This window comes from Phaeodactylum tricornutum, chromosome 5 (genome assembly GCF_000150955.2).
Source record: "Phaeodactylum tricornutum CCAP 1055/1 chromosome 5, whole genome shotgun sequence".
Taxonomy (NCBI): domain Eukaryota; phylum Bacillariophyta; class Bacillariophyceae; order Surirellales; family Neidiaceae; genus Phaeodactylum; species Phaeodactylum tricornutum.
The window spans coordinates 738,382-804,645 of NC_011673.1; the positions used below are offsets into that span (position 1 = coordinate 738,382).

The 66,264-nt window shown below is 50.5% G+C and overlaps 20 protein-coding genes across 20 annotated transcripts in view; 9 read left to right on the forward strand and 11 right to left on the reverse strand.

The window, feature by feature from the left end:
* PHATRDRAFT_44951 (predicted protein) overlaps positions 1–585 on the forward strand; it is a gene marked incomplete at its 3' end in the record, with an annotated part of 612 nt that extends 27 nt beyond the window's left edge. Inside the window, exons 1-2 of the mRNA XM_002178801.1 lie at positions 1–180; positions 268–585. The exon at positions 1–180 is cut by the window's left edge and continues 27 nt beyond it. Of these exons, the coding sequence (XP_002178837.1) occupies positions 302–583 (282 nt within the window). The remainder of the gene's footprint in view (positions 181–267) is intronic.
* A 1,271-nt stretch (positions 586–1,856) lies between these two features.
* Positions 1,857–3,559, reverse strand: PHATRDRAFT_44952 (predicted protein; the record flags this gene model as incomplete). Its single annotated transcript, XM_002179021.1, has 1 exon — positions 1,857–3,559. One exon carries the CDS (start codon positions 3,557–3,559, stop codon positions 2,003–2,005), a length of 1,557 nt encoding a protein of 518 aa, XP_002179057.1. The 3' UTR covers positions 1,857–2,002.
* A 2,849-nt stretch (positions 3,560–6,408) lies between these two features.
* PHATRDRAFT_51761 (predicted protein) lies at positions 6,409–6,816 on the reverse strand (the record flags this gene model as incomplete). Its single annotated transcript, XM_002179022.1, has 1 exon — positions 6,409–6,816. A coding segment is annotated over one exon (408 nt), but the record flags the coding sequence as incomplete, so codon positions are not given.
* A 558-nt stretch (positions 6,817–7,374) lies between these two features.
* PHATRDRAFT_11472 (predicted protein) lies at positions 7,375–9,077 on the forward strand (the record flags this gene model as incomplete). The annotated part of the gene is made up of 5 exons (XM_002178802.1): positions 7,375–7,513; positions 7,583–7,957; positions 8,008–8,151; positions 8,683–8,853; positions 8,875–9,077. Coding segments are annotated over 5 exons (1,032 nt in total), but the record flags the coding sequence as incomplete, so codon positions are not given.
* Positions 9,078–10,538: 1,461 nt separating this feature from the next.
* PHATRDRAFT_1800 (predicted protein) lies at positions 10,539–12,812 on the forward strand (the record flags this gene model as incomplete). The annotated part of the gene is made up of 3 exons (XM_002178803.1): positions 10,539–10,734; positions 11,467–11,754; positions 12,445–12,812. Coding segments are annotated over 3 exons (852 nt in total), but the record flags the coding sequence as incomplete, so codon positions are not given.
* Positions 12,813–14,707: 1,895 nt separating this feature from the next.
* Positions 14,708–15,055, reverse strand: PHATRDRAFT_11401 (predicted protein; the record flags this gene model as incomplete). Its single annotated transcript, XM_002179023.1, has 1 exon — positions 14,708–15,055. A coding segment is annotated over one exon (348 nt), but the record flags the coding sequence as incomplete, so codon positions are not given.
* Positions 15,056–19,582: 4,527 nt separating this feature from the next.
* Positions 19,583–20,101, forward strand: PHATRDRAFT_11192 (predicted protein; the record flags this gene model as incomplete). Its single annotated transcript, XM_002178804.1, has 1 exon — positions 19,583–20,101. A coding segment is annotated over one exon (519 nt), but the record flags the coding sequence as incomplete, so codon positions are not given.
* A 2,787-nt stretch (positions 20,102–22,888) lies between these two features.
* PHATRDRAFT_34505 (predicted protein) lies at positions 22,889–23,473 on the reverse strand (the record flags this gene model as incomplete). Its single annotated transcript, XM_002179024.1, has 1 exon — positions 22,889–23,473. One exon carries the CDS (start codon positions 23,471–23,473, stop codon positions 22,889–22,891), a length of 585 nt encoding a protein of 194 aa, XP_002179060.1.
* Positions 23,474–24,055: 582 nt separating this feature from the next.
* On the forward strand, positions 24,056–25,947 carry sufS (cysteine desulfurase for iron-sulfur cluster formation suf). Its single transcript, XM_002178805.1, has 2 exons — positions 24,056–25,459; positions 25,569–25,947. Exons 1-2 carry the CDS (start codon positions 24,078–24,080, stop codon positions 25,675–25,677), a joined length of 1,491 nt encoding a protein of 496 aa, XP_002178841.1. The 5' UTR covers positions 24,056–24,077; the 3' UTR covers positions 25,678–25,947.
* A 781-nt stretch (positions 25,948–26,728) lies between these two features.
* HDS (1-hydroxy-2-methyl-2-(E)-butenyl-4-diphosphate synthase) lies at positions 26,729–29,375 on the reverse strand (the record flags this gene model as incomplete). The annotated part of the gene is made up of 3 exons (XM_002179025.1): positions 29,178–29,375; positions 27,535–28,965; positions 26,729–27,457 (listed from the first exon to the last, which is right to left on the reverse strand). Exons 1-3 carry the CDS (start codon positions 29,289–29,291, stop codon positions 26,729–26,731), a joined length of 2,274 nt encoding a protein of 757 aa, XP_002179061.1. The 5' UTR covers positions 29,292–29,375.
* Positions 29,376–31,435: 2,060 nt separating this feature from the next.
* On the forward strand, positions 31,436–32,068 carry PHATRDRAFT_11352 (predicted protein; the record flags this gene model as incomplete). The annotated part of the gene is made up of 1 exon (XM_002178806.1): positions 31,436–32,068. A coding segment is annotated over one exon (633 nt), but the record flags the coding sequence as incomplete, so codon positions are not given.
* Positions 32,069–36,052: 3,984 nt separating this feature from the next.
* Dph1 (diatom PHytochrome 1) lies at positions 36,053–39,581 on the reverse strand. The gene is made up of 3 exons (XM_002179026.1): positions 38,995–39,581; positions 37,683–38,908; positions 36,053–37,612 (listed from the first exon to the last, which is right to left on the reverse strand). Exons 1-3 carry the CDS (start codon positions 39,526–39,528, stop codon positions 36,340–36,342), a joined length of 3,033 nt encoding a protein of 1,010 aa, XP_002179062.1. The 5' UTR covers positions 39,529–39,581; the 3' UTR covers positions 36,053–36,339.
* Positions 39,582–40,189: 608 nt separating this feature from the next.
* On the forward strand, positions 40,190–41,662 carry PHATRDRAFT_1874 (predicted protein; the record flags this gene model as incomplete). Its single annotated transcript, XM_002178807.1, has 1 exon — positions 40,190–41,662. A coding segment is annotated over one exon (1,473 nt), but the record flags the coding sequence as incomplete, so codon positions are not given.
* A 1,554-nt stretch (positions 41,663–43,216) lies between these two features.
* PHATRDRAFT_6032 (predicted protein) lies at positions 43,217–43,654 on the reverse strand (the record flags this gene model as incomplete). The annotated part of the gene is made up of 1 exon (XM_002179027.1): positions 43,217–43,654. A coding segment is annotated over one exon (438 nt), but the record flags the coding sequence as incomplete, so codon positions are not given.
* Positions 43,655–46,052: 2,398 nt separating this feature from the next.
* Positions 46,053–48,617, forward strand: Mlh1 (mutl-like protein 1). The gene is made up of 4 exons (XM_002178808.1): positions 46,053–46,879; positions 46,971–47,538; positions 47,752–48,040; positions 48,077–48,617. Exons 1-4 carry the CDS (start codon positions 46,099–46,101, stop codon positions 48,524–48,526), a joined length of 2,088 nt encoding a protein of 695 aa, XP_002178844.1. The 5' UTR covers positions 46,053–46,098; the 3' UTR covers positions 48,527–48,617.
* Positions 48,618–48,634: 17 nt separating this feature from the next.
* On the reverse strand, positions 48,635–49,894 carry PHATRDRAFT_11204 (predicted protein; the record flags this gene model as incomplete). The annotated part of the gene is made up of 1 exon (XM_002179028.1): positions 48,635–49,894. A coding segment is annotated over one exon (1,260 nt), but the record flags the coding sequence as incomplete, so codon positions are not given.
* Positions 49,895–58,517: 8,623 nt separating this feature from the next.
* PHATRDRAFT_44959 (predicted protein) lies at positions 58,518–60,248 on the forward strand. Its single transcript, XM_002178809.1, has one exon. It carries the CDS (start codon positions 58,639–58,641, stop codon positions 60,139–60,141), a length of 1,503 nt encoding a protein of 500 aa, XP_002178845.1. The 5' UTR covers positions 58,518–58,638; the 3' UTR covers positions 60,142–60,248.
* A 254-nt stretch (positions 60,249–60,502) lies between these two features.
* Positions 60,503–61,401, reverse strand: HAD1 (3-hydroxyacyl-coenzyme A dehydrogenase; the record flags this gene model as incomplete). Its single annotated transcript, XM_002179029.1, has 3 exons — positions 60,503–60,700; positions 60,763–61,213; positions 61,280–61,401. The coding sequence occupies 3 exons, from the start codon at positions 61,399–61,401 to the stop codon at positions 60,503–60,505; spliced, it is 771 nt and encodes a 256-aa protein (XP_002179065.1).
* A 782-nt stretch (positions 61,402–62,183) lies between these two features.
* PHATRDRAFT_34514 (predicted protein) lies at positions 62,184–63,136 on the reverse strand (the record flags this gene model as incomplete). The annotated part of the gene is made up of 2 exons (XM_002179030.1): positions 62,184–62,515; positions 62,599–63,136. 2 exons carry the CDS (start codon positions 63,134–63,136, stop codon positions 62,184–62,186), a joined length of 870 nt encoding a protein of 289 aa, XP_002179066.1.
* A 1,018-nt stretch (positions 63,137–64,154) lies between these two features.
* On the reverse strand, positions 64,155–66,239 carry PHATRDRAFT_44961 (predicted protein; the record flags this gene model as incomplete). Its single annotated transcript, XM_002179031.1, has 2 exons — positions 64,155–65,111; positions 65,148–66,239. The coding sequence occupies 2 exons, from the start codon at positions 66,237–66,239 to the stop codon at positions 64,155–64,157; spliced, it is 2,049 nt and encodes a 682-aa protein (XP_002179067.1).
* Positions 66,240–66,264: the final 25 nt, after the last annotated feature.

Genomic DNA, 66,264 nt, shown 5'->3' on the forward strand with positions numbered 1-66,264 from the left:
TTCTGGTTCCGTGTAGCCAGTAACAGGCACCTGTCTCGAGAAATCAATGGAAACACGAACGGACCTTACTATCGTTGCCCTCGATCCCGTCGTGGAGTTTTTGCTTTCAACCTTATTCCCGAGTGTTCGTTGCTTCGTCCGAGCTTGCGACTGATGGGTGAAGTGGGTGGATGCTTACAGGTAAGCAACTGAAAGTCCCGTTGTGGCAGGAAAGGGTGATCCGACAATTGACGAAAAGCTCTGCGGGATTCAATAAACAAACACAAGCTTCTTGCAGTCCATTCAACAGTAGACAGCTGTCATGGTCTTTGCCGAAATCGGCAGTAGCCTACTGCTATTCTGCCTCGTGTTTGGCATGAGTGCGACAGTGGATGTCCACAGTATGCGCAAACAGCTAAACAACCGTGCTGCCCTGCTGATTGGGATATCCCTTCAGTTTATCATTCTCCCTTTCGTCGGATTCCTCGTTGTCAAAGCTTTTTCTCTCCCTGCCGTGACAGGCATAACTCTGTTGGTGGTAACCAGTAGCCCCGGTGGATCCTACAGCAATTGGTGGTGCAGTATGTTCAACGCTGAACTCGCTTTGTCCGTCGCAATGACCGGTATTTCCACATTACTATCCATCATCATGTTACCAGTCAACCTCATGTTATACACGCGTTGGACGTACTCATCGGATGTGGTCAAGTCGCTGGATTGGAGTGCTTTATTTATGAGTCTGGTAGTTGTAATTGGTGGCATTGTCGGGGGCTTGATCCTGTCGGCTAGGGCGGCCAAAACTGGCAACACCTATATCTTTCACCAACGCGCCAATCGACTCGGAAACATCGCTGGTCTCTTTTTGATTACGCTCTCCGTTACTGTTAGTTCAACCGATCACGAAACCTCGCTGTGGAATCAAGATCTCCCTTTTTACATCGGCGTTGCGCTGCCAGCATTCGTCGGGTTGGGCTTGGCGTCCTGGTTGGCGACCAAATTTGACCTCGAAAAACCGGAGAGGGTGGCCGTAGCAGTCGAGGCCTGTTATCAAAATACGGGAATCGCCACTTCCGTCGCCATTACAATGTTTTCCGGAACCCCCGATCTAGGAAATGCCATTGGCGTGCCACTCTACTACGGGCTGGTGGAGGCCTTGATGTTGGCCGTCTTTTGTATGATCTGCTGGAAGGCCGGCTGGACTAAAGCTCCGATTGACGAGAATCTCTGCGTCGTGCTTTTAAATTCGTACGAAGTCGACGAGACCGATCGTAGGGAACAGGAAAGTGCCATTGAAGTGGTCTTGGGCTCCGGTGACCACGCAAAGGCTCCGAACGATCTGGTTTTTGAACAAATTGCCTATGGCGTGTACAAAATTGACGACGTATCACTTCGACATGGTGAACAAGAATCAACAAGAATAAACAATCAATCGTATTTTTTGAATGGTGACGCTAACAGGTGCAATGACGCTACAATGGGTCCTAAAGATGCAAAACATCAAACAAATGGACCAGTAATCTTGACACGGATCGGCTACTTCGGCAGTGTTCAGATCCCACCGTCATCCCCAACCGCCACGGTATCTACAGAGTGTATAGATGAAGACGCTATGGTTGAATCCAATCCACAACAAACGACAAATCGACTGGGAAAAGCTGCATCATCTATTCGAGCTCGAGCCACGGGATACCGGCAAACCAAACAAGCACCTCCAGAAACAATACCGACAGCGTGGTCAGACTGTGACGAAGCAGGTTCCGCGCCACCAAAGTCGAGACCTTACCAGGCCATCGCTAACGAATCCCCCGAAAAAGAGCGGAGACTCGCGAATGTGCAACTTTCAGGAAATGTTCCAGCTCGTGATAAGACAATTTCATAGTATCATGAAGGGTTGATTTATATTTGTAATATAAAGTCTATCCGTCGTTAGAGAGATAGACTAATGGGTCGACGTTGACCATACCCAGTGCCACTAAAGCGGCTGAGCAGCGCAAGTATTTGAGAAAATCAATTCACAACAGCATCAGCAATCCTCATCGCTTTCCGTCTCGTCTTCGTGATCTTCTGTCTCCACCACGGCTTCCTCGTCATTGCTGGTTTCTTCGTCGTCGGAGGACTTTCCTTCACGCTCGTCCGAGGAGAACTCTTCGTCGTCATCCTGAACCATAGTTTGGTCTCGATTCACAAATTCGTCATCATCGTCGTCGTCGTCCTCATCGTCATTTTCGAGTTGACTTTTTTGCACCTTGCGGTTTATGGCCCGTGCCTCCACGCTGGCTTTGCGTTTGGGACGGCAGTAACTTCTTTCAAGTACAGTGTACTCTTCGTTGTCCTGTTTAAGCTCTGTACGTGTCAAGACAGTGCCTTTAAAGGATGCGTCTTCGATGTCGGAGTCCTTTAGAACATCGCGTTGCATGGCTGGAATGAGAGTTTCGTGAATGTACGAATTTATGGTAGCAAGTTCATCCCGATGAATGTTGGTAAATTCGAAGGTTTCATTGTCTTGCGTTGTGGTCAACGTCAAGTCGACGTAACGGGACGAAGTGTCTCCGCCACGACCACAGGCAATCGACGCCAGCTTCTGGCGCGGCACAAAACATGGTGGTTTGAAAAAGAGCAATCCTTCCCGCAATGGGTACAAAACTCCGTCGTGGACGCCGTGATAGCATTTGACAAAGGGCATTCCGTCGACTGTGCTGCTGGTGGTGGCGTCTTGGTGCGAGGCAAAGATGAAGGGGTTGCGTGGGGTGGAACAGTATGGTGGTGGTGGCGACGAGGGATGCCACACGCGGGCCACGCTTCGAGAAGAATCTACGCCCAGGGCTGTACACAGAACATTACTCCACTGTGATGTTGGATCTAGGGGCCTTGGCGCTTGTAGGGGGTTCTCGGTGTTGCTAGTGTTTTTCCGGTATACAGGGAGCGTTTCGGGAAGTTGAAAACAGACCTGGTTCATTGTCTTGTTGTTATTTTTGCTGGGATTCTTCTTGTGGAACTGGACGGCGTTTGGTTCCAGCAAAAGTAGACACATGTCAAACGTATTCTTGGTGGTAGTTTGTGACTTGGACGTACTCGAGCGTGCACAGTCTTCGGGTTTTGGAAAGAAAACTATGTGGGTAACGGCACCGGAGGGAATGTGTAGAGTACCTTGCTTGTCGTGGCGAGCAAGCAAACCGTTTTCGCAAACGGTCACGACAAACTTGGCGCGTGGTGTCGTAAACGAAACGGTGATGTTGTCGTCCTTTAAAAGAGATACCTGCTGTTTGTGGTGCGATCTACCAACGCTGCGTTCCAGAGACCCCTCCGGAGATACCGAGTAGCCGACCGGATCGCTGCCGGTATCAACATCCGTTCCACGGAGTGAGTCGAGCGCTTGAGCTAGGAATTCCTGTGTGGCTGTTAAGGAATCTTTCGTCTGGCACTGGCTGACCTCGTCGGTGTCCTGGTTCCGAAATCGGCGAGTTTGCAACCAGGCTGCGAGTTCGGCAGCTCGGCAGGTTTCTAGAGACAGAAAGAGCGGTACCTCAACAGCGCCGGAATGCTCTGCTGTAGCAGGCGAAGAACGGTCAACGGTTCTCATGGTGATCTGCAGTACTTCTCGATCTAGTGCAGAAGGCTTCGGCCGTCACCCTTTTTTGTCACGGCCGCCTGACGATAGAGGCTCGACGCGGCGACGACATCGTAACATCAAAATGACCGCAGAAACTGGGTTTCGAAAGACATCAAATACGGGGTGAAATGGCTTTTTGTTTTAAGTCTGAGTACCAGGTGGATGTCTTTCGGATAGTTGGATGGAGATAGAGACGAATAATGAGGAAATTTAATCCGGCCCATTTGAAGCCGCAAAATCACTATTCCGGCCAGCAGCAGGCCTTTGGAGGCATCGGCGACTCGACAACGACACGAAGAGCCAAGTATTTCTCCTCTACCTCCCCAGGCTCTATCAGAGCTGGCAATCTCTTCAAACGCTCGAGCACAACGAAAACGCTACCTTTGATCCCGCTACTAGGAAAATGCGACAATAACTGGCTACAATCGTGCCTAAGAGACCACTGGTCTGCCGTGATCAAAGGCGTAAACCATAAAAGTTATAGACTTGTCCATGTCAGGGAACCACTGTTCGGTGGTTGACTTCCACCGCCAATATCTCCTTACGGTCATCGTCCCCACACAATGACCGGCCGTCATCAAACTAGCGTATTCAACTAACCTTACAATTTTAGGATCTACAGAAACCAAAAGGTCTGTTTCTCTAGGATAGTTGGTCCTGATACATTCTATCGTCTAATTAAGACCAACTCACTCCCTTGAGGAGCTCTCCCCTTTCTCAACGCAAGGCTCCGCCTAACTGTAAGTCTTTTACGGCAGGCGCGGACGCTTTCTCGACAGTTCAGTAGATTTTGGGATATGAACCCCACATGAACTTTTGACATTGGGCTTTCGAATCGACCGTGAGCGCGAAACGATACAGATATTCTATGCGCGTTCGACTATACGTGTTCCTATGCACGTTCGGATGCTCTGATTTGTCGAGAGGTTGACATTCTCCGTTCATAGAATGACATTCTTCTTCCATAAATAATATCATTTCCAAAAGCGGACGGTGCCGTACTTTAATTCACGTCTCGTACCGTTTCCCATCTTCACTAACTGTAAGGTCGTCCGTCCCGTTAGCCTACGTATGGTACCCGTGTGCACTGTCGGTTGCAGCTACTACAAGAAAAGACATTCGCAGATGCAAAAGACGGGTGGTATATCAACACTTACTGTGCGTACGCTGTCAAAACGTCTCTAGTCCTGGTGACAGTTTTTTCTATGTTAATTACTACTTTTACTTAAGAGCCGTTTCGCTCTCAATCTAAAGTACTTAGAAATTTTCCAAATTTGACCGAAAAAGCGGTTTTTCTCATTGATTTTTCTAAACACCACCTCCCTGAGCAGAAGACCCAACTACCTAGGTACCAGAAACTAGAAGAACGGGCTCATTAGATTGTGGCATCGGGGACCAAAGAACGAACGGCACGGTGGGCAGAGCAAGACAAATTTATGATCTGGCAGTCTTAGGGTACTGTACAGAATACAGGCGCTCGACAATTTTTTCTAGTATATCGACGACATCTGTTCCTGATCAACAAACAGGAAACATATCAATACCTTTGTTGTACTTTGTGAGCCAGAGATACGATTCACAATCTCAGGTATACCTACCCTGTTTTATAGCCAGAAAGTAATTTACATCATGGCTATCTGTTTGGCTACTTGTGCATTTGGAGTAGACAACATCGCTTATTCCAGCTGAACACCACCGTAGCCCCCGACGCAGGGTCCGCAGTAATCGTGGTTGTAAAATCGTAGGATTTCGGAGTCGGGTTCGGGTATACAGAAAGTCTGGTAACCCTTTCTTGTCGAGTAATGACAGACGTGGACCATGCCGTTGCCGCCCTCGCAAGGGAAATCATCGGACAAACAGTAAAAGCTGCCGTCTTCGGTATCCAGCACAATTGGTTCGACTCCGGGAACAGCCTTCTCACGACGGGCCGTATTCATATTGTCCACACAGAATGCTTGATCGGTGGGATCACAGGGAACCTCAAACACAAACTTCTGCTTCTTGCCCGCCACGCTAGAGCTCGGGCAGACAGCATGCGATTTCAACTCTGGCACGTCGATGCCGTGTGAGAACTTGTCATCGTGACCATATACCGCAACGGTGGCAACCTTGTTGATGCACTTGGCTGTGTATGTTGAAGTACTGGCCCCCGACTGAAGATTGTCCGTCTTGCTACACTGTTCGTCGCCCGCCGAATCCATGTAATCAACCATCAGCCAAGTGAGACTACCATGTTGCTCCCAGTACTGAGCCACTGAGAATCGAACCGTGTCGCCATGCTGAGATATGATATCAATTGGGTTGCGATGGTACATGTTGATACCTATGGTCTGGTCTTCTTGAAGATCCGCTTCCTGGACGCAGTTGCCGCTTCCTACGGTGTTTTCGATCTCACTATCGACGGGTACGCAAATGGCAGAACACGGCAACGAGTAGTTGTACATAGTGTGTATCCACTCTTGTTCAACACCTGGTGGACAGAAATCAGGGATGGCGTCTGTAACCTCTTGTGAAACAGCTTCTTGGATCCAAAGAGTGATTGTGGCAAATCCGTTCATGCACTCGGCCGTGTATTCGTGGACATCGTCCCACGTCTCGGCTTCGGCGTCGACGCAGTCCACGATATTGGTGCCATCGTTCTTGTCATAGTGTGACGCGATCCAACTGGTCCCGTCATTACTGTCGGTCCAGTATTCGTGCACCTCAAATGTCACAGTACTTCCATCTCCGTAGAGAATCTTGATCGGAGGGTTGCCTCCGCCAGATCCATCTGACTCGTTCAACAAAACTGGATCCATAAATACGTCCACGCATATCGTCTCCGTTGGGCGGGACGTTGGATTCTCTGTGGGGCTATCGGTGGGCTTGGACGTAGGGCGACTTGTGGGACCTGCAGTCGGTCCCTCCGTGGGCCGGGCAGTCGGACCTTCCGTTGGTTTCGCCGTAGGGCGAGCAGTTGGTGAAGAAGTCGGCTTGGATGTGGGACCTTTTGTTGGCTTTGTTGTCGGGGACGATGTTGGAATGCTAGTGGGTTCCTCTGTGGGACGGAAGGTGGGCCCCTCCGTCGGGCGACCTGTCGGCCCTTCAGTAGGACCGACAGTAGGGATTCTAGTTGGGCTTGCAGAAGGCTTCCTGGTTTGCCGCATGGTTGGGCTTTCCGTTGGAGTCTTGGTGAGCGTATCCTTGGGGATGCACAAGGAACTGCAAGGCAGCGAAAAGTTCAGCATTGTATTTTTCCAGTACTGCTCGACATCAGGAACGCAAAGCTCCGGATCGTCACCAGAGACCTGAATGGTAGCGGGTTCTTGGACCCATAAAGTAACGGTCGCGAAACCGTCGACGCAATCTGCCGTGTATTCCTGGACATCGTCCCAATTATCATCCTTTACATCAATACAATCTAGCGTGTTGGACGAATCGCCATCTTGGTACTGTGAAGCGATACGGTCGTTATCGCCGTCTTTCCAATATTCGTGGATCTCAAAGGTTACAGTTCTTCCATCCCCATAGAGAATCTTGATCGGTGATTTACTACTTACTGCGGAGCTGTTTCCTGTCGCCCCTACGAGCGACGGGTCCATTATTTCGTCAACACAAATGTAGCTCGGTGCTGAGCTTTCACTTGGTACAGAGCTGGGCGCTTCACTTGGAGCTCTCTCTCCTTCGGCTGTTGGAGAGAGGCTAGGAGCTGTACTCGGGGTGGCAGACGGACTATGTGAGGGAGTAGCAGACGGCTGAGCCGAAGGTGTCGCACTGGGCTCCGACGACGGCGCCGAGCTTGGCTCAGAAGAGGGCCCGAACTCGGCTCCGAAGAAGGACTGGAGCTAGGCTCCGATGACGGCTCTGCGCTCGGTACACTGCTAGGAACCGATGACGGAGTCGCCGACGGTTCAGAAGACGGCTGGCTCGATGGCACAGCGGACGGTTCAGAAGATGGCTGGCTCGATGGGACCGCGGACGGCTCGGAGGAGGGCTCCGCCGAAGGCTGAGCAGAAGGCTCGGACGACGGTTCAGAAGACGGTTGCGCAGACGGCTCGGCTGACGGCATCGACGACGGAACAGCAGACGGCTCTGCACTGGGTTCTGCTGACGGAGCGCTCGTCGGTGTGGACGAAGGCTGGGCACTCGGTGTCGTCGTAGGAACGATACTCGGCATTCCACTGGGACCGCCACTGGGCTCTGCGCTAGGAGACTCACTAGGAGACGCAGACGGTGCCACACTGGGCTCTGAGGACGGAGACATTGATGGCTCCGATGAAGGCATCGACGACGGCGAAGCACTCGGTACAGATGAGGGTGCAGCACTTGGCTGGGACGAAGGTACGGAACTTGGCTCGGCCGACGGCTGTGCTGAGGGTACTGCTGAGGGTTCGTGCTGGGCGGACTATGTGAGGGAGTAGCAGACGGCTGAGCCGAAGGTGTCGCACTGGGCTCCGACGACGGCGCCGAGCTTGGCTCAGAAGAGGGTTCCGAACTCGGCTCCGAAGAAGGACTGGAGCTAGGCTCCGATGACGGCTCTGCGCTCGGTACACTGCTAGGAACCGATGACGGAGTCGCCGACGGTTCAGAAGACGGCTGGACGCAGATGGCACAGCGGACGGTTCAGAAGATGGCTGGCACAGATGGGACCGCGGACGGCTCGGAGGAGGGCTCCGCCGAAGGCTGAGCAGAAGGCTCGGACGACGGTTCAGAAGACGGTTGCGCAGACGGCTCGGCTGACGGCATCGACGACGGAACAGCAGACGGCTCTGCACTGGGTTCTGCTGACGGAGCGCTCGTCGGTGTGGACGAAGGCTGGGCACTCGGGGTCGTCGTAGGAACGATACTCGGCATTCCACTGGGACCGCCACTGGGCTCTGCGCTAGGAGACTCACTAGGAGACGCAGACGGTGCCACACTGGGCTCTGAGGACGGAGACATTGATGGCTCCGAGGAAGGCATCGACGACGGCGAAGCACTCGGTACAGATGAGGGTGCAGCACTTGGCTGGGACGAAGGTACGGAACTTGGCTCGGCCGACGGCTGTGCTGATGGTACTGCTGAGGGTTCGTTGCTGGGCTGACTACTGGGAGCGGAAGACGGCTGAGCCGAAGGTGTCGCACTGGGCTCCGACGACGGCGCCGAGCTTGGCTCTGAGGACGGAACGGAGCTCGGTGCAGCAGAGGGCCCAGAACTTGGCTCGGAAGAAGGGCCGGAGCTCGGCTCAGCGGAGGGTGCGTCACTCGGAACACTGCTAGGAACTGACGAGGGAACCGCCGAGGGCTGTGACGAGGGCTGACTCGAAGGCGCAGCAGATGGACTGGAAGATGGCTCACTCGAAGGTACAGCGGATGGTTTCGAAGATGGAATATTCGACGGGACCGAAGATGGTTCCAATGAGGGTGCTGCGGAAGGCTGCACAGAAGGCTCAGTCGATGGTACAGAGGATGGTTCTGTCGAAGGCTCGGCAGAAGGTTCGCTTGAGGGACTCAATGAGGGAGTTGTAGAAGGCCTGCTGCTAGGTACGAAACTGGGCGCTGAGCTTGGCGGAACACTTGGTGTGGAGCTTGGCGTAGATGACGGCGAACCACTTGGTTCAACACTTGGCGATGCGCTGGGAGTAGAGGATGGAGCTCTGCTGGGTGCGCTGCTGTCACTCGGCGACGAACTTGGAGCAGGGCTCTTGCTAGGCATAGTACTTGGCATGTCAGTCGGCCAAGATTTGGTGAGACCAAATGGGGAAGGAGTGCTTTCGAAGGTCTTGCATAAGCCGATGTTTGAAACTCCCCATGGTTCAGAGCTTTCCATCACAATTTCGACTTTCGACACAAACGGTACATCAACAACGACATTTGTGACTTTGCCCGCTCCATCGCGTGGTGCAACGATGGTGGTAACTATGCTACCTCCCTCGGTGGTAACCATAACTATAGCTTGGTCAACGATGTTGACAAGCCCAAATTCGACAACTTCTGTCATGACGGGTTCGAAAGTGAAGGTTAGAGTACCGGAGGAACTTGCCTCCGGTACTTCAAAGTTTCCGGAAGCCGGATTCTTCTCTTGGACAACCATGATTGTACCTGCACCGGGAATTCCCTGAAGTTGAGGCGACCCCGATGCTGTTGTTGTATCGATAAGGCGGGCATAATTGGCCGGTGTGAAACCACCCGCCGCTCTGACTGTAAAACCCTCCCTTCTCCATTGTCGAGAAACATAGCTTCCGCTCTCTGTAGGTGTGCCATCGTCCGTCGTATCAAAGTTTACATCAGAGAAGTCGCAATTATATGTCGGAGCTGGACTGGGAGAACCTTTGGGAGGTTGCGGCGGGAAGGGGCAATCGCAAGGCAGTGTAAAATTGTATGCTAGCATCTTCCCCTCTTCAAGGGATGCAGAGCAATAGAAGGGCACGTCAGGGTTGTCTTCAGTGGAAAAACTGTCGTCCTTCACGAAAATGCGGATGGTGGCGATTCCATCGGTACATCTTGCCATCAAAGAAGTGTCGTAAACGGATCCAGCTGGCACGGACTCTTCTTTTATGCAACGCAGTGAATCTTCGCCTGTTGGATATTCCGTGGAGATCCAACCGACAGATTCAGTCTGCTTCCAGTATTGGTTCACATCAAAAGTTACGGTTTCTCCGTCGAAGGCAGTAATCGTGACAGGCATTTCAAAGAAATCAGATAATCCTTCGTGACTATTAAGAAAGGCTTGAGCGCAAATTTCAGTAGGAGCGGCGCTTTCACTAGGGACCGAACTCGGAGCTTCACTGGGTGCTCTTTCTCCTTCCGCAGTAGGAGTCAAACTCGGCGTGGCGCTCGGCTCGGAGCTGGGCTGAGAGCTTGGCACCGCACTCGGCTGGGAGCTAGGCATCGAACTAGGGGCAGAGCTCGGTCCAGAGCTGGGTACCGAACTGGGAGCGGAACTCGGAGACACGCTGGGCTGGCTGCTGGGAACGGCGCTCGGCGCGGAACTAGGGGAAGCACTTGGTCCAGAGCTCGGCTGGGAGCTAGGAGCGCTACTGGGAGCGGCGCTCGGGGAGGAACTTGGTGCGCTACTGGGAGAACCGCTAGGAGCTGCGCTGGGACCCGAGCTAGGCGCAGAGCTCGGTGCAGAGCTGGGACCCGCACTAGGCGCCGAGCTGGGTGCCGCGCTGGGGGCAGAACTAGGTCCCGAGCTGGGCGAAGAGCTGGGGGCAGAACTGGGGCTGCTACTAGGAGCCGAACTGGGGGTGGAACTGGGCGCTGAGCTAGGCTTGCTGCTGGGAGCCGAACTAGGGGCAGAGCTGGGACCGGCACTGGGAGCGGCACTCGGCTCGGAGCTGGGCACGGAACTCGGCTGACTGCTGGGGGAGGAGCTGGGCGCGGCACTAGGTCCAGAGCTGGGCGAAGAGCTGGGCGCGCTACTCGGAAAGGCACTCGGCTGTGAGCTCGGAACGGCGCTCGGTTGAGAGCTCGGAAGGGCGCTCGGCTGTGTGCTCGGAAGGGCGCTAGGCTGTGTGCTCGGCACGGAACTGGGCCCAGAGCTCGGCATTGAACTAGGCCCAGCACTAGGGAGCGCACTAGGCGCAGTGCTAGGCACGGAGCTCGGAACAGCACTCGGATCGGCGCTAGGCGGGGAGCTGGGCGAAGAGCTGGGCCGGGAACTCGGACTGGCACTGGGCGTCGTCGTGGGCACAATACTCGGCATCCCCGACGGGCCACCGCTGGGCTCCGCGCTGGGCGACGAACTGGGCATGGCACTGGGACTCACGCTAGGCTCCGCACTGGGCGACGAACTAGGACCGGAACTCGGCTGCGAACTGGGCACAGCACTCGGCTGGGAGCTGGGAGTCGCGCTCGGCTCGGAGCTGGGCTGAGAGCTTGGCACCGTACTCGGCTGGGAGCTAGGCATCGAACTAGGGGCAGAGCTCGGTCCAGAGCTGGGTACCGAACTGGGAGCGGAACTCGGAGACACGCTGGGCTGGCTGCTGGGAACGGCGCTCGGCGCGGAACTAGGGGAAGCACTTGGTCCAGAGCTCGGCTGGGAGCTAGGAGCGCTACTGGGAGCGGCGCTCGGGGAGGAACTTGGTGCGCTACTGGGAGAACCGCTAGGAGCTGCGCTGGGACCCGAGCTAGGCGCAGAGCTCGGTGCAGAGCTGGGACCCGCACTAGGCGCCGAGCTGGGTGCCGCGCTGGGGGCAGAACTAGGTCCCGAGCTGGGCGAAGAGCTGGGGGCAGAACTGGGGCTGCTACTAGGAGCCGAACTGGGGGTGGAACTGGGCGCTGAGCTAGGCTTGCTGCTGGGAGCCGAACTAGGGGCAGAGCTGGGACCGGCACTGGGAGCGGCACTCGGCTCGGAGCTGGGCACGGAACTCGGCTGACTGCTGGGGGAGGAGCTGGGCGCGGCACTAGGTCCAGAGCTGGGCGAAGAGCTGGGCGCGCTACTCGGAAAGGCACTCGGCTGTGAGCTCGGAACGGCGCTCGGTTGAGAGCTCGGAAGGGCGCTCGGCTGTGTGCTCGGAAGGGCGCTAGGCTGTGTGCTCGGCACGGAACTGGGCCCAGAGCTCGGCATTGAACTAGGCCCAGCACTAGGGAGCGCACTAGGCGCAGTGCTAGGCACGGAGCTCGGAACAGCACTCGGCTCGGCGCTAGGCGGGGAGCTGGGCGAAGAGCTGGGCCGGGAACTCGGACTGGCACTGGGCGTCGTCGTGGGCACAATACTCGGCATCCCCGACGGGCCACCGCTGGGCTCCGCGCTGGGCGACGAACTGGGCATGGCACTGGGACTCACGCTAGGCTCCGCACTGGGCGACGAACTAGGACCGGAACTCGGCTGCGAACTGGGCACAGCACTCGGCTGGGAGCTGGGAGTCGCGCTCGGCTCGGAGCTGGGCTGAGAGCTTGGCACCGTACTCGGCTGGGAGCTAGGCATCGAACTAGGGGCAGAGCTCGGTCCAGAGCTGGGTACCGAACTGGGAGCGGAACTCGGAGACACGCTGGGCTGGCTGCTGGGAACGGCGCTCGGCGCGGAACTAGGGGAAGCACTTGGTCCAGAGCTCGGCTGGGAGCTAGGAGCGCTACTGGGAGCGGCGCTCGGGGAGGAACTTGGTGCGCTACTGGGAGAACCGCTAGGAGCTGCGCTGGGACCCGAGCTAGGCGCAGAGCTCGGTGCAGAGCTGGGACCCGCACTAGGCGCCGAGCTGGGTGCCGCGCTGGGGGCAGAACTAGGTCCCGAGCTGGGCGAAGAGCTGGGGGCAGAACTGGGGCTGCTACTAGGAGCCGAACTGGGGGTGGAACTGGGCGCTGAGCTAGGCTTGCTGCTGGGAGCCGAACTAGGGGCAGAGCTGGGACCGGCACTGGGAGCGGCACTCGGCTCGGAGCTGGGCACGGAACTCGGCTGACTGCTGGGGGAGGAGCTGGGCGCGGCACTAGGTCCAGAGCTGGGCGAAGAGCTGGGCGCGCTACTCGGAAAGGCACTCGGCTGTGAGCTCGGAACGGCGCTCGGTTGAGAGCTCGGAAGGGCGCTCGGTTGTGTGCTCGGAAGGGCGCTAGGCTGTGTGCTCGGCACGGAACTGGGCCCAAAGCTCGGCATCGTACTGGGTTCACTACTTGGCAAAATGCTGGGACTAGAAGTAGGAATGGACGAGGGAAACGAACTAGGGAGCCCAGAAGGCCCCCCACTTGGCATTGTACTAGGAACTGCACTTGGTTGAATACTTGTACTTGGGACTGAGCTCGGAGCTTCGCTGGGTGCTCTTTCTCCCTCAGCAGTCGGAGAAAGACTGGGAGACGATGATGGTTCCAGGCTCGGAGTGCCCGACGGTAGCACTGACGGACTGACAGATGGGGACGAGCTAGGGCCCGATGTGGGAGAAGAACTAGGGACACCGCTCGGCAACGAGCTCGGACCGGAGCTCGGACCGGAACTAGGACCCGCACTGGGAGACCCACTCGGTCCAGAGCTGGGAAGCGCGCTCGGAGTCAAGCTAGGCTGGCCACTTGGACCAGAACTGGGCACGGAGCTAGGAGACCCACTGGGAGAGTTACTGGGCGAGCCACTGGGCAAAGCGCTTGGACCCGTACTGGGACCCGTGCTGGGACCCGAGCTGGGTTCACCACTTGGAGAGCTGCTGGGGACTGCGCTGGGTTTCGTCGTCGGAACAGCAGAAGGCAACGCGGAAGGAGGGGAGGTAGGGGAGCTACTAGGGGATTCGCTCGGCTGCGAGCTGGGACCCACCGAAGGACCGGTACTAGGAGCGCCACTCGGAGCTGCGCTGGGCGGAACAGACGGTCCGGTACTGGGGGAGTCACTGGGCCCGACGCTTGGGGAAGCGGACGGACCAGAACTCGGTCCAACACTCGGACCCGCGCTTGGAGCAGCACTCGGTTGTGATGAAGGTACGCCACTGGGAGTGGCACTTGGAAGTACGCTGGGACCAGAGCTCGGCGACAACGAAGGTCCCGTACTGGGGCCGGAAGTAGGACCAGAGCTAGGCAACCCACTCGGGGTAGAGCTCGGAGATCCGCTGGGACCACCACTGGGGGACCCGCTCGGCTGTGAACTAGGCTTACTGCTAGGTCCGGAAGTTGGACCACCACTTGGCGAGGCAGTGGGCGCAAAACTCACCGAGCTGCTGGGCACGGAGCTGGGCGAAGAAAACGGACTATCTGTTAGCTTGGAGACCGCCAATGGGCTCGGACGCGAGCTGGGCGATCTCGATGCGATGCTTGGCTCGCTGCTCCCTTCTGAGCTCGGCAGAAGACTCGGCCCAGCGCTCGGTGACGCACTCGGTCCCTGGCTGGATTCTACGCTTGGTGTAATTGTAGGAGGGCTCGTTGGCCCGGAAGAAGCACTCATGCTCGGCCCAGACGACACTGAAATGATGGGTCTAGAAGAAGGTTCCGCGGTTTGTCCGGTGGAGGGTCTTGCCGACGGACCTGTACTTGGTTGACCCGTCGGACCACCTGTAGGACTTTTCGTAGGAGCACCGGTGGGAGACCCCGTCGGCCCGGAGGTGGACGAATTACTAGGCTGATTCGTTGGAGCAGAACTGGGTTTCGAACTCGGTCCTCTTGAAGGGCCAACACTTGGAGATGCACTAGGAAAGTCCGTGGGGCCGCCGCTGGGAGAAGCACTCGGAAAATCGGTAGGTCCCCCGGAGGGACTAGTACTCGGAAATTCTGTAGGACCATCACTGGGCGCAACACTCGGCGACTCCGTTGGTCCACTCGTGGGTCCATGTGAAGGTTGTCCTGTAGGTTTGAACGTTGGCCCCAATGTTGGTTCGGAAGAAGGGCCAGCGGACTCCAGTCTCGTCGGATTTTGGGAAGGTTGAGTTGTTGGGGTAGCTGAAAGTTCTGCAGAAGGTTCCGAAGAAGGGCTGAAAGTAGGTCCTGACGTAGGTTCAGAAGTTGGTTTCCACGTTGGACTCAATGTCGGTTCAGACGTAGGCTTCGAAGTCGGCGACAAGGATGGTTCCGCGGTCGGACTGGCGGTGGGCGTCGACGTTGGTCCCGGACTCGGTCCTGAGGACACCTCACTGGTAGGTGCAACTGTTGGGATCAAAGCTGGGTTTCCAGTCGGTCCGACAGTAGGCCCAGCGGTAGGGCTCCCTTCTGGCAGCGGCACAACGGGCTTGCCACTTGGTGCGAAAGAAGCCTCCGAAGTAGGACCATCCGTCGGCTGTCCAGTAGGACCAGCTGTTGGGCTAGAAATCGGACTGCTAGAGGGGGCAAGCGTAGGTTCCGAGGTCGGTCCGTCGGTTGGTCCGGCCGTGGGTGCTCCTGTTGGACCTGATGAAGGGGTTTCACTAGGCGAAGAAGAGGGCTGATTTGTCGGCCCAGAAGAGGGTTTCGAAGTAAACCGGGCAGCCGGACCCTCACTGAAGCTGCCGCTCGGAACCAAGCTACCGCTCGGAACCGAGCTCAGGGCTTCATTAGGTTCCTTTTCACCACCTTTCGTCGGAAAAGTACTGCTAGTCGTCGATGGACCCATCGATAATTCGATTGCAGGCAACCCCGAGGGTACGTCAGACGGGTCGTCTGTCTGTCTAACCGAGGGTCGCGTGGTGGGCTGTTTTGTAGGAGAGGTCGTCGGTCCCACAGTAGGCACGCTCGTCGGGGTCGCCGTTGGTGCAGCGAACGGCGGATCCGATGCAATTTTTTGGATCGAGCCAAAATCCGACCCCCCACAACCACATACTAGGGCAACCTGAAACTGGCAGTTAGCCGGAATGGGCACTTTGATCTCTGACGAGCAGACTGCGGGAAGCTCTGCCGTATCTTGAGTTTTGTCATACGCCTCGTCAGCGATAAACAAGTTCACTTCGGCAACTCCAGAGATGTCGCAGTCCACGGTATAAGTAAGCTCTGTGTAAGGCGGAACTTGTTCCTGAAGATCGCACGTTTCCTGATCTCCTTTACTGAACTGAGTGAAGATGTATTCGAGTACATCGTCTTTCTCGACCTGCCACGTCTGGTTTACGGTGAAGGTAACGCTTCTCCCAGTACGAGAGACAACCACAACCGGATTGGCGACGAACTCGCAGGTTTTCCCATGGACCAGCTGAAGTCTCGAATCCTCGCGGTCTTCACAAACTGTAGGGGCGGAAGTAGGCAAGGCACTCGGGACAACACCGGGAGAGTCGCTCAGAGCCCCAAACGGAATATCAGTAAGAGCCTCGCCGGGCATGAGACTTGGACTAGGTGAAGGCTCGCCATCAACACTTCTGTCCTCGACAACCTGGTGGGTTCCAAATTTGCTGGGCTCACCCTCCGATGGCTCAGACGAGGTGATGGTACTGGGTTGTCCAGCGGGGGATATCGTAGGCGAAGAGGGAGTGATGTAGACACCACCGCCCTCCCCTCCACAGCTACACGCATACACCATCGAGTAGGCACAGGTGTTGCCCAAGGGATCCGCTGCATGCGCACATTCCTCGGGAACAGTTGCCCGATCGTCAGGGTCAGCGAAGGAATCGTCTGTGACGAAGATATCGATATGGACGTACCCGGTTTCGTTACATTGGGCGGTGTAGCTGAATTCCTCCAAAGGAGATACTTCTTTGTTGGCAGCACAACTGTAGCTGCCCATCTCAATGAAAGCAGCCGCCACCCACGCCACGGGAGCTTCCTTCCAAGTCTGCGCGACAGTGAAAGTGACTGTATCTTCTCCTCTACGGACAACCTCGATAGGTAGCGTCTCGTACGTGGAGCACTGTTTACCCTGCACCACAATGAATTCACCATCTTCACGATCCACACAGGAGGTAGGCACAGGGGTGACAGGCAAGAGCGGATTTCCGAGGGGAATATCGGTAGGAGCTGTCGTGGACGAAGGCATGGAAGAGGCACAGAACCTTTCGTCTACCATATTTCCGTAACAGTCATCCTTGGTCGGGGCAAGGGTGGCAATTCCGAAATCATCCACGTCTTCTTTCAAGTCACCATTCAAACCTCGTTGGAGGCCGCGGAGGGTACGGAAATCGGCACGGGCTGCGGAAGGGGGATCTGTGGCCAGAAATGACTTGGACGGGCCATTCTGGCGATGGAGCTCGCGGCACTCCGGATCGTCAGGGTCTTCCAGACACCTGGCAAACTGGGCTAGGGCATGATTGCTATGGACGAGGGGATCGAGGGATTGCGTGGTAGCGTTGGAAGACGTGAAAGCACTCGAGACCTCCGTCTCAACAGACTCTCGCACGGCTTCCTGATCGCTTTCGTTCGCAAATCCTGTCGCAGAGGCCTTCGCCTCGTCCTCAACAGGGAAAGCAAAATTCGGGGGAAACGGGTTGGCAACGATCGGAGGACACAGCTTGCGACGAACAGGGTCGTCGTAGTTGCAGTCCAATCGAATGGCCATTTTATTGCGGTTCAAATTCGTACCGAAGTGCGAAAAGAACGACAATGACTTTCGCTCAAGAACTCCAGGAATGGTCTGCATCAAGCCCGAGACGAAGTCTCGGAAGCTTGCGGCAGACGCATTTCCCACAGAGGAGATCAAGAGGAGCAGAAAAACACAGCAAGAACGCTTCAAGGCAAACATCTTGTTGGGACCCTTATTCATCATCATCGTCACGGATGGGAAAGAGTGCCTCTCAACGAAGCAAAACCGAGCGAAACACCCTTAAACTATTTCTCCAATGGTCATCTTGAAAGGTCACAAACGAAGCTGCTAATGTCCTTTCAACTTATTCTACAGTTTCCCACTTAATTGTTAATGACTCCTGTTTTTAGAGAATATATCGATCTTCAAGGCTTATGAACAGGTTTGATTAGGCTCTAGAGTCAGGGTAGAAAATAATTTCTTTCCACAGATCTGTATTTAAATATTGAAATGTTCTTGCTGGGCTTATGTGTTTGCGATACCTAATGCTCCCTCCCATAAAGCTCCACAGTCATCGCAAAGACGTCGTCTCAATTACGTTAGTGAAAATAACTGCACTGGTCTCCTTGGTCGTGATATTTAGGAGTCTTTTACGCTTTTCACAGAGATTGCCAGCATGAGGTCTGGAAACTGAGAAGAATATAGCTTCAATTCAGCATACCGTACTGGTACCTTGGGATCTTCACGACATATGTTTCCTAGCTAGTAGAGGTCTTCAATGGTGTTTTTTAAATGTAAATCCTTTTTCAAAGGTCGAAGATTAAGGAGGGGAGCAGTAAAGTAGGGGAAAGTTCAAAACCTGAATTCACAATCACTTTATTTTGGAGGACTTCCAACACTGAAATTGAAGCTTCCCAATGTAGGCACTACAATAGCTCCGTGGGTATGGCTTAGGGTTAAAGATCTTGAAATATTCATTGTCGAAGCGAATCGCCGACGAACAATCAGCAACTAACATAGCTGTAACTTCTTAAACAGACCAGAGGAAAGATACCACGTTCCATTTTTTTGAATCGATACTTCCATACTGTTAAGAATTACAATAGAGATTTTTTGGCCCTTTGATATGAGCTATTTTCTTCTACTCACTGTCAGAGACAATCCACGATCAACGATCAATAATGAAAAACGAATATGACCCCATGGAGATAATCTGGAATTGTGAAGGGAAATCACCGCGCTTTTCTCCGACCTACGGAAGTTCTCAACTCATATTTACGTCACAATTTTTGTACCGGGAAATGAAACAAACTGTAAACCAATTCCGTACTTAAAGTTAGAGGGACCCAACTATGAATACAAAAGTCGTACCGGTATGTCCCTGTAATCTACTACTTCCAGAAGAGAAATTTCGCGAAATCGGTAGTCCATCCCTACCAGTGCTTGTCAACCATATTTTATGACTGTGTGTTACCTCTCTAGTACTACGTCAAGGATCGATTACGGCCTGTCACCACGTCTGGCCGTCGGCTGTTTGCCCCGTCCCTATTTGGTGGTCTGCCTGTCGGGAACAACCAGATACATTCCTCACTTCACTGTCAAACAGTATAAACCTGGTATTCTTCCCATTCGCTACTTTGTCTCGACTGCGAATGAGAATAAAATCATTGTGTACTTTCCCGCCTTTCTCACAAGATCCTCCTTCATGGTGTTTGTGCGTAAGCAATGCGCGAACAACTTATTACTGACGCATAGTCTCCGCTGTCGCAAGTTGAGCACAATAACAAAGAATCCTGTTGTGACGCAATTCTTGGCACAGTTGTACTCGCTGGAAGGATATGCCTGCATCGTGACAGGTGGAGGAACGGGTAAGCCGAAGCGATCCCTCCACGAAGCAAGATGTGAACTTTAGCCTTATGCGCATCTAGCGACGATCGTCATTTGCTACTGACAGAATTCTTACCTTGTTTTGCAGGAATTGGGGCAGCTCTAGCTATGGGTTTGGCTCGCGCCGGTGCGAGCGTGGTACTCACGGGGCGACAGGAAGGTCCATTGGATGACTCCTGTAGCGCAATACGACAGCAACTGAGACAGGATAAGCTCGAGGACGTTGAGAAACGCGCCTGCTATAGGGCTTGCGATGTGACGAAGTACGAAGGATTGCCTCGCTTTGTACAAGATGCCGAGCTTTTGACAGGAATTGCTCCCACAATACTCGTGAACAACGCTGGTGTCAATGTCCGACAAACAGCCGATGATTTGACCAGTGAACACTGGCAGCAGTCATTTGAGCTCATGCTTACGGCTCCCTTCATGCTCACTCGGGCTCTGTCAAAAAATATGAAAGCCCGACAACACGGCCGCGTGATAACCATCGCTAGTTTGCAATCCTTCCGTGCATTTCCGGATTCTTTACCGTATGCAACCGCCAAGACGGGGGTACTGGGACTGTCGCGCGCACTTTCAGAAGCATACGCACCACCTCACGGTTACCACAATGTCACGTGCAATGCAATTGCACCGGGATATGTCAAGACGAAACTCACTGCTTCGGTCTTTGCAGATATCGAACGCAGCCGACGACTGGCTGACGCTACTTTGTTAGGTCGCAACAGCGTACCTTCTGATCTGGTGGGGGCAACCGTCTTCTTAGCGTCGCCGTCGGCCTCCTACATTACTGGACAAACTCTGTCTGTTGATGGTGGTTTCACGGCTCTCGGCATGCGGTAGGCATAAACTCGAATAAATCTGGACAACACAATGTCATCAGTACGGAAAAGAATAGTACTTTAATATTTGCTGTAAGCGACGCATTCGGGAATGAGAGGGCATGGCGCAAATTCACGGATCTATTGCCGTTGATTGCACGCTTCCCACGTCCTTTTTATAACTACGACCTGCATATGGCTGCCTCGGCCATTTTTGCTCTCCACTGTCGCACGAAGGTTTGAACATTTTCAACCTGGCCGTAGTCAAGAAATATTTGTTGCCGACGCTCGGAACTCCACATACTACCATCCCGATCCCGTGCGAACTCCTCCACGGCTGCGTACTCGCCCGGCATAAGGCACTGATGTTGGTAGACTTCTGTAAACTGAACACGTACCCGCTCCCGATCCCATAACCAAATCTGATCCACGACATTTGTCGGTACCGACGAGCCGCCACCACCTGTAGAGCGAAGGTTGGGATGGGCGTGTTTCTCCAAAAAGCGCAGAATCTGCCTCGCTTGGATCCCCATGGCAAAGGCTGACTTGACTGAATCACGTGTTACGCTCATGAAAACAATATTAGGAAGTCTACGAATTGTCCCTATATCGCAAAATAGTCCCAGCATGTTCACGTGGAGTTCCGATGTCGTGTAGGCGCACAACTGAAAATTAGTCTGTACGATAATAGCCAAGTGTGACGAATCGTGCGGAGTCGGATGTGCCAACGCAGTGTCCAACGCCTTGCTGGACAGTGCCCACAAAGCGGACCCCCTGGCGTCATGCGCATCATCATTTCCCATCAACTGCATGGCAACCCGCGTTGGGTAGAATAAAGTGATATTTTTGCCAACCTTTTTTGTGTAAAGCAATCCAAATAGAGCCAAATCCTTAACCATGACGCGGCCATCTTTGCTCAAAGAAGACGTCAAATAAGCTTCCCCTACACGAGCAAAACTCAAGCATATAAGCAGCAAAAGATTCTCCTGAACTAGTCGAGGGCCTTTTTCATGCGCTTCGAGACTCTGTAAATATTGGACCACAAAATGCCAGACTTGCTGATGATTATCTTGCAGCATAAAATCATATCCTTTCTCAGTAATTACCAATGGGGCTTCGTCTTCTGCGCCGAGAAATTCAGGATCTGGTTGCATCAGACCCGTCTGTAGCAAGAAGCTAACAACAGCAGAAGGTGGTTCTTGCTGCCCTGTGCTACCGACCAGAAAGTGCAGCACCGAGTCCCACCGCGACTGGGTGTACCGCTCTAGATCTTCAGGCGTTACGGCTCCGACGTGCTCTCCAGTTTCTCGTTCGATCAATGCAATCTGTACCGGCGTGACAGGCTGCCATGGAGAGGCATCCAAGCAACAAAGACACGCCCGCAGGCCCGTCTGAAATTCTGGTGTCAGCGAAACCATCTGGTCGCCGGAATTCACGCTATTAAGAATGGCCCACATATGTAATTCCTGCCAAATCTTTTCGGGTTTAACTTTAGACCATACTTGAATCCCCGAAACTGGAAAGGAGCCGCCCGTGGAGTTGAGTCGAACCACAATATGCTGCGCCACTGGAGAGAGTGCCCGCTGTAACACAACCCGACACACGAATTTTCCTCGAGTCTCTTCTGTATATAACTGCAAGAGCGTTTCGGGAGGGAGACTTGTCACGAGGTAGTCCAATACCCCCCTCGATATTTTCCTGATTTTCTTTCCTTCCGGACTTGACATATTCTGGCAAGTTCCTGTTTGAAGTTATGAATAGAATCTATTCAACACGGTAAGATTGAGTAGAAAAAAGGCGGTGCAGTCAAAATATATCTCGCCAGAGGCATCATTTTTTTCTATCATAGTGGAGCTGCGCGCAACCGTTTCACTGTCATAACGTGTTTCCAAATAGTGCGCGGTTGCTCATAGTTGGCTTTTTTGCGTCATCTCGCGGCTTCTGTGCTTTTGACATACGATAAGAGAGGCAGCGATCCGATCTTGCTCGCGCACTCGAAACCAGCAAACAAACAGTAACATGTAAGACACGAAAATTGTGTAGACGAATTTGTTTTACATTCCTAAACACGTCGATCCGGAGTGAGTTTGTGATGAAGTAACTGCAAAGAATAAGAGCTTTCTCGTTCGCAGGAATGGCGTTCACTGTCAATGCGAACTTTCGTTGGATTTGTTGCTCGCTCTTTTTCGTGAACACACGAGCCAAAGATGCGTTGCAAAAGTTAACCTCCGTCGACGACGTCTCACTGGACCGCGAACCAAACCTATCCCGCTCTTTGCGACCTTTCCAGTCAGCGACTACCACAAGGGCAAATGCACCCGCGGACATTCGCATTCGCATGACGCTTTACGGATCTGTAGGATGCGATGATGACCCTGCTGTTGTTTTCGAAACGCCGGTCGGGATTTGCTTCAATCCGCGACGAGCTTTTCCCAATGGCGACGATGACAAAATCTGGGGAGACTGGGATGTCTTGGATACCTTGGTGGGCGAATTGGAGATGCAACGCGTGTTCTATCCTTCAACCGACGGATCCTGTGAAGGTGATCCTACGAACGACAGCTTCGCCATTCCGCTCAATGTCTGTGTGGGACCGTTTGGGCCACCTTATCCGTGGGGCGTCTTTCAAGCCATGCCCGGGGGTGTCGCAGCGTGGGAATAGCCAGAACAAGGGCAAAAGCTTAGTCGCGAACCACACTATATTGCATTATCTATTATTTCTCTATCCCCGCTGGGCATTGACGACGCACGAAACACAGTAAAGACTAAACGAACCAATGGTTCAGAGAAAAATGTATCGCCCTTGCCGTTAGCGAGCTTCTTCGAATTTCAGCAATCGCTCTAGGAGAATTTTGGCATTTCCTTGAATATCCAAACCACGTATTTTAAGTGCCTCTTTCATTTGTGCCGGTTTCATTCGTTTGATCGTGACTTTGTCCAGTTTGGGTATTTCCGCGTCCTTGTTCTTTTTCTTCTTTTTACCATTATCGTCTTCGTCGTCATCATCTTGGTCGGCAATAATCATTGCGGCCATTTTTTTCCGTTCGTCTTCTTGCTGTTGTTCGATGTCTTCTTCCGCTTGCCGTCGGGCTTCTGCTTCTTCCCGCCGTTTCCGGACCATTGCAAGTTTCGCCATGTTTCGCCGGTGATCATATTCGGTGGTCACGGGCGGCCCCTTGGGGCCGTTGTCGACCACGGGGGTGGGGGTTTTCGCACCGGCCGGCTCGGTGTCATCCTTTTCGTCGCCGTCAGCTTCCTCCTCTTCCGCCAAGCGCCGCGCCGCTCGGGCGTCTTCCAGGTCGGCGAGTCGCGCGTCGCGGAGGGCAATCTCCTGGGCGTTGACGGCGTCCAAACGCGGACCCCCGCCGCGTTTGTTGAACTTTCCACGAGCCATGTGCTTCTTGTTGTGGTTGTTGTTGCTGACAAAGAGTGGGAACGCTAGGAATCGTCCAGTGTGCCAATGGGACTGGAACGTTTGCAGGGAGGTGGGGGTGGGAATGGACAACTGCACTGAACAAACCTTCGCTCTAGAGACTTGGGGAGAACCGAACGGGAAGGAGCATTTTGACTTTCTCTGCGAGACGTGTGTGTATGTGGGGAGAGAGACCGTCGTCCGTTCTTTCGTTCGCTCTTGTGTGCGTATTCGGGGGTACGAACGACGTACCAAGGCCGGAAACTCCCTGACGTGAGGGGGGAAGGACAGGAGGCGCGACATCGCTGCTGACGTTGTCGGGCGAAAACGACTCGTCGACGCTATCGAATCCCACCACTCAGGGAACCGTGCTGGGCTGGGTACTGACTGGTACGCACCGGTAACGTATGCAAAATGCCTGTAGCGGTAGACAAAGGTACGAAACATATCCTGTAAGTGTCACACCCCAACCCCAACCCCAACCCCTCCCACCTTCTCTCTCCGCGTCGAATCCATCCCAAACGATTGTCGTCGTGTTCCTCCCACAGTCACAATCCAGACAGTTCCATTCACACAAGCTACCACCATGAGACCCTCCAATACCATTCTATCCTTCGTATTCACGTTGCTGCTATTGGCCACTTGCCTCGGTGCCTCTCACGGCTGGACAAGCCGAGTCGCTGTCGGGTCCTCCCGACGAGCGGTGGTGACCTTCGTGTCGGTCCACGACGGTTCCACGGAAAACGCGTCGATCGGCGATACCCACACGGACCGCGCCGACTTTCCGCACGGATACATTGCCACACGAGTCCGTCCCGACTTTAAGATTCTGTCTCGGACCGTCACGGATCGGAATCGCCCGCTCATCTACCTTGATTCGGCCGCGACTTCCCACAAACCCCAGCCGGTACTGGACAAACTCGACGAATACTACCAGTATTTGAATTCCAACGTACACCGGGGGGCGCACCAGTTATCCCGGGAGGCAACGGCCGCCTACGAAGCCTCGCGGGACAAGGTCCAGGCCTTTGTCAAGGCACCGTCCCGCAACGAAATCGTCTTCACGTCGGGGGCCACGGATGCCATTAATCTGGTTGTACAGAGCTACGGACGAGCGTTTCTGCAAGCCGGCGATGAGGTTCTGCTCACGGCGACGGAGCATCATTCCAACTTGGTGCCTTGGCAAATGCTCGCGGAAGAAAAAGGACTCGTCCTCAAGTTCGTTCCGGTAGATCCAGAGACTGGCGGGTTGGATTGGAACGCTTTCGAATCCCTGCTGAGCCCGCGAACACGATTTGTTGCCTTTCAACACGTCTCCAACGTCCTTGCTTGTATTAATCCAGTATCGGACATGGTAGCTATGATCCGCAACAAGAGCCCCGACGCCAAAATTCTGTTGGACGCGTGCCAATCCGTCCCGCACATGCCCGTCAACGTACAACAATTGGGGGTTGACTTTCTGGTCGCCTCCGGCCACAAAATGTGTGGACCGACCGGCATTGGCTTCTTGTGGGGCAAGGAAGATTTGTTGAATTCCATGCCGCCCTGGAAGGGAGGTGGCGAAATGATTGATCAGGTGACACTGGAGGGCTCGACGTGGCAACCGTCGCCGGCACGATTCGAAGCCGGCACGCCGGCGATCGCCCAAGCGGTCGGACTCGGAGCCGCGATTGATTACTTGAACGAAATCGGCATGGACAATATCGAAGCGTACGAGCACGAAATCGGCGCTTATCTGTACGCGCAACTGTCGACCGTCCCGGGCGTGACCGTCTTGGGGCCGTCGGTCAACCGCGTGGCCCTGTCGGCCTTTGCCCACACAACGGTGCATCCCAGCGATTTGAGTACCTTTCTAGACGTGGAAGGCGTGGCCATCCGAGCGGGACATCATTGCTGCCAACCTTTGCATCAAGCACTGGGATATTCACACTCGGCCCGGGCCAGTCTCTACTTTTACAACACGAAAGAGTATGTAGGAAAGGCGTGCCGTGCCGTGCCGCCGTCCGAGACGCGCGGGAATGGTCTCGAGAGTCCGCGATTGTTCCTCACACTAGTGTTCGTTCTCAATTTTATTCAGTGATGTGGATGATTTTATACGTCATTTGAAGACTACGATTGCGTTCTTTGAAAACCTAGAGTCACCTTCCGAGGAGCAGGTAGACGATGATTTTGTTCCGTTTGTCTAGTTGGTCTCTAGAAGAAAGCGAAGTATACACCTTCGTGCCTCTGCCTCTGGGCTCAAGTGTTAGGTTTGCGACCAGCAGCCTGCATAGGTATGACTCTAGCCAAAGCTTGCTAGGTTTCGCGACACCGTCGAGTGCAGGAAGGGGATTGTGGCATTGTGGGTCTCCGAAACGGTACTTGACCGACTCTCGTGTCCGTCCGCAATTTGAAAAAGTGGACTCTTCGCGACCGGCGTTTACATAAATTAGTATATAGGACACACTTGTCTGACCGAGACTCATATAATCTAGAAGTCTGTCGCGAGACTTCCCCATCTTGTGCATCTCGAACACAAACAGCATATGTGTATCTCATAGCGCTAATTGCTGGAAGTCATGATATCCTACGGCTGGAGCCCGACAAGTCCATTTGCTTTCGTAGGACCACCATGGCAACCGAAGAAGAATCCAAAATATCTGCTTCTGTGCAGGAGTCTGACTCACAGAATGCTTTTGAAGAAGAGAGGAGAATTCTGCTGAACAGGTATGTTGGTGACAACGATTTGACGGGGCGTCATTAAAAGTGGACACCAGCATTTCCAAGGTCCGATTGGCTCAGTAGCAAATGCACTCGATACTATCGCTGACTCTTTCGCTCGTCTTGATGTCCCCAAATTCAGCATGGCAACACAGTTGTCTTCCATTGTTGAGAAGATCGCAGTAGTGAATGACAGGATGGACGACGTGTCGGGACAAAATAACGCCATTGCGCAAGTTGCGAAAATATGGCGTGACGCCTACCGTCCGGACGGAGACCCCGATTCATCCTCCAAAGCTCGACAGCAGCACACTTCGCTGTCAGCCTACACTTCAGCATCGCGCTAGACGAGAAGGAACAGCCATTCCGATATCTACGAGCGGTATGGATCATAGTTCTTTATAGAGGCTTGATTGACGGTGAAACGATTTGGCTGATCAGCTGTATCCACTCTAGAGAATAGGTTGAACGAACGTTAGATGTAAAAGCAAGGGATATGTATTCATTCATGAGGTAATTATCTGATTGGCGTAATTATTACGCAACGGCGACGGCGACTTCTTCCGTATCCTCTTCTGCTTCTTCCTTATCCTTCCACATGCCGTATTCCTTGATAAGGTCAATCAAGGCATCCACGGCTTCGGCGTTGGGAACGCTTTTGCGAACCACTTCCTTACCGTAGTACAAGTCCACTTTGCCGGGGAGCGTGCCCACGTATCCAAAGTCAGCATCCGCCATTTCGCCAGGTCCGTTCACGATGCATCCCATGACGGCCACCGTCACACCAGGCAAGTGTCCCGTTGCCTCTTGGATACCAGCCGTCGTTTCTTGTAAGTCGAACAACGTTCGGCCGCAGGACGGACAAGAAACAAATTCTGTCTTCGTGTTGCGCATGCGACTTCCCTGTAGCAAACTGAATGACGTTCGTCGCAAAAAATCTACCGAAAACGGCTTCTCCTCCCCAACCTGTTCAATCATGATACCGTCACCGTTGCCGTCCGTCAAGAGCGAACCAATTTTAGTTCCGACCTGCAGGGCGAGTTCGTTGGCGTCATTCGTGTTGGATTCGAAATGGTGTATAACCGCTGTTTCGATATCATTGCTTTTGAAAAGTTCAAACACACGGCGAGCCGAGTGTAGATGGGACAATTCCGATTTCGGCTTGAGGAATGCAAACGCCGGCTGCAAGTCTTTGACCTTGGCGATTGTCTCGTCGTCTTCTGATCCGTCAATGGTGACAGCCAATCGAATAGCACCTTCCGGGAGCTTTGCCAGAAGAAGAAAAGAGTGCATTAGAGACGATTTTGACGACAACAAAATGACATTCTCTGCAAAAGTCTTACCTTTCCACCCTTGGCAATCGCGTCCGTCAGGTCCATCAAGGCCACCGCGTTGGGCAAAGGGTCCTTTTCGAGCACTTCCGCCGGAACAACCACACCCATGTTCACCTCTATCAAGCGACGCAAAGCCGTTCGGGACTCCGTATCCGAACTCGGGGGGACAGTACGCATAAAGATCGAATCTGTCGTTGCCACATCCTTGAAGGGCATACCGACGGCCGTCTTGCATCCCAGGTCTTGGTACAAATACTGCGCGCTGCTTCCTTTGAGCATTTCTGGCGTCACCGGAGAAATAACCGAACCGGCCGTATTAAGAAATCCGCTGCAATCAACGGCGTCGCCCTCGTCTTTCGCTGGCAAGGCACCCTGTCGCCGGGCAAACGTGGTGATATCACGAGTATCCTTGTAAGTCTGGACGGCCGCCTGTCGGGCCTTGGCTTCGGCGTTGTTCGCGGCCAACCGACCTTCGGCTATCTCCGCCAATCGATTGCAAGGGTCGTATTCAAATTCGGGATCTTCCGTCAGAGATACGCGAACCGTGTCACCGAGGCCGTCCGCGAGCAAAGTTCCGATACCAATCGCCGATTTCATGCGGCCGTCTTCACCCTCACCGGCTTCGGTCACACCCAAATGTAGGGGGTAGTCCCAGTCCAGGCGGTACTGCTCGGCCGCTAGCAAACGGTAACTCTGTACCATGACGAGTGGGTTGCTAGCCTTCATGGAGAACACAAAGTTGTGGTAATCCAAGCTGCGGCAAATGTCGGCAAATTCGATGGCTGATTCCACCATACCACGGGGCGTATCACCGTAAAAGGAAAGAACGCGGGATGACAAAGATCCATGATTAGTACCAATACGCATACAGCGATCCAAATCTTTGCACTTTTCTACCAAAGGCTGTAAGGCTTCGACCAAGTAGCCACGTTCCGCGTAATAGTCTTCTTCTGTTTCGTAGACCTTTTCGTTGAAATCCTTCCGCCCGTCCGCAAAGTTTCCCGGATTAATCCGAATTTTTTCCACCGCATCCGCTACTAGCAAGGCGACGACGGGTTGAAAGTGCATATCGGCGCAGAGCGGGATGTCGTATCCTTTTTTGAACAATCCTTCGCGAATCTTGGCACACGCGTTGGCTTCCCGTTTTCCCTGCACCGTAACGCGTACCAGATCAAAGCCTTTATCCGCACACCGCATGACTTGGTCCATGGTCGCTTCAACATCAGCAGTATTGGTCGTCGCCATGGTTTGGCGGACAATTGGATGGTCCGAACCAAATTTGATCGGGCCACAGTTTACGGTACGAGTCTTGCGGCGGGTCACCTCGTACAAGTCCTCGCAGTACTTTTGGATGGGACCGTAAATCTCGTCCCGTTTGCCGGACTTGATAGCGGGAGTCCAAAGAACATCTTGCACCGTCAAGGGTTCTTTCGTGGAGGACTGCCAGACAAAAGAAAAGGAAACAGTTTGAGAATCGTCAAAGTGGTGTCGCAATCATTCCGACGAAAGATTAAAGTCACTCGGATTTACTTCACGTAAGCACTCTTTCTTTTCCGACCAAAACAACGGACTGTGAACCTTGGTATTCAAGCTGAGGAAATATTATTGCTAGCCCAGAGTGTGCAACAATAGATCCTATTGGAAAGACCTACCATGGAAGCGGTCGTTTGGAGTCGACCAAAGGATGCCATACGAGGAACAAAAGCTTGCACAGGAGAGGTCGCCAAGCCCGTCAGCATTATCGCTGTAAGACCCAGGAACTTCATAGCGCCTTCCTGTCTAGAAAGCAAAACCGATACGAGCCTACAAACAAAGAAGCTCCGAAAACTCCGTTCAACGTGATTTTTTGATGGGTGGTATAGGTAGTATTTTACAGTTAGCGTTTGGACGGTAGGGTGCGGTATGGTACGGTACTGTCGAGTGATGCCTTGTCATGAGGGATGTCGGTTTCCGCCAAACAAAGGTGAAGACTTCAAGTTGAGAGCGTCCGGGATGGAGACCGCCTGTACGACAATACGTCTGCTAACGAAAATAGGTAGTATTTCCTGCTAGCTAGCTAGTAAGGTAATCTTTGCAGTTAGCTGCCCCTGTCCCAAACTCCAAAGTCGGTACGTACGCGTCAGCGAATCCCTATCTATCTTCGCTTTTCACTCCGACATTCAATGTCTTACATACGTACAGACGGCCATGTTTGACGAAAGGAATCAGGAATGGTGCTCGCGCCTTGAGTTCACAGTCAATCCCAGATTACACCAGCCCTGGGTCGTAACAGTAACAAGTGTAAGAAACACCAAGTGAAACCAACACAACCAGAAACCACCAAGGAGGATTGGAACACCTTCGTTCTCGTGCCGTATGGAAATTTCTGGTCGGCGCGTCGCTGGATAGTAGTTTAGGATCTTTATTCGTCGCTATGATTTCTCTGCGAGGAAAGTTGGAGCGGGAAAAGGAAACACTTTGGAAATGGACGGGAATGTGGTCCTTTGGTGCCACCGTGGACTCTACCAAGGCCTTGCCCTTTCGGTACATCTGGCACGAGCCCGTGGATCCTTCTACCGTTCCTATTCCTACCGCCGAAGAAGGAAATGACGACGAAGACAAGCCAGATCAGAACGAAACCGCTTGTGAAAATGATGCTGTAACGGACGAACCGACAAGCAAGGGAGAACCGGTTGACACCGGAAGCTCACAGTCAGCTCCCACGGAATCAACACCATCACAGCCGAACGTGAATGACCAGTTCGTCGAAAACGACAGGAAAGCGACTGAAAAATTAGACAGCACTCAAGTTACTGCACCTGGAACCAGAGAATTGAAAATGGATAGCGAACAAGACAAGGCGGCTGAGCGGAACATTGCAATCCAAAAACCCACGTTCGCGGACGAAAGCTTTACCGACGCCGCGAGATCGTATCCCGAAAAGTGTCCCGCTTCCGGACAATGGAAGGGTTATTTCAAGACCATCGGGCCTCGTAAAGGTACCTTTTCACAAACATCCGAGCATTTTTTCCTCTTTGTCAACGCCACGCCACCCTCGGATGCCGTGGCCCAATTTCCCGACGAGGACGAACCAGCCCACCGACCACCACCCGGCACAGCATCTTTCCCCACGGGCCACTTGCACGCTCGCGGGACGGGGGAAAATCAATACGGTGTTTTCGAACTGCTCGGATCCCTTCACGTGGAGACTTCTATCTTGAGTTTGCAAAGAGTATATGTCCGCACCGCCGATAGTAGTAAAAGCCCCAGTCCACGGAGCAAACAGCAACGTCGCCGTGCGGCCGCTATAGGGTCTACAAAAGCTTCCGCAGATAATCGCCCCTATGTCACTCGGAAACGGCAATTATCGTGGAAACGAAGGGCCGCCTTGGAGGAAGGGGACGATACTGTTGAGGGAATTAAAAATCGACAAAAGAAGCGAGCCCGGGTATGTTCGATGGAAGCCAGTGATCCCCAGAACGACGAGCAAATGACCACGGAGGAATCTTCGACGATGCCATCTAATAGTCAGTCAACCGTTTCCGCTGATGAAATGGGTGCATCGGCCTCATCGGGACGACCGACAATTGCACTCCCGGGCTCCCATGGCCCAGAGCCACGGCGACCACAGTCGTCGCCACGCAGTAGTGCAGCCTTGGCATCTTCACGTAAGCATCAAACGTCAGCCGGATCTTCTCTACCCACTTCTTCCAATTTAGGCGCCAAACATTCCGTTGGTAGTGCGACGGGCATTCTTAAGCTGCCCCTGGCGGGAGATCCGAAACAGGCACGTTGGCGCGCGGCCCACTTCTTGTACTATCAACGCCACGAACCCATCAGCGACAATATCAATAGCAACGATGTAGCCAAATCAGCTATAACTGCTTCCACCAATGCAGTTTCGACAACACCCTCTCCCAAATACGTCATTTACGAAGGGGAAATGTTGAATTCTCAACGGGAAGGCCGTGGCGTCTGTTTATTCCACAGCGGATTTCTTTACGAAGGGGAATGGAAACGCAACAAGGAACACGGTTTCGGTAAGCTCATGACGTCGGATCGAACACGTGTTGTCTATCAGGGCGAATGGGAACGTGGACGTATGCACGGGGTCGGATCTTACCATTATTCGAGCACTGCCATCGCCGGTGATGCAAAAATCCAGTCCAAATACGAAGGTGATTTTAAAGAGAATTTGCGACACGGAGATGGCACCTACGTACTACCCGATGGGTCGGTGTACACGGGCCAATGGAGAGATGGCATGATGTCTGGACGTGGGGTATTCACGTGGCCGGATGGATCATTGTATGAGGGCGATTGGAAAGATGGAAAGAGACATGGGTTAGGTGTTTTAAAAGTTTCGGATGGATTCTCTTACGATGGCAATTGGGTAAGGAATGCGATGGAAGGACGTGGATCGGCAACTTATCCTAACGGGCAGCAGTACCACGGTCTATTTACCAATGGTCGGAGAGAAGGCCGAGGGACTATGTACTTCACTAATGGGGCTGTGTACGAAGGTAGATTTCGTGACGATGCCATCGACGGTCAAGGAACTATGAAAATGTCGCGGAGTATGGTGGTTCCGAGTGAGAACGACGACGAGAAGAATTTGGAAAAGTCAAAGAAAGATTTCATGATCCCAGTATCTTTTCAGAGTGATATGGGTCATATCCATCGCAAAGCAGGCTTCACCGTAGGCGGAGAATAAAGTCATTCAGCCAAGCAATAGGAAGACTAATCTTTTGCCGCATTGACTGAGTAAAAGTGTCTTTTGTGCTTCGTTTCCTCCCCTAGCTTTATGATGCGGTACACGATAATTGGCAGACGCTTTCTCTAGCATAAACTTTCAAATCCTAGCTAATTGGTACGATACTAAACAATCGACGGACATTTCTCCTTTGCATATTTTGCAGTAGTCCGTGAGGAGCATTTTGGCCTTGGGTCTGTTCTTAGTCCCTACTGCCACCAATTCCAAAAGAATCTGAACGATGCGCTGGTAAACGTCTGGATCATAGTTCTGAGGTGTGGCGCTATTCATCCATTGCCGAGCTACATTCGAGCCACCATCGTTGGGAATCTTCCAACTCAATGATGAAGATACCAGCGCAAAGATACAATCGCTACAAGGCGGCCACAGCATCTGGGGGCCTTCCAGGAGAATCATAATGCATATCTTGGCAAGACGTTCACCGTGTTGGGCGATTTGCTCATCCAACAGTTGCCCATTGTCTTGCAAAACAGCTAAGCATCCATGGGATACTTGCAACAAGCGCCAGCCAAAGAGGTGAGAGAGGAAGTTGAGCGATGATCTTGTCGACTCGCGTTCGCCTTTGCAAGCAGTTAGGCATTCCACTGCGCAAGCGATAGTCGAAGGAAATTGAGCATTGCGAACCAAAGCAGACGGACAATAGAGTAGATACCTTTGCACCAACTCGAAAAAGCCTCGAACAAGATCTGGACATTCGATAAGACAACTTTCTGAGGATACGTGCGCAAAGAAAAGACTAGAAACATGCTCCAGCAATCGATGGAAGGCCAGTTCGTTCGAGGCACCGAATACTTCAACAGCACTGGCCATATACGCAAGTGTTGTGGAAGTCTTCTTCAGTTGAAATGCATCCACTGCAAACTTTATCGTCGATTCAAAGTGGGGTGCGACAAGCTTTGGCGTGTTCTTTAGTAGTTGTTCATGAATGGATAAGACGATTTCAAAAACAGAGTCGATCCCGGATGCCATTGTTGCAGCAAATTGTAGGAACGGCCATACAAGTATCATCATATCGGAAACCAGGTCTGCGTCTTCATTTCCGTTGTCGCTGAATCTGATAAGTACATGTAGCACCTTCAAAGACTTTCGAAGAGTTTGAACGGAACACAATGCTTCTTCGGATGCCAGGTCGCCATCAGCCGAGAGCACATTCAATGCTTCTTGGCCACATCGTACCAATGGAGTGGCCAGTCCTCTCAAATGATGTCGAGTCTCATCGCCGTTTTCCATCTGTACCACAAGCCTGGTACAGCCTTCGGCAACCGCTGCCATAAGCTCTTCTTTACCAGTAGAAAGGCCTGTTTTGAACAAGCTGTGAACCGTATCCATGACAGCATTTAAAGCGGAAGCGTTTGACAGAAGCTCTTTCGAGCAGCCAATCAGCAGAGACCGAGACGCAATCCCGGCATCGATTCCAACTGTTGGAGCTATCTGTACAGCGGCGCCTAAATAGCCCAGCATTTGAACGATTGCTTCGGTCGGGCACTTCGTGGACCAAGTAGTTGCGTAGGCTCCAATGAAATGGACAACAGCAACAAGAACAAGGATGTGTCTTGAGGCTGCGGTCTCGACTGTTATTTTTGGATCCGATCCACTACCAAGCAACTTTTTGACAAGTCCATTGAGCTGCTCACTCGTACGATCGCGATCGCTACTGATACTGAAGCCGCCTGTTCGAGTTTTTATCCGTGCATTGATTTCTCGAGCCGGTGCAGTCAAGCCGAAAAGGGCACCCTCCTGCACACCCCATTCCTGTGATACCAACAGGGGCTCTACCATACGTTCCACAAACTCGGATCGGAAAAGAAAGTATATGCTGATAAACACGTCTTTTGTAAGGCGCCGGTTTTCTTCAAACTCGGACTGGTCGATGTCGAATTCATTTCCCCAGTCGCAAAAAGGAGAAGGATAAGCAATACTTTTTAATATGCTTTCCAAAACTCGTCGAAACAAAGGGGCTTTCCATTGTTCGTGGCGCTCAGATGTTGGTATTTCTTGAATAGAAAGCCAGCATTCCAAGACAACCATGCGTACATTCAGAAGTGGATGACATTGAATACGCAACAAAAGTTCGATCAACGCTTCCGCAGGTTCAACTACTAGACTATCAACTTCTTCAATGACGAGAGTGCATATTAAAGTGGCCAGTGAGTGGGACGCATCGTCCCAGCCCGCATCCGAAGCAAATCGAAGCGGATCGACAATAAACCCTCGTCCAATTCCTTGCAACATTAGAAGGCAAGCTTCTTGTCGTGATGGTGTGCACGAGTCGGACGGCACCAAAATGACTTCCGTGAGTGCTTGGCTTGCACATACAAGCGCTTGCTCATCAGTGTACTGAGCCTGGGACAGTAGCTGGACCAGCTTGGGCAGCAAACGGTCCCTTCCACCGTACAGATTAGAATTCAAATGACTTACAGAAACGCGGCAGTGTTTAGCCCATTGTAATAGAGCATATGCAGCAGACCTCACACCATCCAAAAGCATCAAGCCCCGTCGGATCGTATCCAACACGGGCTCTACAAATGGCCAAAGTACAGTAGTTACGTCCGAATTGGCCAAGTCAGAACAAGCCTCGACTTCGAGAGGTATTTGTGCCAATATTCGTAGCGCGGTGCTTAGATGTATGCTTGTAGATACATGGCAGATCTGTATGGTTTCTTGCAGGCCTCCACATCGAACCGCAAGAGCAGCGGTACAAATAGAGGCTGATGAGATCACAGCAACCGGTAACTGAGGACAAGCCGACAAAAGTAATCCCAATCGTGCTTGAATCGATGACAAGGTGTCGTTCAATTGGGTACCTCGAGGCACGTCGAGACGAATCTTAGACTGCAAAAGCTGTAGGCATAAAAGTTGCATTCCAAGCATTTCGGAGTCAGGGGTAGTGCTTCCAAAGGATCCTAGCCACTCGAAATAAACTAACCAGGCTTGGGGACTTCGATTCCACCGCTCCAGAAATTTCGAGGCCGATGACCGCGTTGTAGAATCTGTCGATGTCCGCACCAGCGCCAAAGCTGCATCGGCGACTTGGCTTTCTGTGCTTACCATTTTGTATCTATCCCCTCCTCCGTCAGGTTGCATTAGAGCGCATTATGTTGTAACACTTTACACCACATGATAATAAATGGTTGATGTTCCTGACCGGCGTTGTGATGCGATCGACCGAGAGGATTTTCGGACGTCTATAGCAGCTCACAACTGACAGTAAAAGTAAATAACGAAGCCTGAACCCTCACGGAGAATTCTGTCCTTGCGCCAGATAACAGTGAAGTAATAGAGAAAATCCACTACTTAGGATGAACCGGGGTGAAAATTACATTCTTTCGGAAAAATGGAAAATTTTCTATTTTAAGTATCTTTATTCCGTCCGATCATCGTCATGCTTTTCGTAGATACCTCCCAAATATATCACACCACTATTGCTTTGGCTCTGTGTCTAGAAATAAGTTCAGTCAGCCTTTGTAGGTCCTTCCTTTGGTGCGAATAAGAAAAGTGGACATTGGATGCAAATAAATGTAAATCATTCTTACTTTAGAGCGAGTGGTGGTCATCTTGACTGGAGAACAGAGCATCATTTTTGTCGGGAAGGCCACCTCAGGGAGGGTCCTCGCCAAGAAGCTTGGATAGGCTACGCTACTTGAGAAGCTCCGTCGCTATTCTGTAGTCTATTCGAAAGTTCTGTCAAGTAGACGCTCTTTCCACCTCATCTCAAAATGCACCCAAACTGACAAAATTGTGTCATGGCTTACAGTTAGAGATAAATACCATGTTTGTCGTGGGCATTCAATTTTATTTTATCACGTATTTGGCGATTCTTTCGGATGTCTCTTCCATAGAAAAGTCTAGTGCCGAGATGCAAAGACTTTCTGGCCGTGTGTTTGAGAAATACACACGAGCTATCTCCAGCCACGCTTGTAATTACCATGTAGTGGAAGCGAAGGTATATATTTTAACATTGTGAATTGATAGCAGCAGCTGCGCGGCCGAAGAATAAACGAAAGCTACAAGCATTCGAAATCTGGAAGAGAAGTCGATTCTTCTATGAATGAACGACCATGCTATTCCGGAACCCGCAGCCTCTGCACCAATCCGGCAATGAATCCCTTCGGCGGAGGCTTGGACATGATATCGTTAACGCCGGAGCTCAAGATTAATGCTCTAGCTTGCTCTGTGGCATCAGCAGTGTACATCAAAATGTAGGTAGGATCAATTTTGTTTTCTTGCTCGTATTTCCGTATGGTGCAGGTCGCTTCAATGCCATCGACATCGGGCATGTGATAGTCGATAATGCATAGACTGGGGCGCTTGTCTCGAAAGACCTGGACACCTTCAGCCCCACCCCCTGCTGTGAGGACCTCTATTGCAAGACCAGCTCTTCTAATATCCAAAAGTAGCGCCCGGTTTAGAATTTTGACGTTCACAACATTGTCATCTACGATCAAAATCGGACCCGACATTTGGATCACGCTCTCTGTTTCCTTCGTATCATCTGTTAGTGTCTGATTTCCCTCAACTGTGTCTTCAGCTAACAATCCGACTGGGATTCCCATATGAAAAAGTGTTCCTTTATCGGGGGTGCTTGCACAAGAAATAAAACCATTGAGCTGGTAACATAATGAAACGCAAATGAAAAGCCCAAGCCCTGTTCCCTGAAAAATGCGATTGGATCCATGACTCGATTGGGTATATGGTGAGAACATTTCTACTAGTTCACACGGCTCCATACCGCATCCGGTGTCTGAAACACTCATTGTCATCCACTTTTGATCATGCGTCTCATTAAACGTCATAGTGCTCCGTCTTACTTCTTCAGCCGATGTGTGCATTTCACTCTCCTTCATCGAAAACACTGATCCAGCATGAACTTCCGCGCCTCGCTCCCACATCATAGTTGCCTCTTGCAGCGAATCAACGAGCCTAAATACAACATCGACAGTCCCTTCACCCGTAAACTTGATGGCATTGTTCACAACGTTGGAAACGATTTGAATAATTTTTGTACGATCCGTCACAATCACCACTTTTTCCAAGCCTTTCGGCTCGATTGACGATCTCATCTCGATCTTTCGAGAAGTGGCCAGTGACTTCATACAGTCAATTGTCTCGAAGGCTAACGTCTGGTAAATAACCTTATCCTGCGCCGATATATGAGACAAGTGTTTGTTCTTCGAGATGTCCAGAATATCGTTGAGAAGATTGATCATGTGGTTTCCGGAAGCTATTGCTGTATCGACAACATCTCTGACTTCCGCTGCTGGCATATCTTCAATTGACTCATGCAGAATACTTAAGCATCCCATAACGCCATGGAAAGGAGTCCGTAGTTCGTGGCTGTTTCAAAAGCAAAAAGTAAGAGGGGAAAGGATTAAACTCTTCTAACGTCGATAAGCTTCTGCCTTACCTCATATGCGCAAAGAATTCGTAATTGTCCCGCGCTCGGTCAATTGCCGCCAAATATTTCCGGTTTGCATCTTGAATATCACCTCTCAGTAATCCCATCATGTATGCGTACGAATGCTCACATATACGGTCACGAAGCACAGAAATCACACTAATATCTTGCACAGTCCAGGCTCGTGATTCCTTTCGCGCTTTTTCAATGAATTGAGTAAAGGAGTTGCGCGGATTCAAAATTCCTCCAATCCTTAGTTTTGGTTCGTCAGGATTACCCGCCCATACGACATCTTTGGATCGCATTGCTCGTCCAATCATGATCTGAGTACGACCCTCTTGGAAAAATACAATTCCACTTGCTGGGCACTCTTCTTGTGTCAATTTGATATCTGTGAGAGCTTTGCGTGTTGAAATGACACAGAGTTCGCGATTCTGATAGGAACTCATCTTAGTCCAAAAAGAATCCTTCGGTACCAACAAAGGATCACCCAGCACAATTCTGTCGCCTTCGCCATCTCTAGGATCTTGTACATGTGCAACCAACACATCTCCATCAACAATTTCGAGTATGCCTTCACCCCATTCATAGAGATTGTGAATCAGGCTCTGGTCATGCTTTAAGCTCATAGTGCACTGGCCCAACTTAATAATTCGGGCACTCTGCGCCTTTTTCATGAGAGATTCAATACGAACTGAGACCATCGCACTTATGGTTTCACAAGCAATTCGCTGATGGAGCGAAGGCTTGTACCTCGCGCCGTACCCATGAAAAGCCAGCAACCCCCACAGATCATTGTCGACAACAATCGCCAAGCTCAACGACGACACCACCCCCATATTTCTTAAGTACACAATATGCGGTTTGGCTACAGCACGCATGCGAATTTGACTGAGATCCATCTTTTCATTGTCCAGGGATAAAATCGGTAGATCCTCGGTATCAACGTCGTAAATGTACCGCACACCATTTTTTATATAAAGCTGTCGCGATGGCAAAGGAATATCAGAGGAAGGAAATCGCATGCCAAGATAGCTGGATTCCACATGATTTGCTTTAATCTCGTGCACGACCTCGCCGGACAGATCATCGTGGAATCGGTACACCATGCCCCTGTCATACTTTCCCAACAGGTGAAAAACAGTGTCGCAGGCTGTCTTGGCAATTGCTTCGTGCTGGTAGAATTCCACAATACGTCCCAAATGCAACAATGAGGATGAAAAATGGGAGGCAGTCTACAAAAAGGGAAAAAGTAAGACGAAAAGAGAGCGTTTAGCAAGCAAGTGCGTCAGGCTGCCCTTGTATTTGCAGGAAAACTCACATCATCCAAACCAACTGTTTCAATTTCGATGCCAATCACGGAGTAGTCCATTTCCGTCGCTGAAATAGAAATAGCGTACGCTGAACCATCATATGAATAAAAATAAAAATTTCTGTGCGTATCGGAATGGATAATACCGAGGACCAAATCGAGAATCTTCTCGTAGAAATCGTGCGGAACCCAGTTCAGTAAAAAGCCTCCAGATATGCCAATAGCTTCGTGAGGACTCTCACCACTCTGCTGTTCTCCATGGAAAGAAGATGTAGTTCTCGCCCCAGTGCGGCCAGCAGTAACTGTTCTGTTTTCGTGACACCGGATCCAAGGAATGTGTTCGATGTCGCGATCATGAGCCAAGATTTTTCCAGACGGGTAGTGAATGAACAACAAATGGCCGGTACCCCCTTGTACGTTTGCGATCAAGTGCACAGGCTCACGATCACATTCCGTCAGCTCTTTGGTTGTAATGGAATTGTTGTGCCGACCCGCGGCACGGACACCAGGGAAGTCGGCTTCTCTATAATTTGCCCCGCTCATGGCGTGGTTCCTTGAATACTTTGGGAAATACCAAACTTGTACTGTAAGGCGAATGCGAAGGTTGAAAGATAATTGACTCTCGTGGTAACTTCGGTACCATCACGAAACACCAGAAAATAATTGGAAAGAACCGCAGATGGCCGCAAGCATTATTGACTTATTGAATGACATGATATTGCCAAAATCTGACTGTGCGAAAACAGCTCACAGCTCAATCATACGAATTGGTTTGCAGAAAGTTTGTCGCTTGTGACAGACATCGACAAATGGATCTCTGTTAACAAATTTATTAGAATTATGGCCTTTCTTCCAAGTTGGAAATAGCAGACTTTTTCAATATAAGACGGTCGACTTGACTGACCAATAAATCTTTCATGTTAAAAGATAACACAAATCCCCCGATACTGACGTCTCGGCGTACAGACGTAAGACGTATCGCCAGCCGCAGAAGGGTGAAGTCCGGGTTTTTATTCACTCCTCCGCTACTAGTAGAGTACGCCGTGTCGCGTTCCTTTTTTGGTGTTTTTTAGCAGCGTCTTGCTCTCGTGTTGACTGGGGGCTAGTCAACACGCAATCAAGCACGGGACTTTTCACTCTGCTCCGTGTTGTGCGGTCCTTGAAAGCTTATCTGTTTGTATTCCAGCACTGCAAAGACATGGCAAGTGGTTCTGATAGTGCGTTGCCGCAGGCATTGACGGATTTCGTCTTTGATTTATACGATTCCGTCACTCTTTCGCAGCTTTCGGAAGAACAAGGAAAGCTCTACAATACTGATTTTCGCGATTTGAGTTCCAAGTATTTTGGTTCACAGCCCTGGCCTTCGCCACAGTCGATCGCCTCGGAATGTAACGGTGATCCAATGTTTTTAGCGTTATACCGGGAATTGACGCAACGCCACTGGCACGCTGTGTCGCGCCCCAGTATTCGTGATCGTATCGAAGGATGGCAGGTATACCGCGAATTGTTCGAAGAAATCCTGGAAGCGGACGAGCCCAACTTCTTCCTGGTTCCGTCTTGGATCTTCGATATCCTCCAGGAATTCGTCTACCAATTCCAGGGCTTCTGTCAGATTCGATCTGCAGTTTACGCGTCGGCACGGAAACAAGGTATTTTGTCGGACGACGGTACCATCCAGGAGGGAAGCAGCAGCCAGAGCACTAACTTGGTGGAGAATCTGAGCGTTTTACAGAATGCTGGAGATGCATGGGAAGTTGAAGCAGTTTACGGCTATTTACATCGCATGGTCCACCGCGGTATGCCTGCTGGCGGTGCCACCATTCATCCCGTCTCGTCGTACCTGAGTTTGTTTTCCTCGGTGAGCTTGTCTCGCCTTGACTGCCTATTGGGTGACTACACAAGCTCCCTCCAGGCCTTATCCCCGTTGACGATTCACGGGGAGTACGTCATTCCAAAAGATGAAGGAAGTACTGTTACTAGTGTCCTTCATTCGGTCTTTCCCGCCCGTATTTCCGTTGTCTATCATGCTGGAGTTAGCTTTTTAATGCTGCGTCGATACAAAGACGCCGTCAAGATTCTCGCCGACCTGTGTGCGTACATGCAGCGGGGATTCAAGAGCGGTCAGCTGCGTAAACTTCCAGGATCGGACCAGTTTAACAAACAGTACGAACGCATGTTGTCGTTGTTGGCAATTTTAAACCACATCTGCCCCACCAATGGATGGATGGAAGACTCCGTGGCACGTGTCGTTCGCGAAAAGCACAGTGCCAAGTTGGAAGCGGCCAGTTCCATGGAAGAATGGTTTCAGAGTCCAAAGTTCATTTCCACCGATCCTAGCTTTGGTCTCTACCGTCAACAAGTACAGATCTTTCTTCAAGAAATGTCTACCCAGCCAGCGGGTCATAAGTTACGCACCTATCTCAAGTTGTATACGTCGCTTCCGGTCGAAAAGCTCGCAAAATTTCACGATATGTCGGTTCCCGATTTTTTGCCTTTGTTGCTTGCTTACAAATTGCGAATGCGGCAAGTGGAACGGGGCGAAGGTGATTCGTACATTGGTGGCACCCAGAGATCGGCTCTGGATATCCATTACTACTTGAACGGCGCCCTCGTTCACGTCGACGAAGCGGAAAAGACTCGACAATTCGAAAATTACTTTGTAGCGCAAATTGCTCAGAATATTGAGATTCGTCGAGATGCTCTAGCGATTGATACAAAGGTGTGAATCAGATAGAAAAATGAAACAGCCTCACAGTCACCGACAAAACTTACGTGGAGCGCCTCCATACGAATCTGGATGGAGTATGTTTTACAAGGAGGAAATAAGACTCTACATTTATGCACTGATATAGTTGATTAGAAGGTCAACGCTCCCACTCGCTTGAGCTAGCTCCCTCTTTAGAAAGCTGTAAGGCTTTTCAAATTGGAAATAGGAAGTCTGCAGTTGGCAATTTCTTCAGGTTCTGTTCCAATTTCTCGATTTCCTCCACGTGGAAGAAAACGTAACATACCGCCTTGAAACGTATACCGTACCTTTCTCCACCAACATTTTTCTTTGCGCATGGGCCAACTACTCTCTGTCAGCTGAAAGAAGGGCTTCAGCTATTCAAAGGGACAGCAGGCAACAGCATGAGGTCAATACTACCGACCCTACTAGGAACCTCATGGATTCTTAAAGGTGTGACGGTAGTCGAAGCAGACGCGTTTTGCAGGAAGGCCTCCGTGGCGTTTGCGGGGCGCGAATCACAAGGACTGGTGGCTCGGAAGCGGCTGGTCGCTACGCCACGCGGGGGTGCCGTCCAAAACAGTGACGACGAATCGGAAGATGACGAGTCTATCGAAGAACAGGCTGAGGATACGGACGACGAAGAAGTAGAAAATCAAACCGCAATTGACGCTGCTCTAGCGGCATCAGCGGCAAAATCAGCGGCCAAAGCCAGGGCGCGAAAAGTGGCCCAGGCCTCGTCGGCTTCCAAAAAAGCCGTGAACGCCAAACTTTTCGCTTCTGCACCGAAAAAGAAGAAAAGTAGTGGTCTTACGAAAACTCTGCATGTTCCATATCTTTTGCGCGCCTTGATGAATCCATTTACTGCGTTCGCGATGACACGAGCTTTTTGGGCGTCTCTGTTCAATCTAGACTATCTCAAGCAAGTAAGTACTCTTTGCTTCTTTGTTTTCAAGATGTGCCTCGTATTTTCTCACAGCAACATTTCAGGAACCATCGCAAGAACTGCGGTCAGCTCTCGAGCAAAAGGCAAGACAGACGGGCAAAGGCAACGGTAGTCGCGGGAAGAGAAAGATGAAGCGGGGGCAAGCAAAGACTCTGTCCGACCTTCCTCAACTGAATACCTGAGGTTAATCATCGACAGATTTGTTAAATCTGTCCAATCTGCCCAAAAAAGCTAAGCTGGAAGACATAATTTTTCCGAATGACGGCACCGAGCTGAACCATCTACGGGTGGAGGCCCGGGTCCTGAGAAAGCTTTGCCAATTGGGCGCCAGATACAAGATTAAATCAACGGTTTGATTTTGCATATGTTATATATTCCTTAATTTTTTATAGATACTAAGGGCTTGAATATTCTGCACTGCGTTGGGCATTCAACAGACTTCAACAGACTGACAGTGAAAGGGCGCTACCCGACTCTATCCTTGCCTCTTGAAAGCTGTTGCTATCCCGGCGTAAGATTTCGCGTTTCACTTTGGCCGCGTACGACAATAGCTTGACTTTTTGCTCGGGCGTCAATTGACGGGGCTTCTGGTCAATTATGCATAAGGTACCGATGTTGACTGGGTCGCCACCGGTTGAACTGGGAACGGTCAGATTGCAGCCGCAGTAGAATCGAATATTAAGGTCACCAGTGACAAGTGGATTTTCTGCAAAGCGATCATCTTCCAAGGCATTTTCCACGTAGAGCATATCACTGTCTCCCATATTTATGGCATGTCCGCAAAAGGAAACATCTCGTCCAGTTTCATCTGCCGCCGGAAGAGGACAGCCCCATTGTTTAGATTTAAACCACTGGCGATTCAGGTCGACCAAACTGACAAAAACCAGAGGGACGTTGAACTCAATCTTGACCATCATTGTGATTCGATCGAACCGCTCTTCGGGCAGCGTGTCCAAGATGTTCAAGCTATAGAGTGTTGCAAGACGGGTCCTTTCATTTTGGAGGGACCAGGAGGTCTAAATCGCCTAACCAAAGCTTTGATCCCTTTGTAGTTTGGTTCGGTCACTGATTTGTCGTAGCAAGCAAAGTTGTATGCATTTTTGGTCCAGTCTGCATTAAGGTACTTGATGGAGCGGGGACTTCTCAGAACCTTGGCAATACTCAACATTACTGTTTGAGGTAGGTAGTCAGAAATGATCCGGAAAAATGCTTCGTCTGTTTTGGCAAAGTCGGAACGGTAACGACTGAACACGCTGGAAAGCCTGACGGTGCCATTGTCATTGATTGCTATGGATTCTTCTTGGGCGCAAAATATTCGGCCAGCCGTCTCCAACTCGTAATCGAGGCCTTTCGCAGTATATTGCGAGAATGGAAGACTCACTGTGGAGCCTACCTCGGCTCCCAGGTTGAGCGCAAAGTGGACACGATAATCCATCTTGGAATTAGCAAACTTGCGTCGTTTATCAAGGCGGCTGAAAGGAATTCGGGATATGTTTGGTCCTCTCCTGTTGCCGCGTAACACGCCGTCAACCCACTCGTCAAATGTATACAGATGCCCACCAATGTTGAACTTGACGTGGCCGCAAAAATGAAGACGCTCCGCTTCAGTGACACAGATGCCAACCTTGATAAAAGCGTATCGGAGCATGAGCTTATAGACATTGATTCCGAAGGCCAGCGTCTCCTGTTCGTTCAGCCTCGTGAGATCGACTTTCTGGAACTCACAAATATCGTCTTCAAAGTGAAGGTAGGCGGCGTCCAAAAATGCAACGGTGTAGTCAACTTTGCCGCGCTTGTCAACAGCTGTCAATTCGATCGTACGCATCATTCTATCTAGTCGGGTGACGAGGTCCATAGCGCACGTATTTGACTTTTCAGTCCAAACGCGATATGAGTTGAGAATGTCTGGTGTGGCGTGGCACTGGAGACGATACACATCAGTATCAGATGCACGAAAACGTTGCAAAGACCCGACATGCAGAATGACGCTGGAAGCTACTAAATGGCTACCCAAACTGAGTGCTTCTGCAAAGTCGACGCCCATCGACTGCATAAACGTTTTGACCGCAGTCATCCCGGAAAAAGACTTCTTGCAGACCATTCCCTTGTATTTGAGGTCTTCAGTGGGTAAGGTGTTCTTCAGTTTTTCGGTAATGTCCTTAACACTCGTCAATGTAGAGTCTGGAAGCAGAATGGACATCAGAAGTCTTTGATCATGGATTTGAGTTTCGATATACTTATTGCTCGTCTGTGTATTTGCTGGAATCGCTTTCATGACTTGGACCGGATCGGGCATGCTTTCAATCTGGCATTTATAACGATGTAAAGGCGAAACAAAGTTGCTGTCGGTATCCCATGTCCGAAGCTCACGAAGCGTTTCTTCGGCCCCTCCCACGTGACGTGTATTGAAAAAGATCTTCGGAATGGAAGGGGATGTTGTCAAAGTACGTAAAACACTCATTGTACTAGGGTGCTGTTCCATATCGATGTTCACTTGTGTGTACGGCAACTTACGACGATCCAGGGCTTGAGTGACTCTGATTGAGTGAACATCTTCTGACGTAAACACAATAATACGTCCCATGGTAAATTAAATTTGTGTTACGAGAGTTTTTGGATGTCTCAAAATTAAAAGGTCCGCGGTAAGTTCTGTCGAAACATGGAGAGGAAAGCCTGTCGTTTTCACTTTTTATCAGATATTTGAACTAAAACCTGATGTTGTCTATGGATATCTTCCGCACTTGCTTCACGCTTATATGGACACCGTCATAGAAAATGACCGAGGCAATTAAGTCCTTTCGAATCATTTAAACGATTTCAATAAGATCGTTGTCCAGTAATCCTTTCGATGACTGGCAAGATACGAAAACACCTATGTTGTACACAGTTGTGGAGAAGCTTTTGAAGCTATTACTCCGAAAGATTCTTTCCCTCCCCCTCTAGACCATCCTTTTCTAAATGTCCAAAGTTTGATACTCATACTCTACCTGGCAGAGAGAGGTCTTCATTTGCTTTTTACTTTTCCGAGAAGTGTCCAGAAATGCGTTTGGGCTTGTATGCCCTTTTTCAATCAACATTTCTAATATGTTGATAATTAATGGCGAACCAAATGAGGCTACGTTGCCATATTATAGGAATAAGCCCTTTCCATCAATGCTTAAGGGGCCCGGATTGCAGATAAAGAAAGCCGTGATTGTGAACTGGGGACTTGTTTTTGGTAACACATCGCAAACTCTCTAGAAGTAAATGGGCTTCGTTTCTCAAAGGTCAAGCAGGTCGAGAAGCGTAATCCATCGGGTCAGGGTTCTCTTAATTAGGGCTGCGTGAGATCCAAGAAAAAACTCTGACAGTGAACGAACTTGCTTTGCGTTCGCCAGGGCATTCGCAGAGGGGCCCCACGTTGCATTAAAAAGCTACATCATTGCATTGCGTCGGAGAAATAATGGAAGACTCAGCATTGACCCGTTCCGGAGAAATCCAGATTCTACCGCAGGAAGTGGTGGATAAAATTGCCGCTGGCGAAGTCGTCCAGCGGCCCGTATCCGTCGTCAAGGAGCTGGTGGAAAACGCATTGGATGCGGGCGCTACAGAAGTCATTGTTACCGTTGAGAAAGGAGGATTGGCGAAAATAACAATAGCAGACAATGGCGGGGGAATCCGTCCACAGGATCTCCCATTGGCGGCAACACGACATGCCACGAGTAAATTGCGCACCACGGAGGATTTTGCGCACCTATGTAGTTTCGGATTTCGTGGAGAAGCCTTGGCCTCAGTCAGTATGGTGTCACATCTTTGCATTACCAGTCGCGTTCCGGAAGTAAAGGTCGGCTACAAGCTCGCGTATCGTGGCGGAAAGCCGCTACAGTCACCGAAGCCTACAGCACGGAAACCGGGCACCACGGTGTTGGTAGAAGATTTATTTTTCAATCTGCCTCATCGGAAAGTTCTGCGACCTGCGGATGAGTACAACAAAATTTTGACGGTTCTGCAGCATTACTCAATCCTATATGCAGAACAGGGTATAGGACTTGTTTGCCAGAAATCCGGTAAGAAAAGCACGACGGATTTGAACACAAGCAATGCCGTCGCAGTATTGCGCTCGGCATTAGATGCTGGTCAGGCAAACGACGACGCTTTGCGAAAGCTGCAACTGCGAGCTACTCAGCAGGTGATAGCTCAGGTTTTTGGATCCCAGCTGATTTCTCATTTGCAAGGCTTTGATTGTTTGCGGTTAAAAGAGGAAGGGTCCGAAGAAGACCGCTCAGTATTTGTCTGTAGGGGATTGATTAGTACCACAACTATTCATCCGCTTAGCAAGAGGGACGCAATTAGTGCTGTTTATCAATAGCCGTCTGGTGGAATGCAATGGACTAAAGCGAGTGATGGAGGATATCTATAGCGAATATACGAAGATCAAGCCATTTCTTTATTTACGTCTTGACGTGCCACCTGATACAGTGGATGTTAACGTTCATCCCACAAAGAAAGAAGTCGCCTTGCTATACCTCGACGAAATCTGCAAACATATCTCGTCTCAACTCAGACAAACGCTGTCACGAGCCGGACAAACCTTTGAACAAGAAGACTTGTCTGTCCAATCAAGGTTATCCAACCCCTACAAAAGAAAAGTCTCTGCTATCTGTACAGACAATGCCCCTTCCGGGATGCACTTGCTTGCTTCACAGCAACCGGGTAAGAAATCCGCGGCATGCAAACTCATTAGAACTGATCAATCAACCCAGGTCGGTGCTCTGGAACCTTACTTGGTACAGAAATCTCAAAGTGAAACACCGCTTTCAGATAAAACGTATCAGAATGAAACTCCATCGTCAACGTCCTCTTCGCAGCATTCGTCCGAATCTCTCCTCGACACAAGTCAATTGTCGACGAGGGCCGTGCAACCCCACAAACTCGACTGCCCCCTCGCCAAACCATCCCCCGATCTTGATCTGACCCAGCCGGGGATTTTCGCTGCTATATCACAACAATGCATATGTAGAGAAGGTTCTACCATCGCCGATGCCTCCCTCGTTCAGTTGCCGCGCATGGCGATATCGCGGCCGAAAAGGATCTTGGCGACGCCTTGCAGATACAGCTCCATCCGCTCACTGCGAAAGCGCGTTCGTAAGCGCTCCACGTCACGTCTGGAAAAACGACTTCGGACGTCGTGTTGGGTCGGCGTTGTTAGCCGACAGCGCTCGCTCGTACAAGTCGGGGAAGACTTGGTACTCATGAATCACCTTGAATTTTCCCGACAAATGTTCTATCAACTAGCCCTTGATCGATTCGGCGGAGGAATGAACTTGGCTGAGTTGGGAGAAGGCGGGCAAGGAGCCGTCGATATTCAAGTGATCATTGCGCAAGCCCTTCAGTTGGAGGAAAAGGTTCGTTCAGAAGAAGGACGACACGAGCTGCAGCAGACGAGGGGATTGCTTACGACGAGTGAAACAAACTCGGCTTTGGCTGATCAAGCGGCAACTTGCTTAATGGACAACAGTGAGATGCTCGAAGAATATTTCTCCATTGCTATTGAGAAAGATGACCTAGGGCGCATCATGCTTAAGGGGCTCCCCGTACTACTGGAAGGACATTGCCCACAGCCACACGGTCTTGCCTTGTTTCTGTTACGATTGGCCACTGAAGTGGATTGGTCGGAAGAACGGCTTTGTTTTCACGGTGTGTGTCGAGAACTCGGGGCATACTATTCACAACTGCCATCCGACAATGAAGCTCTCGAGTCCTTTATTCGGCATACACTGTTTCCGGCAATCTCGACCCTCACAGTTCCTCCCACAGTGTTGGAAGAAGAAGGCTGCTTTCAATCAGTGACCAAATTGTCAAAATTGTTTCGCGTTTTTGAGCGTTGCTAATGCAAGCAAATGCTTTGACCATAAAAACAACGGCGTCCTCATAACTTTGGGTAAAATAACTACCCGACTAATAACATTCTCTGAATTTCTCTTCGCGCCACTACTTTATTAAAACTCTCCTCCGTTGACAAAGATAGTAATCATGTCTAGAGCGTTCACGGGCTGATCGGAAGGCACCATATGTCCAGCGTCGTAGACTTGCAAAAAGGTCAAACCTTCTGCTGAGCGAGCCAATCCGTTCCCTTTCCAGTCGTGTTCATCTGCCGCCTGGAATGCGTCCTTGCCCTTCCATTCCAATTCATACGTCCACGCCTTGTTTCCGAGATAGTTGCAAATAAAATCGACGTCACCGGCGTAAATTAGCGCGGGAATACCGGCATTCAACAAATCCGCCACAAATGGAGAAAAGTCCTTCATCCAGTCGGTGTGGAATTTCATGTTAATGCCCATATTACATGATCTCCAAGCGTGCGAATGCTGTAAATCCACGTTCAAAGCCTCCTTGGTGGCCTTGTCGTTGAGAAATTTTTCAATGTGCGAAAAGTCGTAACAAAGTGGATGCGAACCACATTCCTTGCGAATATCGTAGGGATTCAAGCCAGTCATTTGGTAGGGTGACGTAAGGCCGGCATTGCAGATAAGAAAGGCCGTTTGACAAGCAAAGTTGTCAATCATGGAGTCGCCCTGATTGCACCTCTTAATGAGACTGGTGCAGCGGGGGACGGCGTCCTGCATTCCTTCATACGTAGCCTTATCGAAAACTTGGATACCGTGAGAATTGTTGTAACCCATCTCGGGATACCACTTGTACTGTTCTTCGGGAGCCGTGAGCCCGTTCCCAATGCCAAGCCCGGACAAGTTGAGCTGTATAGTTTTGGGCAAAGATTCCTGATTGCCTCGCCAAACACGGTGTGCAATGGCCGGACCATAGTGTCCACCGTAGGATTCTCCAACAATAAAGAGGGGACTCTCGGAATATTCGTCGTATGTTTGAAAGAAAGCCTGTAGAAAGTAGTAGGCGTCTTCGGAAACCATGGCTTCGTTCGAGTTCGTTTCCGTGCCGTACGAGTACCCCACTCCGGCTGGTTGGTCTAACCATAGAACATGAGCACTTTCGGTCCATGAGTGGGGATTGACGGTGGTAGACTTGCCGTCTTCGTTGACTTCACAAGGTCCATTCTCGCTGAGCAAGGCGAGCGTCGAGGAACACCCCGGTCCACCAGTCAACCAGACGATAAACGGTGTATTCGCGTCCGATGTGCCGCGCTTTTCAAACATCCAAAAGAAAAGGTGTTTGTCTTCGCCATTCTCGTTGTACTTTGACCCCTCCAAGTCCATGTATCCCGAAATAGACTTGCTCGACGGGTCGCAAATGGCATCCTGACCTTCGCGAGCATTCAAACGAAACGTCCGGTCGTTGAAGAGAAAGCTGTCAGGCCGTTCCCGTCCTTGCTGCACTCCGGGCGTAGAGCATTCAAAGACACCGGCGGGGAGAAGCGCCGCTTGTTCCTGACTCATGCACTGCGATGGAATCGCCCCAGAGACACACCACTCGCACGACTTGCCCGTCGCATCGTCCGAGTTTTGGAAGCAGCTCTCTCGATTCTTGAGCGTATTGCAGGATGACTCATCGATCGAAGCACGGAGGTTTGACTTGGACGACGCAACGACGTCGAGAATCGTCCAAGAGAGCAAAGCTGTAAAAGCGCAAGTCAGCTTCATCATGTTCGTTCGAATGGAATTTAGCTCCCGATAGTGTTGGAACGGGGGTTGTCAACCGAATGCCACGTTCCCGCTTGCGCTCGCGAATTCTTCTTCCACGATCCAACAGACGGATCTTTTGCGTTGTTATATATTGGCGAAAACGGCGAGCGGACGAAGGATGGGCAGACGCACGGAAACGAGTAACCGTAAAAAACCAATCGCACTGCCCGTTTCCACACCTTCAAGGTTTCAATTTGAAAATTTGCTAGCTAGTCACAGTCGCCCCGCATGCTACATGCTATGATTCCATTTTCTCATAAATCAAACTTCACAGGAACTCACACTTGAGATGTATCTCTTAGACTGTGACCCTTTGATGACGGCAACATGTCCACACGCATCCGCAGAACTCTCTAGAGTTGAACACTGTAGTTTCTTGATCTATGTTACGGTGCCCGATACGAGCAATGCACTATATCTCGCTCGAGGCGTATTCAACATGCGCCGTGCTCGCTTAACTATGTCACTTTCTCCAATTGATGCGGGAGTAACGAGGCAAATCCCTTTATCGGAGCAACGATCTTGATCCCCATCCTCGCGCTCCTTCGCGTCATCAACAGTATGCTCAGGCGCATGCCACCCTTTCATTGGATGAAAGCCTCAGCCGGAGCCGCAAATGTAGAAAATCCTAACTCGCATAGTTGACCCCGGAGTCGTTGCTCCCACAATGCCAGCCTAGCAATTTCGTTTTCGATTTCCATCAAATGAGACGGGACTTCTTTTGCTTTCATGAACTGGTATCGCCGACTGCTAGTTTCGCCGTCGTCAAAGTCTTGCAAAATCATTGTTTGGTACACCTTTTCCATGGCCTTCTGCATTACCGTCTCTGGAGGATCGTCTTCCGATATTTCCTGCGCGACAAGCAAGCCATTCTCCAGCAATCGCTTATCCAAATCGCTGCCCTCCGGGGGCATCACTGTCTCTAACGATCTTTGAATTCGCTGTGCATCTTCTAGACAGTCCACTGGACTCACTTGAGGTACCTTTTTGAGAGAAGGGTTCCGCAACAGCTCCTCCCGTAGAGCATTGTTCCAAGCCGCACTCCCCGTTCGTGTTCCCAAGCCCAAGACCGACCAATCATAGGTTAGATGCTCACTGAGATTTGCATATTTCATGACCGATTTCTCACGCAGGGTCGGCGCCAATTTTCTTTTTTTAGTAGGTGGCGATGGCAGCGGGGGCGGAGATTCGCGTACCATAAGGTGGCACATCATGGCGGGATCAACAAAGGGCGGAATGGTTTCGGTGCAAAAAAGTTGGCGAAAAGCAGATACCGTGGTTGAGATTTTCTTGCTTTTGCCTCTTGGTTCGGCGTTCTTCTGCTGCTGAACAGGACCCTTGCTTCCAGCAGCCAATGGAGTTGGAGATTTTGAAGAGTCCCTTATTCTCATCCCTGGCGGTACTTTTTTGTTTGCTGGAATGTATTCAGATTTTCCGCTTTTGTAGTGCATGAGAGCATGGTTGACTTCTGTATTTTTGCTGAAGAAGATTTCGTTTTTTTCATCGACAAAAGCATTGGTACTCTCCGAAAACTCAACTGACTTGGCAGATTCAGTGAGATGCCTGGAAGTACTTGCTTCAGTAGGTCTTGCCGCCTCTCTAAGCCAATCTTGTTCAGGGCCTCTAAAGTCCACGAGCTTTAACATGTTACCTGGCGAAGCAGGAACGTGCCTTGGTGATTTAGATGATCTATCGGGATTTTTGTCGGAGGGAGCACAAAAGGTTGGTGGGACGTCGGAAGTGGAGGAAAGACTCATTTTGTTTGTCGCAAACCGGACAACACCGTTCCCTCACCGCTTTGGTCAGCTGGAAAGTTGCGTATCCGATGATTCTTATCCACTGAATGGACGCGACGATCTTTCCAGACGTACTTGTCTCCTATTTACTAATAATAAAATCAAATCGAGGATCCCTGTATCGAAGCCGTTACACACGTGCACGTATAGGTACTCTGGGAGCCTCGCTACTGGAAATAATCTTCTTTGCTCGGGCTTTGTCGCGTAACTAACTGTAAGTGGATAAAATTCCATTTGCTCTAAATATCTGTAATCGTCTCTTTTATGTCGTATAAGACAGAACTATGAAAAGAGTATCTGACTGTGATTTCCGAGCCAATCACATTCCATTGCCGCAGTCAGTGCGTCAAGCTTCACCATGCACAAATGCAGTCAACCTAATAGGATGCAAATAAATGAATGCGACAAAATCATTCACTCACTGTCACGCGAAGACGTCGTTCTGGATGACTTTAAATTTTCGTCTCTTATAACTATCCCTGTTCATGGTCGAAGACTTTTGTTCAATACTAGAACTCTGCATGCTTAGAAAGTCTGATCCTCTTCCTCAAATCTGTTTCTTCTTGGTATTGGCCTTCCTTTTGTGCGACAACGTATTTTAACTGTAAATTGCAGCATGACAACAAAAATCTTCGACCCCAATCTTCTTCCTGCGCTCAAGAAAGAATTCCCATCAATTGTTTCATATAGCGTTCTCGGAACAATAAAACAAGCGAATGCTGTCGGCTTCAAGGTGAAGCTCATCTATGAAAATGTCGCCGAGGATAAGCGGCAGCATGAAGCTCCTGAAATGGTGTTTGTCAAGTGGGTTCACGCCATGGACTATCTAGCGAGCAAGAAGGATTGGCCCGACCTACGCCGCACTCTCTTGTACGCACGAACCGAATGTCGTTTTTATGATCAAATGTTACCGGTGATGGCTTCCAAAGGGTTTCAATCTTTTCCGAAAGCATACTTGGCGGAATATAGACTAAACGACTGGATCGCAGAGGATGAAATTGCATCAGCACCACCCGAAACCTTGATTGACATAGACCAGCTACCGGATCCCGAGGAAAAAGGTGGGGTCTTGATCCTGGAGTACGTTTCGGAAGATCTATATTTTCAAAGCTCTCCACTTTCCATGGACGATTGTAAGAAATGTCTGGGAGCGGTGGCAGCGATGCACGCGGGGGCTTGGCAAGACGTGGAACTGCTGAAACAGGCGGAGCGCTCCTTGTCGAAAGCAAGCTTTCATTTGAGCACTCGTAACCCGAAAGAGATTGCTGGTATTTCTGATGCTTGGGAAAGTTTTAGAAAAGCTTTCGCATTGCACCTCGATTTGTCCAATCTTTCGACCGAGAGTATTCAAAACTTGGGGAACCGAATACACCGGCATGCCGAGTACATTTCTAATCAAATATCGCCTAAACCAGATGATCCATACGCAACCATTATTCATGGTGACTACAAATCGATGAATGTATTTCTTCCGAAATCGGAAGGAGGAACGGCTATTCTGGTTGATTTCGCTTCGGTTGGTTTAGGCATGGGAATGAGTGATGTCGCTATGCACGTCCATCATGCTGTGGCTCCTGAGAACCTAGCAGATGGTGGAGAAGAGGTACTGGTCAAGCACTATTGGGAGTTACTTCAGTCGTCATTGGAGTCGGACTATCCTTTTGAAACTGCCATGCGTCATTATCGATTCGCAGTCGTCGACTATTTCCGATTCTTCCTGGGACGTTTTTGGAAAACAGCCACGCCGGAGTCAATGAAAAACAAAATGGATAGCAAGAACACCAGTCTCATCAATCGATCTATACCCGCGGCCATAGCGTTCGTGGAACGAGTCGAGCGATATCTGACTGTAATAGAACAAGACATCAACGTAAGCGACATCACGTCTGTCACTTAACTTATAACCTTTCCAACTTTTGGATGTAGCCTATACTCCCTGCAACTTCACGATTGTGAACTTCAAGGCGTGCTAATGGTTTCCATCCAAAGTCGGGGGAAAGTGCGCGATCAATCGTGATCGCGATACATCCAGGCTTACATCGACATGTAAGCATTTCATTCCATTCGGTCGAAAGGATGAGACCACCAACTCGCGTATCAAAACCTTCATGGTCAAATGCTGTTGAGTAGGTAAATAGGATATCTGCTGTACTCAGTATTTCTGGAAATTCACCGGCTGTTCCCAATTTTAGCGAAAGCTGCCCACAAGCAGAATCGTTCACTTCTGATTTCTCCAGCCAACATCTTTGCGTAGCTTCATCGCGTGCCCTTATTGCTACGCTATGAAGGCCTCCAAGAATCTCGATACCGCTGACACGCCAGTTGGTTGTCATCGCCATGTATAGACACAGTCTGCCACAACCAGATCCGATATCCACCACGTTCAAAGGCTTCTCCAACGAAAAGTCCGTGTTGTCAATCACCAGATCCAACAATTGATCCAAACTTTGAAAGGGAAATTCTCCATAGGTATATTTGAGCATTTCGTCGGCACTCAAAATCAAGCCGGTAGTAGGCCCGTATCCTTGACCTTCGCCTCCGAATGCAAGTCGCTTTCCGTATTCCGATGTCGGCAACAGATCGTCATCAATGACATTCGCCGCTTGTTCTCTCGGTAGCCTGTTTCCAATGACCAGCCACATTATAGATGGGAGGATACCGACAAGCGCAAGCATATCCTCGTAAAGATGGAGAAAGGGATCTTTGTCTTTCTATCGAATCGATGCCGTGTGATGTCTCTGTAACCAATAGAACAAGAAACATGGGTTACTCGACGATCAGGAAATGGGCGAAATTCGATTCCTGGTTTATTGCTACTGCTATCGTGTTCCGGAAATAAACATCACTTTTATCACTGCTGAGTTGTATTGATGAAGCGACAAAAAAAGTGTCATACCCTTGTCTCATTCGAACGCAGATATTTGCCAACGACAACGAGGAACCTCGAATCACATACACGCAGAACACCGCTCACCATGGAAAACCGATACCGACCAAGAATCCCATGCTCTCACTACTTTAAATCGACATGTTCCACGTCTTTTCTCTGTTCTCCGTGGCTATATTGTGCGCCTCATGCACTGCGTTCTCTGTCGTACCGGAAAATTATAGATTAGTACATTGCGACAATCGCAATCAGAAAGGAGAACATCGTCTACATGCCATCTACACTTCGAGTAGGTTGGCCGCTTCGGCATCGGCAGCGACCGATTCGGCAAAAACATGGACGCGCGAGCATCTGACGGAATTCGCTGATAAGCAGGGTGTAATTCTGTCGCTGTCGACGCTCGGACCCGGCTACCGAGCTATAGCTCGAGCGAAACATAACGAAACTCTGATTCTCGGGTACATTGAAGGTTTCATCCGTCCAACGGGCAACCTTCTACACCTTGATAAGATGGAAGTCTTTCGAAAGGCTGTTAAGCGAGCGCGAAAAGAAAATCCGGAAGAGTTTAAGGGCGGTGGAACAATTTTAGGTGTTGGTTTGCTTATGGGGTACTTGTGCATGCTTCATGGCAAAAAAGGAGGCTGCGATCGAGCCGAATTTCTAGCCATTGACGACGAAGATTTTCAACACAGACGACTCGTGCGTTACTACAAACAAGCTGGTTTTGATTTTATCAAATATGTTGGTGATGACTTTGGAGACATACCGGATCGGATGGTATGGGGAGGTTGCGGAACGCTTCTGCGGAAGGACATCCAATATCTGCTGGAATATTGGTCAAAGCTCATGGAGCAAAGTGAAAGTCGAATGAAATCATAGATTCTTCATTTGAACATCAAAATTATAGAGTAACATTTGTTGTTACAAGCTATTCCTCGGCTTTCACTTTCTAAAAACCGATTGAATTTCTTTGAGTAAAGTCGCGGCTGAAGTAGGCGCCATCCGTTTGGCAAGCTGTTCCGGTACTCCGGGAGAGTATACGTGGGTAATTGTCGTAAGCTCGCAACCCTCGGAACAGGGACGAATCAACTGGACACCCAGAAGCATTTCACTACGCAACATGTTGTTCTTGCACGTTAATTCAGGTGATTCGTCGTTTTCCCAGACGGATCGACTGACACATATATATGAACCCGGAGCATTCGCTAGGTGTCTTGTGTGCCAAAGCGAGAGCATCTCTATTGTTTTTGGAAGTAACCTGGGCTTGACCAAAGCTCTCATTATTTTTGCATCTCCCGCAACGGCGTAGTCAGACTCTTTAGCCGAGGTATGTACGCCCTTTTGTAGCACCAACACATCCTCCCGACCTTGACTCATTTTGTTGTATCGCTTGATCTGCTTGGAATCCAACAAAAAGTCCACCAAGCTCTCTGGTGATGTTTCCACAATCCCACGAGCTTTGGCTACTGGCCAATCGTGTCCGAACCCTTTGTGAGGGACGCCACCCGTCCAAACCAGAACATCCCCATGTTGCGGGGCGTGCCAGGGTCGAACTGGCCAGTCACCACCAAGGCTGGCGTTGCTCAAGTTTGGATACTTCGCCAGCAGCTTCTTGGTTTCTCGAGTCGGTTCAAACCGTTCCGACTCATCCGTCGCGACAGTATACCCCAAATACACCAACTTTTCCAAGATGAGTGCCAGATTTTCTTCAATAAGGAGGAAGTCACCTTTGGAAAACTTGTTTGGACTCGGTATCGAAGATTTGGGCGATGTGATTGGTACGGAATTTTTGTAGTCATGCTTCCCTTGTGGAAGGAGAATATCCAAATCATTCGCCCGCATAAACGAAGATGAGTGACGGTGCAACGAAGGACGTGGCTCCGTATTGGCACGAACACGGACCGCCAGAGGAGCGAGGCCTGTTTCGGGTAACGGCGAAACGATGTTTTTTTGTCGTCGAGAGGCAGCGACACCTTCGTCTGTTGCTGATCGTTGACGTTGAAGTGGAGCTGGACTACCAGATAGGACCGATGCCGTCGTTGCAGTGGAATTGCGCGTTGAAGAATCAGCACAGTCGTCCAGTACATTGCTCATAGTATTACGAACTTGTCTAAGGACGTCGATGGCATGTCCTTCAAGACGTTGTAGTTCTGATTCCACGGATGCTAGAGTAGTGGTTTCAGTTTGCAGTTTTTGGTAAGATTGCTCTAAAGCACGTTGTAGCGTCCGGATTTCGCCTTGTACGGATCCTATCGAGCATTCCAGTTCTCTCGCACGTCGCTGTACGGATTTTGACTCTTCGGCAATTAACCCTAACCCGCGTTGCTGCGACTCCAATTTCGTCTGCTGCTGTGCCTGTATTTTGCGCAAAAGATCCGTACGGAGTGGGGAAGCCAGGCTGCTGCTTTGTTCCTCGGCGAGGGCGGACTTGGAGTGTGTTGTGCCGGGTAGTGCCGCCTTGCTTTTCGTTGATGATGGCCGAATCCGCGGTGCTTGCGTTATAACTTTAAAGCCTTTACCAAATGCGGAGCGTAAACGTTTTTTGCGAGCATTCCCTTTGCCCACTGCTTGTTCTGGACGAGCCCCGTCCAAAGCGTGTCGTGGCGATGGTGTTTCCGAAAGCGGTACTGGCGTAGAAGGAAGGTCTTGCGGTGTCATGCCGCCATGGGCTCGGGATTCTGTCCCATCAATAGAACTACGTTCGGGTGTGCCAGTGTGCATAGTAGTCGGAAGGGATGATTCATAGTGTTGTGGTCGAGCGCTCAAGCCCTTTTGGTCAGGAGAAGCAAACGAAAGTGGCGAGAAGGGGATATATTCGAGATCGAACAGTGTCTGTAAAAGACAAGGAATAACTACACCTTCTTGATCCATACCGATTACCGAGGATTGCGTCGAAAGTCCATTGCTCAAATCGTCGGCGAACGAAATGCCCGATGACGGGTAACACGCGTCGTTGGGTTCGGGAGTTTGGCTGGGGGTCGTTGTAGGCGTATCTTGCGAAGAAGAATACGTGACGTCGTCTTCCGATCGAACGCCAGGGTCACTCCAGTCACTGTTGCTACGGTTCCTCATGGAGGGAGGTAACACTGACGGAGTGACCACCGCGACGAAGGACCGTGCCCCCATTGCCCTTGCCACGGTACGGAATGGTTTCTTGGTTTTTGTAAACGAAAGTGTGTATCCACACGTCTAACATTTCAAAGCGTACACAGTGAATCTCTCCAGGAGCGGAAATTGGAGCGCGACTGATCCGAACGCGTCCCGACTTCCTTTCTGTTAAATACTTATGCATATCTATGGCTAGGAAAATATTCGAAACGCCAGCTCCAGGAATGTGTATGGGATAAAAATCTCAACCAAATGTGATAGCTACTGCTGTACAAAATTCTACGGATCAACCATGGCCATCTTTGGCCACGATATATTTCACATATTTTTCTGTTAGGCGTATGTACTTTTGATCGTTACTCTCCGTTCTGTGCGGCTTGGGTCTTTCTCGCTTTGCGCATCAGCATGTCCATTGTCGTTCTCCATTGGAATAGGTAGTAGTCGACCACAACCGAGAATCAGCACAATCCTCCATTCCAAAGAAGCAAACGGACCGACACAACTCGAGTCGTTCCGTCCCATCACTGCGGTCGCCTACCTCTAGTAATTGATTGACTATGAGGACAATTCCTTTTCAGTTCTGGACGCGAATGCTGCTGGCGACGGCGTTGTGCCAGCATCCCTCCGTGTCGTCGCTGGTGCACGCGGCAGCGGACGACACTGGCACGGTGGGTCTATCAGCGGGTAAACTGCGATCCAACGCGGAAGAAGCCATGGCGGTGGGGGACTACACCACCGCTGTGCAGTATTTGCAGGAGGCGATCACGTTGGAACCGGAAAGTGCGGTGAATCACTACAAACTGTACCGGATTCGACACCGAAAACGTCACTACCTCGAAGCCCTCAGGGATATTTCCCAAGCCGTTGAGTTGGAATCGTCGGCTTCTTATCGCAAGCTCAAGGCCAAACTCTTGGTAACGTTGGGACAATGTGATCGGGCCGTGGCGGAACTGGATTTGTTGGCACCCAACGATCAGGACAATGCTCAGTATGAAACAGCCAAGATGTGCCACGAAACAATACAACTGGCGGAGTACCATTTTCTCAATCAAGAGTACGAGCTTGCTGCAGAATATTTTCAGCAGGCCATGTCGTTTGTTGAGATTGCATCAGATCTTGTTTGGCCCAAAGCCAAGTCCCTGTTCGAAACGGGGGACTACTACGGCGTTATCTCCGATACCGGTATGTTGTTGAAACAGCACCCGCATCACGTCGAAGCGTACTGTTTGAGAGGGTCTGCATATCATCGCCTGGGCGAACACGATCAAGCGGTGCTACATTTTCGGGAAGGACTCAAGTTGGATCCCGAGCAGGCGGACTGTAAAAAGGGACACAAGAGTGTCAAAGCGCTCGAAAAGAAGAAAGCGAAGGGCGACGAAGCCTACGCTGCCGGTGATTTTGAAAGCGCATCGGGGCACTACGAAAGGGCTATGATGCTGGATCCGACTCACCATGCCTTCAATCGTCCCGTCCAACTCCAACTCGTACAAACATATTCCAAACTAGGCCAACACAAAAAGGCCATGGACACAGCACAGAAGTATGTGGAAGAGCTAGAGTCACTAGAGGGACTCTGGGCTCTGGCCAACGCCCAACAAGCTGCAGACAGCTACGAAGATGCCGTGCGTACATTTCAGAGGGCAGTCGAGGTTGCCCCAGATGGTAGCGAGCAGGAACGGGAAGCGAATCAAAAATTGAAGAACGCTCAAGTTGCGTTGAAGCAAAGTAAAGAGAAGAACTACTATAAAATATTGGGTGTGTCCCGATCAGCCACAGCAAAGGAAATTAAATCAGCCTATCGCAAACTCGCACTCAAGTACCACCCGGATAAAGTTTCGGATGAAGAAAAGGAAGGTGCCGATTCCAAGTTTGCCGACATCGGCGAGGCCTACGAAGTCTTGTCGGATCAAGAATTACGCACCAAGTATGATCGGGGCGAGCAGGTTTTTGAAAATCAAGGAGGCGGTCCGCGGCATCAAAATCCGTTTCAGTTCTATCAACAGCAGTTCCAACAAGGTGGCGGTGGTGGTGGACCACGAGTGCACTACCGCTTCAACTAGATGGCCATTTCTCGCAAAAATAGCGAGCGATGACAGTAGCTAATCCTCAAATCGAACCACTATAGCTTAATCCAGAGCTCCTCTTGTAGGCGCTTCTTGTTAGACAGATCTCGACACAGTTTTCCCTCAAGTTTTGGAATGAAGACGATGTAAGAATTGAGAAAATTGGTTTGGATCGGCCACCTTGTCAGCCGGCCTGCCAGCAACCCAATGTGATCTATTTTTGCGTTGTCCGAGTGAAAGCTCAAGCAAGGAGAGTAGGAAAAAGTCGAACACTCAAATCGGCAGCTCATTGGCAAAAGCTAGTTGAACGTTTTTTCACTGGTGGCAAATTTCTCGGATCATGTTGAGCTGCAGCTTTTTACGGTGGCATACGAAGAGCTCCATCCAGTCGAATCACACTCCCATTTAACATTGGGTTGCTCAATACGGTCCCTACGAGAGCCCCAAACTCATCAGGATTACCGAGTCGACGAGGGCAAGGAACAGAGTTACCCAGTTCTTCCCTAGCACTCTCCGGCAACCTTGACAGGAGTGGTGTTTCGAACAAACCAGGAGCCTTTCATTATAAATGGTCAGTGAATGAATTGTAGCAGATTTCATTTCGTTTCGAGGACTTACAATGGTCATAACTCTTATTCCGTATCGCGACAATTCTCGGGCCATGGGTAGAGTCATTCCCACGATCCCCCCTTTACTGGCGGAGTACGCTACTTGACCAATCTGTCCTTCAAAAGCAGCAATACTGGCCGTGTTCACGATGCAGCCCCGGAGACCATCTCTGTCAGGTTCGCGTTCTTGCATCCGAGCTGCTGCCAATCGAGACACGTTGAAGCTGCCAACGGTGTTAACCATCATTGTTTCAATGAAATCATCCAAATCATGAGGACCTTTCTTTGACAGCGTCTTCTGGGCAATAGCAATTCCGGCGCAAGACACAGCCACGTTGAGAGGTTCCCCGAAAACTCGTTCCAGTTGATCCAGGGCATGATTGACCTCATCTGATTTGGTCACATTCGTAGGACAGAACGCCAAGCAAGGGCCCTGAGCGTAGCATGATGAAAGCGTATCGCTTTCGTCCAAAAGTCGAATGTTTTGGCTGACGGCCCAGTCACGCAGCGGTTGGACTCTCTCCGACGTCATGTTCAGGTCGGCGACCATTACGCGGGCCCCTTGCTGGATCAAATGACGTGCCGTGGCAGCGCCCAACCCCGACGCCCCTCCTGATACGAGCGCTACCGTCCGAGCAAGCGTTGCCATAGAAACAATTGACTGATGTGAGTGTGAGAATAGGTTCCGAATGTACCTCTAATTGACTGTGAGGAAGCGCACTGGTTTTATAGAATCTCGTGCTTGCAAATACTTTTACGACGGATTAGCAGCAAAGAGCTCATGTTCTGTGATCCTTGACGCTTTTCTATTTTCGAACTACCGCAATGCCAGACCAGTAAGCCGGTTTAAAATATATCGTGCCTCTTTTGTCTTCGTGACGTCCGTCCTCGTCGCGTCAACGAAATTTGTGATGTAATGTAAACTACCATTACTGACTGTGAAACTAGGGAAAATCTACAACAAGCATATGGGGTCAATATCCCTAATTCGTGGGAACAAGTCCATAAGTTTTTGTTTACGTCTTTTCTGTCTGCCTACGAAAGTATCTACGTTCCTTTGGTCCCATAGGCACGTTTTAGCTCGTTATCGTTGCAGTTTCCTAAAAAAAAACTGACTGTGAGGTTTGGCAATCAACCGGACATGACTCTGGAGAGCTCTTGCTAGCTGTAAAGTGGATTGTAAAACTTTGGCCATGACTTTGGTGCTTCAACACAAGCAATCAGGTTTTTGCTTCTTTCCAGAATATTGAAAATCGGGGAATGGTTTCTTTGCAGTACCTAGTTGGAGCAATCTGAAGTGGAAAAAAGTAATTTTACGCAATTGCTACTTACTTAGGATTCTTTTCTTTTCAATTTACAGTTAATGTAAGTTGTGATTTTAGATAAACTCCCTGTCATTGTTGTTTGACTCCTTCGTTTATCAGGTAGCATTCAGCGGCGTTTCTTCTGCGACCCGCCAGTGGTCGAGGTCAGCTGCTTTTTTTTACTCGTTGGTTCTGAGCTCTCTATTGTCTGCACTGTCGTGTTCCGGTTGACATCGTCTTCACGAAATTGGTACTGATACCCTACCATGTCTCCGCGTACAATAGCATTTAACTTTTCCATCGCGTTGCCTTCTTTGGTTAAGCGGCAAAACTCGTCTGTCATACTCTCTACTTTGAGTAGCTGCGTATCTGCTTTCTTCCCGTTTGTCGACAAGACCACAGCTGTCGACCCCGGATATATTCGTCCCCGGTACTGGCACCCTTTGAAATCCAGAACCACTGTACGACCGACAAGAGGGGAAATTTGTTTGAGAAGCCCAAATTTCAGACTCAAAAGACAAAATACTGAGCTCACAACTTACCCCCTTCCGCGACCGTTTCTAGACGACCTATCGCCCCAACAGCGCCGGTAAAATCTAAGCTTGCTGAATCCTCTGGATCAATTTGAACCAATAGCGTGTACTCTCCATTGCTTCCAAAGTTTGGTGGGATGACAACATCGTAGTTATCAAAAAATTTGTCGTCGCATTCCGCGTGCAATACACCTTCTACAGGAATGCAACTTTTTATTGGTTCGACATTTTGCGGCGTCTTCTTTATATTTTTGGTGACTTTTGTTGCTGGAAGGCGTTTTGCCGATGGCGGCTTACCGCTGTTGTGTTCGGAGACTACATTTCGAAGCTCGCTGTTCATAATCCCTGCGCCTAGGTCATTGACTGTAGCCACGGACTTGGAGCTCGTTTGTTCCCTTCTCTTAATAGCTAACGTCCTAGAGTTTTCCTTTCGTGATGCGGACGAAGCGTCGGCGTTGGAATGGAGTGGTCGTTTCTTCGTTTTAGGCGGTTGGATCGTTGGTTCAACATCCTCGTTTGGATTGAAGCTTTTGTCATCGTCACTCATTTTTCTAAGCGTAATATCGCAGCGCGTGTACAGTATTGATGCTCTTTCTCTAGCTCTGTTAGAGTGCTTCGGGGCACAACGAACGCAGTTTTCCAAACGTCGGAAGCAAGGATATGACAGTGAACGAAGCTCGGGCGAGGAAATACAGGCCTTTCCTCACCGTTTTGGAGACAGACATTAGGAAGGCTATCCGATCGGCGGCATGACTTGATAAGCAAGGAGTCCTGTGACAGGAGACTACTACAAGCACGCGACCCATAGTTACTTCTACTGTGAAATACGTCTAAGAAGTAGCTCTATCTATAGCTGTATATGTAAAGTTTCATTTACATTAATAAGAAGCGCAGACCAGAGTTGAACGGAAATCAAGTGAATTCGATGTTGATTAAGAAAATTCGCTAAATGGGTGCTCAGACCGGTGTCATATCCACTAAATGGGTTGCATCCTAAGTAACCAATAATAGTTAATAAGTATATGTCCGTTGACTGCTACATTGCGTTTACAAGTATTCCACACAGATTCGTAAATCATGTTGATTGGCATCGCTAAGTACTTAGGTAGTAGTCAGACGGAAGAGAGACACATCCTAACGGTTTTACAGCTATTATAGTGCAGGAACCTCTCTAGAGATGCCGAATTCTATTGCTTGGGCAAAACACAATATGTTGGGTTTTCTAGGAGTTTCGCTATCAGGCAGTTTTGTTGACAATCGGCTATGAAGGTTCAGAGATGAAAATCCAGCTCATTTTCTTCCATTAACAGCAAGCAAAGGCCAGGCGAGAGCTTGGGTTTGCGACGATTTGCTGCCGGGTGTGAAAATGATCGAACCCGGTGATCATTCGTCCCCAACTGAAGAAGCTCGCTTCCGGCTCGTCAATAGAACGAATCCTGTCCAAGAAGGCAACTCCCCTCGCCTTGTTCATTGGTGTGGCTTGTATATGATGATCGGTTTTCTTTCTAGGTTAGCTGTCAGCTCAGGCGTTTTTCAATCGCGGTGGCGCTCAGGTTAAGGCAGGACTAGCTTTCCTTCCGAGGATAGCCTTCATCAGAGTGACCGGCCCCGCGTGCCACGCGGAGCGCATGTCGCAGAACCCCCCGCACATGGGACAATCCTCCGACCCCTTCGGCCGGCAAACATACCACTATCGCATCGGATAAGGAGGTTTCTTTCGTTCGTTCCCAAAAACCGACCACCATTTCAGAAGCGGCAGTGGTAGGATCGTATGCGGCACAACCTTGACGAGCCTGCAACGCTATCCAGTCGGCACGTTTGATCAGCGCATGGCGCAGCGAATTGGCCAAGGCCAGCTGATACCGAAATTGTCGTTTTGAATAAGTAATGATGAGAATATCGACATCCAGCGGTATGGAGTTAAGAAAATTCTCAATTTTGGTTGCGCTGCCTGTGTACAGTTGTGTGGAGGATATTTCTATGCTGTGGCTCTTTTTGGATCCAGCCATTGCAGCTTGGACCGACTCGGTGATCTCTTCTAGCGTAGGGGTGAGTAACAACTGCACACTTGGGGCGGCAAAGACAACGCCGATCCGGATATTGTTTCCCGTTGAAGAGATTGGATTCAAGTGCTGAGCCTCGGTCACGAGTTTTTGTGGGTAGCGACTGCGATGACGAAGTAGGAGTGCCGTGTACGTTTCACCTTTTTTGGCAGTTGATTTGGACGTCGTTCCTTGCGGTAAAATGAGAAGGGCATCGGCGCCAAGCATACTCATGAGTCGGGAAGACTGTTGGACCCCCGTGCTAAACGCGAAAACGCTTCCTCCCGGCATTTGTTCTCGCAGTTGAACGCGATGATATTCGGGTCGTTCATGATCCAGTCTGATGTCCTGACTGAGAATTGCCTGAACTTCTGGATGGACTGCGGCATTCAACACAACGCGGTGTATTTGTTCTTCCACACTCTCTCCGTAAGTATCGGCTGTACTATCCGGTCCGTGATGGAGCAAGTCGAGGCACGGCTGTACCAGCAAGTGTGTACAGACGACTGCACTCACAGGATTTCCTGGCATGGCGAAGATTAGCTTGGTCCCAGAGGACGGTGCAGTCACAACCGTAGCAAAGGTTGTGGGCTTACCAGGTTTCATGAGGAGTCGACCAAAGTGTACTTTACCCTGGAGTCGTTCCACTAGTACTTCTTCAATAATGTCCGTTTCTCCCATGGAAATTCCGCCAGTTGTAATCACTACATCACAGCGCTCCAATGCAGACTGAAGGTGGGATGCCATATCGTCGACGCTATCGTCTCGAGCCAACCCCAAATCCACAGTCGTACAGTTTGCCATAGATTTCAACGTGGCAAGCAGAACGGGTCGATTCACATCCGGAATCATACCGTGCCGAGATTGTTCCCCGCGTACATTGTCACCTAGTAGCTCATTGCCCGTAGAAAGGACGCCCACGACTGGTCGACGCCGAATACTTACGCGCTCACAACCAGATTGCCGTATCAAACCCAGGGAGACGGCATCCAGAACGTGACCCCGTGGCAACATTTCCATACCGGCTGGTATATCGCAACCTACATCGCGGATCCATTTACCTGATTGGATGTCGGCCGGAACTGCCTGTATATTCACAAAAGTCGGATTTGTCTTGTTGTTGACGGTGCATTTTTCGACAGGAACCACGCAGTCAAAGTCATTAGGAACGACGGCTCCTGTGGTGAGGTAGTATGCTGTGGGTAACTGACACGCGTCCACTGTCTGTGAGGTACCGGTGTCATCTTTTGTTTGGGAAGTATTACCAGCGAACACTTTTCCAGCAATTGTATGGGTCCATTGCTTCGTTGTCGGCGGGGAAGATCCATTTGGAAAAGTCGATGGAAACCGATCGGTCGTTCGAATGGCAAATCCGTCCATAATGCTTGCTCGGTAGGGCGGATACCCTGGTTCAGACATGCCAACTGGCTCGGCAAGTACCTGACCTAGCAAGGACCCACCATCGACATGGGCATCAATCGACAAAACTGGTGGAGCAAAATCCGATTTTTGCAGGAGCACGCGGGCGCACTCGGTCAGTACGATGCGGATGGCGTCGGGAACCGCCGTCATGGGATGAATTAGCTTATCGCTGTCATCGTTCGTCATGGCTGAACGCTTCCAACCGACGTAT

Excerpts from the sequence above, each read along its gene's own strand:
- sufS (XM_002178805.1), top strand. The coding sequence starts at position 24,078 with ATGAGACCCTCCAATACCATTCTATCCTTCGTATTCACGTTGCTGCTA. Across the intron at positions 25,460-25,568 it reads TACTTTTACAACACGAAAGA|TGATGTGGATGATTTTATAC; the intron begins GTATGTAGGAAA and ends AATTTTATTCAG.
- Dph1 (XM_002179026.1), bottom strand. The coding sequence starts at position 39,528 with ATGAGCGGGGCAAATTATAGAGAAGCCGACTTCCCTGGTGTCCGTGCC. Across the intron at positions 38,909-38,994 it reads AAACAGTTGGTTTGGATGAT|ACTGCCTCCCATTTTTCATC; the intron begins GTGAGTTTTCCT and ends CCCTTTTTGTAG. Across the intron at positions 37,613-37,682 it reads GAATTCTTTGCGCATATGAG|CCACGAACTACGGACTCCTT; the intron begins GTAAGGCAGAAG and ends CTTTTGAAACAG.
- Mlh1 (XM_002178808.1), top strand. The coding sequence starts at position 46,099 with ATGGAAGACTCAGCATTGACCCGTTCCGGAGAAATCCAGATTCTACCG. Across the intron at positions 46,880-46,970 it reads TCATTTGCAAGGCTTTGATT|CAAGAGGGACGCAATTAGTG; the intron begins GTTTGCGGTTAA and ends TCATCCGCTTAG. Across the intron at positions 47,539-47,751 it reads CTCCTCGACACAAGTCAATT|CTCCATCCGCTCACTGCGAA; the intron begins GTCGACGAGGGC and ends TTGCAGATACAG.
- PHATRDRAFT_44959 (XM_002178809.1), top strand. The coding sequence starts at position 58,639 with ATGAGGACAATTCCTTTTCAGTTCTGGACGCGAATGCTGCTGGCGACG.